General features: G+C 46.5%; 1 protein-coding gene and 1 long non-coding RNA gene across 7 annotated transcripts; one reads left to right on the top strand and one right to left on the bottom strand.

Moving 5' to 3' along the window:
• Window positions 1–15,176: 15,176 nt before the first annotated feature.
• Window positions 15,177–34,702, bottom strand: BCL6 (BCL6 transcription repressor). Of its 5 annotated transcripts, none has more exons than XM_077826732.1 (10): window positions 34,599–34,702; window positions 25,157–25,195; window positions 23,884–24,055; window positions 22,969–23,190; window positions 21,854–22,837; window positions 21,134–21,315; window positions 19,718–19,885; window positions 17,646–17,776; window positions 16,792–16,929; window positions 15,177–15,346 (listed from the first exon to the last, which is right to left on the bottom strand). In XM_077826732.1, the coding sequence occupies exons 3-10, from the start codon at window positions 24,042–24,044 to the stop codon at window positions 15,203–15,205; spliced, it is 2,130 nt and encodes a 709-aa protein (XP_077682858.1). In that variant the 5' UTR covers window positions 24,045–24,055; window positions 25,157–25,195; window positions 34,599–34,702; the 3' UTR covers window positions 15,177–15,202. The 5 variants fall into 5 exon arrangements, with proteins under 5 accessions (XP_077682858.1, XP_077682861.1, XP_077682859.1 ...); XM_077826735.1 differs by having other exon boundaries at window positions 22,984–23,190; XM_077826733.1 differs by lacking the exon at window positions 34,599–34,702 and adding an exon at window positions 25,525–26,853.
• Window positions 34,703–35,064: 362 nt separating this feature from the next.
• Window positions 35,065–42,536, top strand: LOC144270314 (uncharacterized). Of its 2 annotated transcripts, none has more exons than XR_013347143.1 (3): window positions 35,065–35,858; window positions 39,280–40,282; window positions 42,448–42,536. It is a non-coding gene; the product is annotated as an uncharacterized LOC144270314 (long non-coding RNA). The 2 variants fall into 2 exon arrangements; XR_013347142.1 differs by lacking the exon at window positions 42,448–42,536 and adding an exon at window positions 41,075–41,847.
• Window positions 42,537–71,430: the final 28,894 nt, after the last annotated feature.

Here is a 71,430-nt window from a genome sequence, read left to right as displayed (position 1 = left end):
GTCTATCTGAATGATGTAGCAGGAAGGGGTGGGGATGAGGGAAGTGTTGTTATTTCATTGGCCTGACTGATGGGAAGCTTTGCAGAGGCTTCTGGAAGCTCACTGGAATCCCTTCCCTCCCACACCTTCCACCTCTTCCTTCGTGATGTTTGGTTCAGGCATCAAGAGCTGATTACGGTTACTTTGCATTCAAAATGCAAGGGAACTTGCCAGCGCTGTACAAATGAATCTTCCAGCTGGAAAACATGGGGTGGGGGGACGGAATTGAGACAAAGGGCTATGTCCTTGGTCCCTGTACAAAGGGAACTGAAGCAGCCTTAAAACATTAGCTGAGGGCAGGGAGTCAGCACAGAATCATAGAATCTCAGGGTTGGAAGGGACCTCAGGAGGTCATCTAGTCCCACCCTCTGCTCAAAGCAGGACCGACCCCCAACTAAATCAAGTGGACATGTCAGGGGCACTCTACTAATTCCGGTTGGTAGCGGTTGCAGCACAACTTACAGCTACCCTGAGGCTGCTCTAACTTGCAGTTCGACATCCAGCAAGCCCCAGCACTGGGGAAAGAAGGAAAACAAATGTAAAGTGCTTCTGGTACTCCTGGGGCCCTCGACTTAAATTCATTCAGGGAAGGAAACAATGGCTGCTAGTTGCACTGCATTTATATGCCCTTTAGCCCAGAGGTGGTGGAATCGGTTAGGTCTCTCTCTCTCTCTCTCTCTGGAAATCAGTGCTCAAATGCCTGGTGTGTATGCACGTCATCTGGTTAGACTGGGGAGGAGGCCCAATTCAATATGGAGCTGTTCAATAGATTCCACCAATCTTCCATGTCTCCTAAGCACAGGCCCTGATTCTGCTCTCACTTGCACTGGTGGAAATTAGGATGACTCCATCGATGTCAGTGAAGTTAAACTGGTGTCAAACTGGTGTGAGATCAAAATCAGGCCCGCAAAAGGTCAGTTCCTTTTGTGGACTGACAGCATCTTCCTCCGTATTCTGTCCAAATGCTGATCACACTGTCAGCACCCTAATGACAACAACCCCTAATGCAATAGCAATGATTACAATAACTCCCACAGATGAAATTCATCCTAGTGCAGGGGGCTGGTGCCTCCTTTAAGTCCCACCTAGGCCCTATGTAGAGGGGTTCACCATTGCATGGGCCTTGGTCTGGTGTTTGACCAGGGGTGAATTTCACCCCCAATACATTGTTGCATTCAGCAGCTTAACAGGTGTGTTGCAGCTGAACTCGGCCTGGAAGTGATTCCCTGCAATCTAGCAATTAAAAGCCTCAATCCTATAAAACAATAGTCAGAGGCGACTCTGTCTTTGTCGTGGTTCCGTTCCCAGTCAACGTTAGAGCATTATGGTGAATGTTCATGTCATTCAGGTCTTCCCTGGTTCCCATCCCTCTGCAATCACAGTTCAGAAGGGGCTTTGATTCTCCTGCTGTTCGTCAGACAGGGAGTCGATCTATTGCTCCCTTGTTCTCATAATGACGTGCTTGTCCCCCCACTTCCTGAGTCGTGCATCAGGCCTTAGTCACACAACTCCCATTAAAGTCGGTGCCCTGAGAAGGGGCTCGTTAGTGTCTGTTTAAAGGCACGTGCTGAGTCTTGGTCCCATTCCACGATTCCCATGCTCACAATGGCCTCACTGACAGCATGACTCCTTATCTTCCCTGTGCAGGGGGCTTGTAGTATCCAGAGTGGGTATGTCTTCACCACTCGAGTCCCATCACGCTCTGTTACTCTCCATCATTCATAAATTCCCAGGGGGGGAGTTCCTGCTGATAATCAGCTGGGGGTGTAAAGATAAGTAACACAGAGACAGGAGATGACAACTGAATGAAAAACAAACCAGTCCAGATTCTGCCCTCAGCCCCTCCCTGCCCCATGCCCAGCGCTGACTCTAAAGGCACCATTTAACCATACAGGTCTGATTCCCATACCCGGCAGAGCTGTGCTTAGCACATGACCCAAGTGAGTGTGCAGGGTCGGGGGAGACAGAGGTGGCTTTATGCCACATTCACAGATTCTATGTTCTAGGGCAGCCAGGAGCTGGTTTGGTCCCTGGAGTAAGTTAGAGCAGCCTCAGGGAGGCTGTAACTTACACCCGGCTTCCCATGCCGCCAATGGGCCATTCTCGCAACTGGGGGTAGCTGGAGGGGAGAGGTGCTAGCCATCTCTCTTTTCCCCAGATATGCCTGCTAGGCCTTGGTTTGCAGGGGTGGATTTCAGGGAGATATCCAGCTGGCAAGATCCACCGGCTTTGGGAACATAGCCTTACATAGTCTGTAAGGTTTGCCAGAGCAAAGCTATAGCTCTTTAAGGGCGTGAAATTGAGTTAACTGAAGGGACATTTCTCTTTGGGTTGCTGTTGTTTTATTCCGTTATTTCTGCAGCCCTGTTGGGCATGTGGTTTTGGAGACAATCTAAGTGACAGCCTCTTGCCCCAGTTCCCATGATCACCCCCAGGTTTACAGGTTATTCTGCTGATACTTAGAGCTATTAATCATTGAAAGCAGTCAGTCGTGGCCGCAAGTGTAGATCTCAGGCTGGGGAAGTTTGCCCTCTGCTGTCATAGCAGGGACATGAACAGTGTTTTTCAGCTGCATGACCCAGGCTCAATGCCTTGCTTAAACCTCAATTTGCATAGAGTCAATCTGGATCCTGCCTTATTCAGCTGGGCAGTGTTATCTCGCTGCTGCCATGTTCCACCCCAGAGGTGGCTGCATTTCAGTGCTGTGCGAAGTGACAGATGGCCTGATTGTGCCCTCGCCTTATAAGCAAGGCCCATGATGGCCAAATTAAGTGGTTAACTCTGAGGCTGCTGCATCTTCCCCTCTGGTGCATGGAGTCTGCCAGCTTGGGGCCTGGGTCTCTACCCAAGAAATGCCATAGATCTCAGGACATCTGTTGAAGTGCTGGGATGCTCCCACAGAGAGCCAGGTCTCTCCCCAGTGCCTGAAATGGTGCCAACTTCAAAATTGTGGACAAGTTTTGAAGTTTGAAATTTCAAAAATAAACAAAATAAAGAACAAGAAAATCTGCAATTACTTTTTTTTTAAATCCCCCCTTGACACACACTTTTCCCACCCACTACAGAACTGCTTGTAACTTTTAAAACGTCAACATTAAAGAAACTCCAAAACATCAGGGGAAAAAATCTGAAAACATTTCTTTTTTAACCAGCTCTAGTTGTGACCTCCGATGGAGCAGGGCTATTGGCCAGGCCACCCAGCTTGTGCAAAGTTCACTGTCCTCCCCTTTTGTGTTGGTGCAAGTGTGCATTTGTTGGGGGGATGTGACAATGATCAGATCTTGAATGTATTTGTTGCCCTTCATCTGAAATGCTCCCCAAGTTTCACAGACTATCTACTGTAATGAACTCCCTAGGTTGTATCTGGCTGCTGCCCACTAATCAGAACTGTTCAGTTCTTTCTCATAGACCCTGTACTGCTAGCAGTGAATGGAGATTCTCCTTCAGCTCAACTGCCAGCAGCTGGTGCTTTTGAAGATGTAAAATATGAGTGCTGTAGCCGTGAAATTCCAGTTAGCCACAGTGTGCAGCAAGATGACAACTATGAATTCCTAAGTGGTCACAGATTAGTGACAATGCTTACAACCCCCTTGAAATGCAGCCAGCTCTGGGGAGGAGAGAGGCAGCCAGCTGGAGTACCACATCTCTTGCAGCTTGCCTTTAAAACACAACAAGCCTCTCATTTGTGCAGCCGTGTGACTGTGCCCTGCGGGAGACACACATGCTGGCATTAGAGGAGCAGTTGGTTACACCTGAAAGATAATGAGGAGGCAGAGCTCAGAAAAGAGCTAGAAAACCCATTCTGGTTGGTATCTGGCATATCCCTGGGAGAGGGCTGTTCACAGAATGGGCTCTGCGTGAACCCGAGCTGTGTGCCAATGTGTATAACTACTAGAAGAACAGAAGGGGTTCCCTTTGGGGAGTCTCTGGCTACAGAGCCAGCATGCTCTCAAATGCAATAGCCACTCCTAGCAGTTTATTTTTGGCTACCATAGTGTCATTTGAAATACTCCGGACAATAAATTCTTATTAATGGGAAATTAACATGTGCCTCCCCTTGGAAAATGAGAGTCTTAAAAGGATACTGTCAAGATAAAATTCCTTTGCACTCTGGCTTTACACTTAGATTGTACACTCCTTGAGGCAAGGCGGTTTGTTCACTGATTGTGTGTGCATGGTACCTAGCACAATGGAGCCCTGATCCTTGATTGGGGCTACTAGTTACAACCACAGAACAAATACTAAACAAAAGTTTTACTACTCTGAACACAGCACCTTTACATAGTAGATCTCAAAGCACTTTCTTCATCCCATTTGTAAAACATTGGAAACTGAGGCACAGAGAGGTTAAGTGACTTGTCCAGGGTCACCCAGCAGAAGAGCTGGGACTAGAACCCAGAGCTCCTGAGTTTTAGTCCTATGCGCTGTCCACTAGACAACACTGCCTCCAGTTTTAAAAATTCTTTATTTAGCAATCCCAAAGTAATTATGAAATTAGGAGATAATAACATTGCAAGTGACTCTCAGCTTTTCGAGAAAGGAAACATAAGAACGGCCATACTGGGTCAGACCAAAGGCCACCTAGCTCAGTATCCTGTCTTCTGACAATGGCCAATGCCAGGTGCCCCAGAGGGAATGAACAGAACAGGGAATCATCAAGTGTTCCATCCCCTGTCGCCCATTCCCAGCTTCTGGCAAAAAGAGGCCAGGGACACCATCCCTGCCCATCCTGGCTAATAGCCATTGATGGACCTATAAATTCAGAATCTCACGAAATTAATGTTCTATAGTACGCTATTGACAAAGTGTTATTTCTCCAATGCATCTTGGCAGGAACAATTAATCTGAGATCCCAAATCCTCTCTAATTAAAACTCCTTCTTGTCTAAAATGTATAATTCAGAGACCAAAGGGGTGGGAAAAGCCAAAATATATTATTTGAGTGGAAAGATGGTTCCAAGTGAAGATGGTAACAAGGTTTGGAAATATACATTTCCTTGGTCTTGTCACAAAAAATGGAATGGAAGACTGTTTTCAGCTCATACACTAAACCCAGTATGTTAAATAATATTAATCAGGCAATCCCAGCAAACTGTGGAAACGGCTGGGTGAGATGGGCCCTTTAACATCCGTGGTGGCCTTACTTATCTTGCTAGGGGAATGTTTAAATCTCTCCACTGCAAATGATAACGTAAACGCCCCTATTTTCAGTGTTGCCAACTTTCATGATTTATATCACAAGTCATCTGATATTTGGTGTTTTTCTTAAAGGCCCCAGCTTTAAGTGATTATGAGAAAAGCTCAACTTCCATTATTTAAAACAAGTCAGTTGCCAACCCACATGGTTGCTGAGAAAAGTTTGAAACCATGACCCTTACAGACTCTATTGTCACAAGGTGAAGAAACAGAACCCCTAATTTATTGCATTAACTTCCAATGATTTTTACGCCAACCTCATTATCTGGGGGGAAGACGGGGAAAGCTCATGATCTGTGAATGCCTGAGCCTGGTAATACCAGGTCCCTCACTAAAGGCTCGTAAGCAAAGTAAGCAGTCTTGGGATAAGAGGGAAGGTCCTCTCATGGACCAGTAGCTGATTAAAAGACAGGAAACAAAGGGTAGGAATAAATGGTCAATTTTCACAATGGAGAGGGGTGAATACTGAGGTCCCCAAGGATCTGTGCTGAGATTAATGCTGTTCAAAAACGATCTGGAAAAAAGGGATAAACAGTGAGGTGGCAAAGTTTGCAGACAATACTAAATTACACAACATAGTTAAGTCCACAGCAGACGGCAAAGTTACAAAGGGATCTCCCAAACCTGGGTGACTGGGCAACAAAATGGCAGAGTAAATTCAACATTGGTAAATGCAAAGTAGTGCACATTGGAAAACCTAATCCCAGTGATGCATACAAAATGATGGGGTCTAAATTAGCTGTTACCAATCAAGAACAAGACCTTGGAGTCATTATGGATAATTCTCTGAAAACAGCTGCTCAGTGTGCAGCGGCAGTCAAGAAGCTATGAGACTGTTAGGAACCAACAGGAAAGGGATAGATAATAAGACAGTAAATATCATAATGCCACTATATAAATCCATGGTACGCCCACACCTTGAATACTGAGTGCAGATGTGGTCGCCCCATCTCAAACAAGATATATTGGAATTGGAAAAGGTTCAGAGAAGGGCAACAAAAATGATCAAGGGTGTGGAACCGCTGCCATATGAGGAGAGATTAATAAGACTGGGACTTTTCAGCTTGGAAAAGAGACGGTTAAGGCGGGATATGACAGTGGTCTATAAAATCAGAAATGGGGTGGAGAAAGTGAATAAGGAAGTGTTGTTTACCCCTTCACATAACACAAGACCAAGAGGTTGGCAGATGAAATTAATAGGTAGCAGGTTGAAAACAAACAAAAGGAAGTATTTCTTCACACAATGCATGGTCAACCTGTGGAACTCATTGCCAAGGGATGTTGTGGAGGCCAAAAGTATAACTGGGTTCAAAACAGAATTAGCTTAATTCATGGAGCATAGGTCCCTTAAATGGCTAATAACCAAGATGGTCAGGGACACAACTCCATGCTCTGGCTTTCCTAAGCTTCTGAGTGCCAGAAGCTGCATCTGGCTGATGGGGTGGATCACTCGACACTTGCCCTGTTCTATTCATTCCCTCTGAAGAATTTGACATTGGCCACTGTCAGCAGACAGGATACTGGGCTAGATGGACCATTGGTCTGACCCAGTCTGGCCGTTCTTATGTTCTTGACATTTAAAACAAACCCCATTGACTTGTGAAACCTCAAGGAACGAGCAGGGTTCTGCAGTGAAAAAGGGGCTCCAATCTATTATTAGTATTTATTAGGTGTATTACAGTAGCACCTGCCCTAGTCATGGCCCAGGACCCCATTGCACTAGGCGCTGTACAGACATAGAATCAAAAAGACAGTCTCTGCTCCAAAGAGCTCACTGTGTAAACGTAAGACAAGAGAGAACAGGAGGCTACAGACAAATGGGGGAACACAGAGAACCACTATTGGGCTCCATCTTCTCCTTCCTCTAAGCTACCCCGGACTTTCCCGAGAAATTAATACCCAGCTGCACAAGCCTTGTAACAAGGGCTCAGAGGGTCTTGTCTCTGTGGACACAGAGTCTCACGCTGCTGACCATGAATTTTGCCTTCCTGCCAGATAAAAGGATCCGGGAGGCCAGAGGTGAATGAAAAAAATAAATAACTGGCTTGTATTAAGAGTGAGAGGTCAATGAATCCTACTGAGTGCACTGTTTTGCTTATTTTTTTAAAACTTTAAACACTATTTTAACTAGAAAATACACTGAAAGGTACAGGCCTCTTTTACAGTCTGGACCTAATCATTGTGTGTGTGTGTGTGTGTGTGTACACACAACACACTTAACACATTCAAGCTCTCAGTCTAGAGCTGTTTTACCGTACACTCAAACTTTGTCCTACACTGTCACCTTGTGGCAATTTGACAGATTACAACAGCATTCCCGAAAATCACACTTCACACTATGACAGGTTTCAGAGTAACAGCCGTGTTAGTCTGTATTCGCAAAAAGAAAAGGAGTACTTGTGGCACCTTAGAGACTAACCAATTTATTTGAGCATGAGCTTTCGTGAGCTACAGCTCACTTCATCAGATGCATACCGTGGAAACTGCAGCAGACTTTATATATACACAGAGAATATGAAACAATACCTCCTCCCACCCCACTGTCCTGCTGGTAATAGCTTATCTAAAGTAATCGTCAGGTTAGGCCATTTCCAGCACAAATCCAGGTTTTCTCACCCTCCACCCCCCCACACAAATTCACTCTCCTGCTGGTGATAGCCCATCCAAAGTGACAACTCTTTACACAATGTGCATGATAATGAAGTTAGGCCATTTCCTGCACAAATCCAGGTTCTCTCACTTTGGAGGGGGGTGAGGAGTGAGAGAACCTGGATTTGTGCAGGAAATGGCCTAACTTCATTATCATGCACATTGTGTAAAGAGTTGTCACTTTGGATGGGCTATCACCAGCAGGAGAGTGAATTTGTGTGGGGGGGTGGAGGGTGAGAAAACCTGGATTTGTGCTGGAAATGGCCTAACCTGACGATTACTTTAGATAAGCTATTACCAGCAGGACAGTGGGATGGGAGGAGGTACTGTTTCATATTCTCTGTGTATATATAAAGTCTGCTGCAGTTTCCACGGTATGCATCTGATGAAGTGAGCTGTAGCTCACGAAAGCTCATGCTCAAATAAATTGGTTAGTCTCTAAGGTGCCACAAGTACTCCTTTTCTTACTTCACACTATCTGCATAATAACAAAATTCCTCCATCACTGAAGGCATGTTACACGAACTTATGTACATGCAGTTGTCAGCAGCTGATGTATGTGTTTAAGACTTCCAATTAATTCATGGGAAAATTATTAAAATAAAAATTGGATTATCCCATATGCATCATCATTATTATTCTACGTAATCTGTTTATATAAGGTCTTATATGGTATCCAGAATTATTATATATATTTATCTCTCACTAACCTCCAGTCAACAGAGACTTTTAAAATCATTATCAAACAACTTCTTCATATTAAGACAGTGTTGCCTAGTGGATAGAAACATGGGACTAGACTCTAGGAGACCTGGATACAATTTGTGATATCTGGCCTGCTGGATGACCTTGAGCAAGTCACTTCTCCTCTGTGTGCCTCAATTTCCCCATCTGTAAAATGGGGAGAATGATACTGATCTCCTTTGTAAAGTGTTTTGAGATCTACTGGTGGAAAGAGCTATGTAACAGCTAGGTAATATTAATCATAATCGTTATAAATCATAGCTGATATTATCAGAGTGCTCCAAAACTCAGAGACAAACTCTGCACCTTAAAGCCTGAAGAAGCTATTTTTTATTTGCCTTAATAAATAAATAAAATACAGGTGTTGGAATTATCACATCCATCAATATATTTAGGGCAATTTCCATGTATTTGGAAAGTTGCAAAGATAATTCCTATGTGTAAACATTCCTTAAATTTCAAACAAGATGATTTTGCGTCTGTTTTACCATTAGAAGTGTTTGGTGGCTTGATTTCCACATCCCATTCTGAGCCAGCTCCTGCTGCACCTCCAGAAATATCAGGAGGGGATGTTGAAAATGTGAAAAACAAACACTTTGCAGGTTAGGGGAGTTTTAGATGAAACCTCCCCCAATTTTGACCACATCAGGAATGACCTTCTGAAAACGCCTGCTTTGTCAGAAAGGTATTTTTCATAAAAATAAATAAACCAATCAACTATTACTGCGTGGGAAACTGTTTCCTGTCCTGTGAATATTTTCAAATGTGGGAATTCTCCCACCCCACCCCCCAAAAATCTCAAATCTGGACAAACAGTCAAGCTCTCCACAAAAGTATCAACAAACTGAAAACCTGAAATTTTGGGTCCATTGAAAGGTTTCAGAAAGTTTTCTTTCAATCATTTCAGAACATGTACTTTCTATTTTGCCCTTTTCGCCCACTCAGTCTAATTAGCTTACGTTTTGAAATGCAAAGTCATTTTGTCCTGGAAAACTGGAATGCTTCCTTTTGAAAATGTCAAAACAAAGCATTCTGAACATTTTGACACTCTTTTTCCCCAGCCTTTTAAGGAAATTTGCCCAAGTTGACCCTGGTTCACAAAGTTTGTTTTAGACAAATGGGCATTTTTCAACCAAAAAAACATTTGATTGAAAAACGCTCGATCCACTCCATTTTCAACTACTTCTTCAAGATGCAAACATCCTTAAATGCAAGTACACAACTCTGCGGGCAAACCTTGGTGTGGAGTCACATCACTGCAATTGCACGGGCAAAACTGAGTGCACATGGGAGCAAGCGGCCTGCTGTGTTTCACTGACCACTAGTCCATGCAAACACCGATTTTGTGCATGCAACTAAGCATGCAAATTAGGAATATCGGGCCCTTGATATTTTTTATTATGAGCATAATAAAAATACTAGAGTCAAATTGGGGCTGTGTGTGATCTCTGCATGGATTGATTTGCATAGAGGGCAAAAGTCTCTGCACCCTGAAAACTCAAAGTTTGGTCTGTGGGGGATGGAATCCAGTCCAACCTCTCCCACTTGGGAAGCTATGGTTCAGTGGTTAGCACTAGGCTAAGACTTGGGAGACCTGGGTGCAAGTTCCTGCTCTGCTACTGAGTTCCTGGGAGACCTTGGGTAAGTCACTTTGTCTCCCTGTGCTTTGGTTCCCATGTGTACATGGGGAAAACAGCGCAGCCCCGGCGTATAGGGGATTTTTTGAGCCTAACTAGATTCCAAGGCCAGAAGGGACCATTGTGATCACCTAGTCTGACCTCCTGCATAACACAGGCCAGAGAACTTCCTACAATAATTCCTAGAGCAGAACTTTTAGAAAAACATTCAATCTTCCAAAATACAGTAACAACTGTGCAACGCTCAGAGACTATGGAAACAGGGACCAGATGAGTGCCAGGGAGAGATCCAAGTGGCATGCTAACAAACACACAGGGTGGGGGAGGTGATATCTTTTGTGGGACCAGCTTCTGTTGGGGAGATAGAAGAGCTTTCACGCTTACACAGAGCTCTTCTCAAAGCGTCGGGAGTTTTGCAACCAAGTGTTTTTTTTGGTTGGAAAATACCGACTTGGCAAAAACAAACTTTGTGACCCATGGTCAAGTTGGAAGCATTTTCTGACCCACTAAATTGTTGAAAAGAAAAAGTTTCAAGCTTTTCAAGATGTTTTATTTTGACATTTTTCCGAATATGGTACCAGAGTAACATGGCTCATGTGCAAGTGTTATCTGACATGAAGGTTTCACGCATCAGAGGGGAAGGATTTTTTGGGAGTGTATTTAACCTTGGATTCTCTGAGCAGATATGACGCCAGAGCACTAAGACGGCCAGCTGTGCTCCGTCACTGATCGCCACCAACTGGGAAAGACGCCTTTGGCCCATCCCATCTAGGTCCAGCTGCTCACCTCGCTCTTGTCCCAGAAAACACCATTCATGGGCCCAAGCCAGAGTCCCATCCATGGGAGCGATTGGATCCAGACTGAAGCACTCCAGGCAGTAGCTGTTTTGTCAGCCGGCCCAAGAGGGCAAATGGCTCCCCCACAACCCAAATAGTCGAGCAAAAGGGAAAAAGTTGGTCAAGCAAAAATGGCCAGTCAATCAGAGCACAGAGATGAAGAAAAAAAAAGGCAAGCAGCTCAGCAGTTTGGTACTCAGGGCAACTGCCCTGCTGACCCACCCCTAGAAGTAGCCCTGGCCCCCCGGTTCATCTCTAGCCCAGCTCTGTTCTCAGCTGGACAGTGGTGGTGAGCTGGTGGCCACGTGGTAGCAGGCCTGGTCTTTATTTGGGCCTCACTGATCACCTCTTCTGGCTCGTGGTAGGAGAAAAACTTTCCATGCTGGTAGAGGAGCCCAAGATGCTGCAGACTCAGGCGAACCCCCCGCCCCCCACCCAAGGAGCTCGTGCTCCGTGAACATAGCACTCGTTGGTCGGTGTCAGATTGGTAGCACTCACCTCCAGGCCTGGCCTGGGTCTTGCCACACCTTCCTCCAGTGTCAATGGAAAATCTGTTCCGGTAGCTAAAATGCTTGTCCAGGCGCTGTCTTGTTTCTTGCCTTCTCCTTGCCTATCGGACACCCTGTGTCATACCCTCCCTCGTTGCTTTCCCACATCTCTCCTCCTCCTCATCGGTTCCCCCTTCAGAGCTGCATCAAATTTAAACGTCTCATCCCTGCCTTTACAGTGCCACTCCTGGCTTCATTGTGGCCCCTCTCCACCCCAAAGATTCCTGCCTGTTTCTAGTTGCGACGCCCCTTTGAGTGAAAGGTAGCAGGTCTGAGTATTTTTCCACGTAGCTCATTCATCATCTGGCACGTTGCCCAGGCAGTGTCCAGCTGCACAGACACTCGTGGTGCGGTGATCAGACTGCATGTGCCTTTAAAAAGATAAAGCCAGGCATCTCACAAGTGGGCACCTGGCCTAAGGAAATGCAGAGCACCTGCAGCTCCCATTGAGGTCTGTGGAATTTGGGGGTGCTGCATAGTTTTTCATTTACGTTGCCAGGTTTGGAAACCCTGGCCGTAAATTAACAAACGGGAGCCTTGCCCAGTGGTTTATCAACAGAGGAAGTGAGTTTCTTTCATCATGTTGCACTAGGGTCCAGACAGGTTGGACTGTCCCACCTTTGGCCAGCAGCCCAGACAGTGCAATAACGTAACCCACCCCCATGCTCTGGATCGTTCATTTCCTGGAGAGGCTACAAACACAGCTCAGTTTCACTGTTGCACAATGCAGCAGATGCTAGCAGGGTGGCGGGCACCACGGTGATCCGACAGCTAAAGCCCAGTGGCCTTTGAGCCACGCTTATAATGCTTGAGCAGCAGCGGGGTTGCTCTCCTTAGTTCAAAATACGCTCCAGGCTTCATTAGCCTGAGTGGAGAGTTGAGAGGCAGAGTGGGGTGTAGCCGATAAAGAGAAGAGTTCATAGCAAAACAGGGCTCTTGGACAGTGCAGTATTTTGGTCTATTACTTAGGCTGCTGGGTATTATTTATACATGGATGCAATTAGTTTTTCCCCTACACAAATATTGTCCTTTTCCACATAGACACTGGACTTTTACCTCCCCAGAGGGCAGTGCTTCCAGCAGAACTTGAAATCAAACATGACTTTTATTAGCTGGTGTTGCTTGCGCACCAGAGCAAAAATAGCAACCAACAAGTCACATGGGGACAGCAGCTATTCTGTTAAATTTCTCAGCCCGTAGCTTCCAAGGCCAGAAGGGACCATTGTACTCATCTCATCTGATCTCCTGCCTAGCACAGGCCAGAGAATATCCTCAACAAAATTCCTAGGGCAGATCTGTTAGAAAAACATCCCACCTTGATTTAAAAATGGACAATGACGGAGAATCTACCACAATCCTTAACAAATTGTTCCGAGGGTTAGTTATTCTCACCGTTAAAAATGTACCCCTTATTTCCAGTCTGAATTTGTCTAGCTTTTACATCCAGCCATTGGACTGGGTTACACTTTTCTCTGCTAGACTGAAGAGCCCACGATTAAATATTTGTTCCCGCTGTAGGTACTCACAGACTATAAAGATGTTACCCCTTACCTTCTCTTTGTTAAGCCAAATACCTGCTCGGACATCAAAGCGGAGCAGAAGTTCTGAAACTGTGGTCCAGGAACTATTTGTTGGCAGTCACATGATTACTGGTGTCTCCTTCTTTGCAGCTCCTAAAATACATCCCCAGTCAGACTTCACCAGCCAAATGATGACTGGTATTGCCACCGGGGCCTTATGCAGTCATGAATGGAGGGAGGTGGGTCCCTCTGGTTCCAAGTGGGAAGGGTGGAGACTCACAAGAGAATCTATATGGCCTAGACCATATCTTCAGCTGAGCTCCTCAGCTAGAGATTACGGACTCTGACTCATCAGCAATCTAGCCCTTCAGTGCTGAGCATTAGGCCCCCAAATTTGGAAAACGTGGACTTCGCAGCTAGGCACATTAGTAAAAGTGGTCTGAGTTTCAAAGGTGTTGAGCATTCACAAAAGACCCACTGGAGTCAACAGGAACTGCAGGCTACTCACTGGTCATGATCTAGCAAATCACTTGAGATCATGCTTAACTGTACGCAAGTAGCATAGGCCCTTGAAGTCAACAGAACCACTTGGGCGCATGCTTTGCTGGGTTGGGGCCACATGCCTCAATAGGGATTAGGGTAAGTCTTTCCTATTGACTTCAGTGCATTTTGGATCAGACCCTTAGTGACTAAGTCTGGACCCTTCCAAGTGAGAGAATATCAGATCAAGACATTTTAAGCCAAACAGACAGAAGAAAATACCCCTCACTCCACTGTACTTCACTTTTCATCGTTTTATTCTTGTATTTGTACAGCTATATTTTACAGAACGCGTTAATGCAGTTTAGACACAGCCCAAACCCTGTCTCCCGAGATTGTTCATAACACAAGCATGTAAAATAAGACCTAAAAAACCCCAAAAACCCAACCTCCATCCCCCCACCCCCCCCAAAAAAAAAAAAAAAAAACATTCCCCGATAAACAGTTCTGCCAGAGGACTCCTTTTGCAACATAAGGCTGTACCTTAAAAAGGAAATTGGGCTCATACAGTTCATACATTGAAAACGTCCATTGAAAAAAAAGGCACCGTGCGAACCACATTTTACATATATACAGACTGAAAACAAAAACAAAAAAAATTACACTTTATTATTATTTTAAATTCCTTCTGCAGCTTTGTTGGTTTAATACACACTTTTTTTTTTGTAAATTGTAAACCTTCACTTGCAAAAAAATACAAATACACTGATGCATTTAGACAAAATATTTTCTTACTTATACAGATGCAATACTTTAAAATATCTTGTTAAGTGCTCTACCACACTAAAGAGTCTCAAATCAGCATCTGCCTGCAGATGCTCAATCAAGTCTTCAATGCATTTTATATATTTTTAATATATCTTTAAGGTCTATATATATTTATATTTTTATATATATTTATATTTGATATATATGTATATATATATATATTTATATTTTATATATATATATATATATATATATATATATATATATATATATATATATATATATTTTACAACTCTGCCATAGATTCCTTCACCTTTGGTTAAAAAAGTTAAAGCCCTCTCTTCAATAGTACACAATTCTTTTCGTCTCTTTAAAAGAACACACATTTTGCATACAAAGAGAAAGCAAAAAAACCCCCAACAACACAAAAAATAAAAAATAAAAAAACCCAACTGTTCCCGTAAATCAGCATGACCTTCCTCATCTTCAGACTGTGAAGGTTAAACTCCAGAGTTTATCAACACTCCACTGGACAGACATTTTTTATACACATTTAAATCTGAATACGTTTTTTTTAGTTTCACATAACTGGGAAAAATAAAAATAAAACCCGTGTATTTTTTAATATTTTTTCCCACCTTCTGCACTATGGGCTTAGAGGCACTCCATCGTGTGATGAAAGTTTTAAAGTGTTACAAGTGTTACAAGTATCCTTTGGATATCTCCCCCCGCCCCCTTCCCCCAGACTCCCCTTCCCCTCTCCCCGCAGAGAAATCCACCTGGCTTTCAGCACGCCTTGGGCAGTTCTGGTGGCAGCTCGGCTGTCGAGACGCGATATTGCACCTTGGTGTTGGTGATGGCGCCATGTTTCTGCCGGAGGTGCAGCCGCAGCTGGCTTTTGTGGCGGAAATGCAGGTTACACTTCTCACACTAAAACCAAAAGGATGGGGAAGGTGCTGTTAGCTCAAAAGTTTACAGAGCCATATGTAACCTAGCCACATATATGCCCCCAGCAGCCCCCGCCCTGTCGGAGTTGCCTCACAATCGTTCATTAATGTGGCCTCGCAACATGGCGGGGGAGCGTATTTTACAGATGAGCAACTGAGGCGCAGAGAGGCTAAGTGACTTGCCCAAAGCCACGCAAGGCGTCAGTGGCAGAGCCAGGATCTGAACCCAAGGCCAGCGCCTGACCCGCCAGCCCACACTTCTGCCTCAATTTTAAAATATCTTTATTGCCGAGATGCTAACGAAAAGACGGACGCCATCTCCCAGCCGGTCACTTTAAACACAGTGAGTAAGAGTGATATGAAGCACTTGGCAGGTCTGTAGTGCCTCTGTCCGGGGACTCGAAATCTTGTCCTAAGCAAGGATTGCTCAGGACTCTCAGCACCCTGGACACCCCCTTTCTTCAGAGGGGGAAAAATGGCACCAGAGAGGTTAAGTGACCTGCCTGAGGCCATGCAGCAAGTCAGTGGCAAAGCTAGAAGTAGACCCCGGGGTCCTAGCTTGCCTGCTTTAGCCTCTAAACCAGAGTTCTGCCTCGCGTAAGACTCAACGTAGCTTTTTTCTGTCCCCTTCCATCCTAACTATTCCCACCTGCTGATATTGCGCAGGAGACTGTACGTAACAATCTCCATATGGGTTGGATGGGGGCTCCCAAGAAGATGCATGGGAAGTGGGTGCTACATGGCACGGGGCCACTCCAGGCCCCAGTCCCTCCGTGTCTTAGTAGCGTCTACTCCTGGTTAGCTCCAGCTCCTTGGATTGGAGGTTAAGCCCCCATGTTATGGGCCTCAGGGTTAAAAAAGCATCCTGGGCCAAGCTCACCCCTGGGGTAACGCCACCAACTGCACAGCAGCGTACCCTAACCGGTGAATAGCCCTCACTCCGTAGAGCTATGCCAGGGATGAGTTGAGCCTGGAGGGGACGTCTTGACACACCTCATCTCTAGCATCTCTCACCCTCCCGTACAGTAGAGGAGCAATGTCCTTTGTCCTCTACTGTGACGTGAGCCGAGGCCCTTTGAAGGAACGTGACCTTCTTCGGTTGGGGAAGGGGAGGAAGAGAAAACAGGTCAGGGCTGGTTCCAGATACAGCTCAACCCGTCAAAATGCCATCTCAGCAGCAGGCCTCTAATTTCCTGTGTACCGGAGGGTGGATGGGGAGGGGGAACGGAGAGGTGTCCTTGGGGAGAAGCCTGTTAAGGATACACCAGAGCTAAGACTGAACTGGTGGTCAGGACTTGAGCCATACCAGGGGTGATGCCAGCGGTCAGTGCCGGACAACCTCTCCCCACCACGGTACGTGGCCCTTATGGCTGCTAGGGAGTTCTGGCTCGTGGTGACTAGCACCGATAACGCCAGGAGGTCACTTACATGGTACGGTTTCTCTCCTGTGTGGATTCGAAGGTGACTTTTGAGTGTTTGCAGGTGCCGGAAGCGCGTGCCACAGATTTCACAGGGGTAGGGTTTTTCGCCAGTGTGGATTAGCACGTGAGCTCGGAGATGGGCAACCTGCCGCAGAGGAGACAATGTCAGAAAAGTGTCCCCATAGGCATGCTTGCCACACACACTTCACATTCAGACCAAGCTCCCCAAGCCACTCCTATCAATCCTCATGCTTCAGGGCATTAGCCAGACAACAGCTGGGGTCAGGAAGAAATCCTCCTCCCACCCACTGGCCATGAGAGGCAACACTGGACTGACCACTCGGTACGGCAGCTCTGATATTAAAGGCAGACTCTAAACCGAATGGATTTTTCTAATAAACCAGCTTCATCAAAAGGAGTTTGAAAAGCTGCCATCTCTGTGGCCAGAGGCTCTAACCACAAGCCCAGTCCTTATTACTCAAGTGACCATCCGAAGGGCCATCTTCCTCGAGTACGGAATCCTAGATCAGACTCCATGGGCATAAGCTAATGAATGTTTGCAGCAAAACCCTTTGAGAGCCCGAATGGCTGACAGCACACAGAGAAATGTAAGAGGCACAGATCTGTTTCATTGAAAAAAACAATGGACTAGCTTCATTGACCTGCCAAGGGCAAAGTTCCAGGGGCCTGTATTTGCCCCACAACAGCATGGGATCATCACCAGGCCCTAAGCAAGGAACAGTGCCCCCTTCAGGGCATTTCCCATATCACAGACATCCAGCAGAGCCCCAGGACCCAGAGCAGCAGGAAGACGCCTCCCACTCTCCAGGGGAATTGTAGAGCATGAAGCGGGATCCTCACCTGGACAAATCTGGCCCCGCAGGTCTCACACTTGTAGGGCTTCTCTCCGGAGTGGATGCGTGTGTGGGTCTTCAGGTTGGCCGGGCGGTTGAACTGCGCTCCGCAGATAGTGCAACGATATGGCTTCTCGCCTGTCACCCCGCCAGAAACAGAGAGATGCCAGGTTAGCACACAGTGTCCCGAGCGCCCCAAAGCTTCCACTACAGTCACTAAATTGCTATATAGTCCACAAGAGAATGGAAAAGACACGGGCCTCCTAGCAGCGCTGAACCTGCAAAGCCCAGGGCAGACTCCCTGCTGTGTTCCAATCCCTTTGCTCTGCTTTTGCTCCCCCTAGCTGGGAATTCCCTCAGTGTGTATGTGATGGGAGTCCCCAGTGGGGGCAGATCATACAGATCATGCAGATCACTACAAATCATAGTCCGGTCCTACGCCAGCCTCCACACAGGCACTGGAGGGAAGAGGCATGGCCACAGTATGGCATGCTCCAGCTATCCTCAGCTGGCAGGCGGTCCCTTAGGGGACCAGTGCATGTTAGAGCAGCCCTCAGGCTGCTCTAGCCTGCATACAGAGCTGGGTTAAGAGTCAGGGAACCTCCCGCCTACAACATTTGGGTGCAGCAGAGAATCTGCTCACTGACTGTGTGGCACACCCACTGCGCACTGGTATTTTTGGCAGGGAACCCTAGCCAGATGTGACCCTCTTCTCCTTCTCCCAGAAAGTTATTCATAGAACTACTGTCTGGCTCAGATTGTGAGGCACAGCCCTAGAAATCAGGTCTACAAAGGCAAGTCTGTCTGCTTTGCCAAACAGGATTAACTAGCCCCTCCTAGGCCAGCGACAAGCAATATTGACCAACTTTATACTGTAGCTGGGTGAGCAAAGCAAAGCAGATGAGATCTGCCTGGCTCTGTCGGTCTCTGAATGGTTTTAAATACATTTGATCCAATTGTTGGTCATTCCTTTGGCAAAGTGAGCAAGGCTGAGAGCGACAGAGGCTGGTTCATAGCCATGGAGTCAGTAGTAACTGCGCTCCAAACTATTCAGCCTCAATTATTCCCACCTGCCATCTACACAAAGGTAATCTTCATTGGATCTTTATCCTCCGTTGCATCCTTGGGATGGATACAGATGGGCTGAAAGGTTCATCGGAAGTTTATTTTTTTCCCCTCCTGCCTTTGTTTTTAAATGAAGAATAGCCTGAACATCAAATCTGCTTTTCCCTGATTTTGCAGGAAGATGTTTAAGGAATCTGAGGGGGATGTATATTGTGAGCTCTTGCACCTTACGGCTCCGATCCAGCACGTGTTTAGCTTTATGTGCTGTAAAGTCAGGCAATGTGCAATTCAGCCCAACTGATGGGGGAGGAAGGCTGGGTCTTTAACCCAAACTTCCTTTCTCCAAAGTGTTAGTTGGCCATCAATGTTCTGAGCGTTTACAGAAACAAGCCAAACCCGACCCAGGATTCTGAGCAGCAGCTCAACCCCTGATCCCTTCCTTTCTCAACTGGCTCAGACCATTTCAGCCGTTTGCCAGTCACCAGACTTTCTAATGGAAAAACCACCAGACTATTTATTTTTGGTAAAATAACCCCTCTCAGCCTCTTTATCCATCATAAAAAAAAAAAAAAAAAAAGTCCAAAGGGCCCCTTCCCTGCCCGAAACACTCTGAATGGAACAGCCAATACAGTTCACATGTGGAGAGAGAACCAAATGCTAGGCAACACCTCATAGTCAAGGATCCCAAAGTACTTTGCAGATATTAAGCTTCACAGCCCCCCAGAGGGGAACATAAGTATTTCCCCATTTATAGCCGAAGCACACAGGGGTTAAGCCATTTCCAAAGGAGCAGAACCCAGGAGTTCAGGCTCTCAGGATGTGGCTGAAGATCCACGACCATCCCTTGTCAGGTGCTGGGGTGCTTTGCCCTTCCTTGCATACCCAGTTGCAATGCCCCAGTGCCGGATACGGATTAGGCCTGCATGCAAGGCAGAGCTTTCAGGGCCTTGTGTGCTTTTCAGGACCTGCTTTGACACATTGCCATGGGCTGGCACCAGGAGCGCCGGGCTGTACCTGTGTGAACGGTTTTGTGGCTGGCTAGGTTTCCCTTGTAGCGGAAGGAGGCCTGGCAACGGTCACACTTGTAGGGCTTATCACTGTGTGCCTGCAGGGAGTGCCTCTTGAGAGAAGCCTCTTCAGAGAACCTGCAGTCGCACTCATTGCAGAAGAAGGCTCCGTTTTCTGTCGGGGACAGAGAGAGAGGCGGGGAGAATGAATGAGATCAGCAAGCACAGCAGCACACGGGTCGCCTCCTGTATGGACGGGGCCAAGGAGCCCGTGGGGAGGGGAAGCCAGCGTGCCAAAGCTAAAGTCTGTTTCACGGGGGTTCGATGGAGTTGGGGAAAGCAGCACTTCCACCGCGTCCGTTACACTTTCCTTCATACATACACAGCAAAACAAATCACCCGTGGGGCTAGCCAACAACCAAACCAATCAGAAGTAGCGTCTTAGTAAATAGGAAGCAGAAGGTGGGAAGGCTGCCTCATGATGGTGGTTTCACTGTATATGAATTCAGAGTTCTACTCATTGGGGGAAACTTGGGTTTTGGGCAGCAAATAAAATCTTCCTTTTCCCCCCACTGAGTTGGAGGATGGGGGCAAACAGATTTTTACAAAACGGAGTTTTGTAAGCCTCTTAAGAGCATAAGAACGGCCATACTGTGTCAGACCAGAGGTCCATCTAGCCAAGTATCCTCTCTTCTGACAGTGGCCAATGCCAGGTGCCCCCGAGGGAATGAACAGAACAGGGAATCATCAAGTGATCTATCCTGTCGACCATTCCCAGCTTCAGACAAACCGAGGCTAGGGACACCATCCCTGTCCATCCTGGCTAATAGCCATTGATGGACCTATCCTCCATGAACTTATCTAGCTCCTTTTTGAACCCTGTTACAGTCCAGCCCTCTTTATCCACAATTGTTCGTCTAGACTAGAGACAGTTCCAAGGACTGATGAGTGAGGCAGATAACATGGCCAGTCCAAGTGTGGATCATTTCTTTCTGCCGAGCTCAGTCCCCCACCCTGGCAATTTTGATTGGGTGTGGCATTCTTCACATCCTGTTTTAAAATGTTGGGAGATGATAATTACTCTCAACTAGCCCAAGCTGCCTTGTTAGAGGCAAAAACCAATTCCCATGAATGCTTCGTTCAGCCAGTTAGCAGGGGGTTTGGAAAGCACTTTGAGATCCGCTTGGAAAAGAGATGGCCTGAACCATTGAAGTTCAGATTCAGAATTTGGGTTCAGCCCATTGTAGAGACAGACACCAGCCTGCCAGCCTGTATGCAGGCTCAAACATGCCCAGAGTTCTGGGGGTGCTGCGGCTGGGCCCCTCTCCTATGTGGCATTGGGGGAGCTTCATCCCACAGGTTCCATGGCGCCCCCCTCTGCCAGCTGGAAGGGCAAGTGCGGGAGGATGGATTCTGGACTTACCACAACTGGAGTCAGAGTATTCGGAGTGGGTTTCGCCCATTTCCTCTCCGAAGGTCGAGCCAGGGGTGTGAAGGCACATCTCAGAATGCTGGGGGGACTGGGAGCCGCAGGAGCTGCATTTTGAGGAATGCAGGTACAGAGGGGACTGCCCCTCACTGCTCTGAGGGGACCCATCCAGGGATCTGTGGAAGAGGAGCAACGCCCATCGGAAGGCTTTAGTGCCATAAGATCACAGCGCCTCCTTCAGCGCAGGCATGAAGAATACACACGCATTGCCAGGTGGACACTTAAAGGAGCCTTAGTCGGGATCAGGGCCCCATTGGGCATTCCCTCTACAGGGCATTCAGCAATCACACTTCATGCTTTTATAGTGCCCATCCCACAAGGATCTCGCCGCACTTTATAAACGTCCCTCTCGGGTAGGTAACAGAAGAGTAAACCGATGCACAGGGTTTAAGTGAAGTGACCACAGCCACAGAGTGAGCCAGGACTCCTAGTCCCTAATGTAACCATCAGCCTATGCTGGGTGTGGTTAAACATTTGGGAAACATACATTACTGGCTAGATCCTCAGTTGGCATCAACTGGCGAGGTTCCATGGAACTCACTGATTTACACCTGCCGAGGAACTGATTCACCAAAACTAGGCATCTACCCAAAGCATTAATAAAACCGAGCAGTGCTGCAAGGAGTCCCGTTTCCTCCAGGGGGTTTGCCTTACCTGTTCACAATGTTGTTGAGCCTGCTGGCTTGTGGGATTGTCGAGTCTTCCCCATTCAGGCTCAGCTTGGTTGGGGACTGGACGTCTAGATTCTCCGGTTCCATGGACTGCTGGCAAGCCGACGCAGACACGTAGGAGTGAGGGGAGAGGGTCCCCGCTTCATTCTGGTCGGCACCGTCTTGCTTGGTGCTCTGGTTTAGGTTGTTGAGGACAATGAACTTGTACTTCTTCCAGTTGCAGGCTTTGGGGTCAGTAGGGCTCTTGGTACCCAGAGAGCCAGAGCTTTGACCGATGCGGGCGTTCTTGCTGCTGCTGGACTCGGTTGGCGAGTTGGGTTGGCAGTCTGACTTCTGGGGGCTCTGGGGGCTGATGAGACCCTTTCGGTTCACTGGTGTGTTGGTTGGTTCAAAGTGCTGACTTATCTCGTCTTCTGAAGAGGTCCGCTCTTCTTCTTTGGCTGCTTTGTCACAGGCAAAGTAGGGATTGTTTCGGACCAGAGGTGCGACGGGCTTAGGGCCAGCGGCTATGCTGTAGTGCATGTCACTTCTGGCCTCTTCGGCAGCAGCCTCTTTTGGAGAATAGATGGTGGCGTGGCACATGTTGGCTGAAAGGTCGGTGACAGCTCTGGTGTAGTCTGTAGGGATTGTCCTGGAGCTGTCACATGGCAGCATTCTCTCCTTTGGGAAAGGGTTGACCCTCGAGACATCCGGCAGGGGGATCCTCGCCTCTCGCAGCTCGTCATCTAAGAGGAAACCGTTGACTGGAATGGGGTTGTATCCAGTGTAGGAAAGGGGCGATCCAGACAGGCCACTGTACAAACTGGAGGCAAAGGCCCTCCCATCGCAGAGAGGCGTGTTTCGGAGAGGCATGTTGTTCTCGGAGACTTCCCGGCTCCTGTAAGCCATCACTTCTGAATGACTCAGCATCCGGCCTGTCAAGAACTCTTCCCTTGGCGTCTTCATTGCAGAGACCACCTCGGCTTCACTGCATGGAGACAAAAGGAAGGGTGTTATGCCTTATTCCCAGCCTTTGAAACGAGCTATCAAATGCGTTGGCAATTCCACCCTTCACACCCCCAAAATACAGGCTCTCCAACTCAGCCACAGGTGTCTCACCTAGACTTGACAAACCTTCGGCAAGTATCGACAACGTGCTCCATCTGTAGGTAGAGCGCGGTGGTCATGACGGCCATGATGTTGCTTTCCCTCAGGTTGAGGCGGGAGGTGTACATGAAGTCCAGCAGGATGCAGAATCCCTCGGGATTGATGTCTGGGGCCAGAGTGATGATGTTCAGATTGCACTTTAGCTGGTCAGTGAATATGCTGTAGAAGAGGCCGCTGCAAAGGGGAGAAGGGGTGGGAGGGGAGAGTGAACCCAAGTTGCAAGATTTCAGAAGAAGAGAGGGGGAGAGAACTTATTACAGGGGTTCTCCATCGGGACATCACGAACTCTCAACCTCTGCCCTTCCTACATTGCGACGCTGGAAGATGGATAGGAGGCTCGCCCCAGGGAGGTCCTGTTATGGAAAAGGTTGAGAACTCTGATCTTAGTTAATTTAAAGACCCTCCATAGACTTCCCCCATGGAAATCCTCTCCCTCCCTCCCATGTCTCCTCCCTCCTCTGATCTAGCATTAAATTCTTCCACGGGTCCCCCAAATTACACCGAGTGCAAGTGCCTTCTCCTCTGCAGCTCCTGCCACCTGGAGCAGCCTCCCTGCATCTCTGTCCTTCCATGCCAACGGCCTCTCATGTCCTCCACAACAGCGCCACCTGGTCAAACGAGGCCCCGTGACAAGGCCACGAGAGGTGGCGAGTGTTTTATTTACGGTGTACAATGGCGAATGGGTTTCAGTCAGATGCCAAGCATCGGATATTCATGGATGTGAACACAGGGCTCAGACAGGCAGCGCTGGACCCTGGGACGTCAGGCGTGCTCTTTATCTGACGGAACAGCGTGTGCACGCAGAGGAAGGAAAGGGGGCTGGGCGGGGTGGAGGAGAAAGCGACCGTGTCATTAGCCCCTCTTCACCTGCAGGCCATGAGGACAGTTTTGTGGGCTCTGAACTGTTCCCGGTTCACGATGATAACAACATCGGTGAGGATATCCCGGCTCCGAAGGCGGTTGAGATTGAGAAGCACGTCACTTGCGTGACGGGTGAACTGGATGCAGCTGTCTGCCTGAGAGGCCATCTTGACTCTGCCTGAAAAAGGGAGAGAAAAAAAAAAAAAAAAAGATAGGACCATGAAGTGACTGAGAAAGCACCATAAAGCAGGGCCAAGAGCCTGCCATTGGTCTACTCCAAAGGGGCTACCCTGCAAGACAGTGTTTGGTTAGGGCAGCAATAGACCCCCCAGCGAGAGAAGAAACAACAATAATCTAGGATGCAACCACATTTCAGCTTCCATCTGTAGTGGCCATGACTGGAGTGGATTCAGCATGAGTCCCAGACTCCTAGCTGAAGGATGAACACAATAGGACCTTCCTGGGGAATAGGTGGGCAAGCTATACCACCTCCCCATCACACCCCAAGCCTGCTCCTGCTCCCACTGTGGCCAAGCCAGCAGGAGCCGTGCTCAGCTCCATTGGAAGTTGCTATTTGAAGATCTCAGAGGACTAGCAGACAAAGCAAAGCAAACTCTGCACACTAATCTGCATTATTAGATTACACACTTTATGGTTTGGTCCTGCAGCTCTGATACGTGCGTCATTCCCACGGACGTCACACAGTTGAGTGGGCAGCCAAACTACAGGATCCAGCCATGGAAATTAGAGCTATTCATAAAGATCCCATACAAAGCTACAGGTGCTCAGTGCTTCTGAAAATCCGGACCAAGGGGTCTCTAGTGGGGCACCCAAAAATCTGTGGCCACTTCTGAAGATGATTTGCCCAGGGTCACTAATCAGTGGCTGCATCAGGAACAGAAAACCCAGGTCTCCGGACACCCAATTCCCTAGAATCTAAATCACCAGGAATTCTTAATTCCAGAACTCTGTTCCTCAACAGTTCTTGATGTGAAGCCTTCCAAAACACGTTCTCTTTGATCAAAGTTGGAGGGTCTGACCCAGGCCTTTCCCAAGAAGCTACCATCCAGCACCTGAAATTCCACATTGGAATTTGATTCTTAAATGCCAAATTCCTCAATGACAGGATTAGTTCCAGCCACTGTTCCACTGGCGGCGGTGGGATATGAATGTGTAATTTTGTGCAGAGCAGCCACTCTCCTGAATACAGATTCTGGCTGGGCCTAATGAAACATTTCATTCAACACATTTAAAAAGGCATGAAATTAAATTTACATACCCAGTGCCTCAATTCACAGCCCAAAAGTTTCTTTCAAACCTACAAAGCAAGCACAAGAAAACAAACACCAGATTAGTTCAGAAATGTAAATTGGCTGTGGTAGGATGCAAGCTTGTTGTTTTGATGTAACATCAGCAGGATGCGAACTGAAGCTAATAGCACTTCCCCTCTCCAATAAAGTTAATTTGTTTCTCCCAGTACAGCATGTTCTTATTGCAGCCACAGGCTTTGGGAATCTAATCATAGACTCTTCCACACCCTCTACCCCAAACCATAGGTGTATGCCAAATAGCCTTTCATATCTATGAGTCAGGGACTCGAGGGTAGCTGGGGAGGGTACAGGAGGAGTCAAACAAGAATTCACTCACCACTTTTTTCAGATATGCCTCTCCCCATCCCCAGTAGTCCCACTCCTTTCTTATCATCTCATTGCATCACACAGGGCTGCAAGACGCTCTCCCCTCCCCTCTTTCATTCTCCCCAGAAACTGAAAGGGGTCAGGAATCATTCTCCTTAGTAGCCATCATTCTTCTGAAGATTTCAAAGCACTTTGGAAATATGAAACACTAGAAATTGCTAAAGACTGGGAAACTGAGGCACTGAGAGGTTAAGCAACTTGATCGAGGTCACACAGCAAGTCAGTAGCAAAGCTAGAAACAGACCTAATCCCTTCTTTGACTGCCAAAAGATGCTCTTTGCCTCCACCTGCTGGCTTTGGGGAGTTAATGCAATGGGGACAGAGAAGAATTTCTTCTTCTTTCCACTCCATGCTAAGAGAATTTTATTTTTCTTCTTATCTACATGAAGACAATTACTTTCCCCCCATAGTTGGCTTTTACATTTAAAAGAGGGGGAAAGAGCATCATAGCTGTTATTTGGCTTTTCAGATATAGCCATAAACCTTTCCAAGCCCCAAAAGATGTGTACCCAGAGATTTATGGGGAGGAAGATGAATTAGTGTGATTTTTAACATGCTAAAACAAATGCATGACATTAAAATCCATTTCATACACTCAAATGAGGTGAGTCTCCCGAGCGCCTCTGAGCCTCCCTAACTTGAAACTCAAAGAAGGTGACTCATTTCCCAAATACTGCAGACTCTGACCTTTTCGCATAGCCCTCTTTGCCAGCCACTTTCAGCGTTCACATGAAAGCCAAGAGATTTACAGACTCTGCTAGCAACTGGCCTTGCTTCAAAATTCCCACCCCAGTGGAATGTGTAAGTGATGCACAACCGGGTCAGACTCTGAGCTCAGTCCTTTCAGCGTAAATGCCAGGCATGTCTACGAGCTACTGGAGTCACAAGAGTTGTCCCTGAGATCAGAACAGGGCCCATTTATAGGCTACGACATGGGTCTGAGAAGTACAAAGCTCACCATGAATGCCAACCCCTTCCACGCAATGCAAGAACTTCCTGCAGTGGTAGAATTCTTGGACAGGGACGGGGCAGGAGGGCAGCCTGCCCTGGGTGCTACTTGGTCCTTTGTCCCAGCCTGCTGCTGCCCCCCCAGCACATCTACATCACCCATCCAGTCTCGCTGCCCAACCCATCTTGGGTCCGCCCGGCTGCCCCTCTGCAAACCCACCGCTGGCATGGAAGAGGCTCGTCTAGAAAGCAGACAAATCTGGGCTCCTGACAGCCAAGCAGCCTTATCCAACAAGGGACCATTGCATTGAGCTTCACACCAGGATCTGCCTTCAATCTGCTGCTGTGATTGAGAAAGACGAAGGCGCTCCTCCCCCCCGCGACACACCCTTTACCCACCCACCCCATATTAATCAAGCCAGATGCAAATGAGTGTCGTGTCGTCCCCCCCCCCCCCCCCACACACACCGTTTGGTCTTTGCAGTCACCTGATCATAAGACAGCACAGTTCAGCAACAATAAAGAGACGGTCAAGATTTAATGGCTGATAGTTCCTTCACCACCCCCCTCCACCCCGCAACTCCGATATGAAATCTATTACCCCCCCCCCCAAAGCCAAATTCTCACGCTCCAGGGTTCACCCCACCAAAGGTCACCTTTTCTGCACGTGGGGGGGTGGGAAGGAGGGGATCCGCTTCCAAATAATGCTTCCCCTCCCAGGTCACCCTCTAGCCCTGCTGATGTAAGGGAGGGAAAAGGAAATATCGCCCCCCCCCAGCACAGAGACACCCCCTCGGAGCTTCTCTTTCCCACGGTACCTTGCAGCCAGCTGCCGGCCCCAGCCCAACCGGTGCGGTGTGAGCGGCCGGGCGTGCTCCGGACTGGCTGCGTTTACACGGGGAGGAAATGCCCCCCCATGGCCAGTTCGCGCCGGGGAAGGGCACCGCGCTGTCATTCCGGGAACGCGCCGGGCTCCGGCTCCCGGCAGCCCTGTTCTAGGAAGAGAGGCGGGAGCCGAGCCCGGGGCACGGCGAGCCTGGGGAGACCGTCCCCGTCGCGGGCCAGGCTGCAGCCCTTTGCAACGCGACAATGGGGGGGGGGGGGGGGCTGGAGCCCAGAGCCCGGCGTGGGGGCGCCCAGGGGCCGGCCCCCCCACGTGGGCGAGGGGGCTGGAGACACCATTGCTCTGGGGCTGGACCGCTGCTGAGCCCGCAGAGGGGTGGAGGTGGGGGGTCCGCCGCTTAGGGGCCCGGCCAGCTCCGTCCCCAACCCCCCCCCCCCCGCCCGCCCGCCCCCCCCCACAGTCCCCAGCTCCTCCCCCTTGCCGCTGCACCGTCCCCGTCCTTGGCAGGAGGCTGGTGGATCAAATCCACCTGCAATTAAATAAATAAATAAACCACCACCTACACTGGGCGGGGGGGGGAGGGGAGGGGAGCGCGGCGGCACCTCGCCCCCCGGAGCCCTCGCCAGGGCCAGCCTGCGACTGGCAGGAGCTCGCCCCATCTCTCCCTCTGCAAGCCACGGCAGGCTGATTCGCAGCGAGCGAGCCGGCCTTCGCGCCGGGCTGCGACGCCCCTCTGCCCGCTAGGGGGCGCTCCGCCGCCAGGCATCAAAGAGCCACCCGACTCCAGCAAGGCACAGGCTTGTAGCATCAGCAGAGACAGCCGCGGGGGTCCCTGCCATTGGTCTCCTGGGGGCAAGTGACCCAAAGCAGGGACCCCAGGGTTTGCCATCCCCTTTGGACCTGCCCGCTAAGCAGAGCCCAGAGGGCACCGCAGGGAGTCCCCATTAGTAGAGGGGAAAGTCACCCTCCTGGGACAGAGACCTCCTTGCCAGCTCCCTGGCTCTCAGAGCTTTCATTTCTTACAGAATGGCATGAGATCAGGGGGTTGTAAGAGGCCTTCAGCTGTCAGAGCATGGCTTTATTAATCTAGTAGCCTCCTGGGGCTAGGCCAACACCCGTTTTGATTAACAACAACAAAATAGAGAAAAAAATCTCTAAGAGTTAAATACTGTGTCAGCGTAAATCAAAGAGGCTTTGGATACTCTTCCCCATCCCTTGTTCCCTCTGGCGACTAGGTCACTAGCAGCATATTAAGCATTCTGTGCTCTTTCAGTCTGGTCCCATTTCCTGCCAGCAAACAATTGTTTCTAGGAAATGCAATATATTACAGGGATGGGTTAATTATCAGCATTTGTAACCAGGAAACCTGCATATTTCTTCTGGCACTGCAAGCTGCTACAGTGTATTTTAATGTCTTGCTTTGAAGAAGAGTTTAAACTGGTTGCACTTTTGAATGCTTGGAAATGGCCCAGTTTCTAGTCTGCACATTACTTTACTCTTCATTTAAAAATAAAGAGGGGGAGGGGGGAAATACCATCTCAAAATCCTATTGATACTGCCAAAATCTTGCTTAGCATTAATGAAAATAGAAAGCCAATAAGTGTCCTTGGAAAGGGATGAGTGACCCTTTTTTCAGTGCTTCCAAATCCATAAGAAAGTCCACCCATTCATTTTTAAAATGAATACAGAAATGTTATTTCAATTGAAGTGACGCCAGGGAAAATGTGGCCCATTATCTCAAACATCACATACTATTTAAAGTGGCTTAAAAGAATACATTACTGTAACTGCAAGTTTGGACTGTGGACACATATCCAGGTATACTCCAGCTCAGACTCAGCAAATAAATTTAGCCCTCATAGCTGCTCCAGTGGCTATTAGCCCACACTACATTTTTGAAAATAGCATAGCATGGTGTATTTGGGAAGATGCCATCCATGTAAGTTATCCTACAGAATGACCAGTCCTGTGACTCAGGGAGAAATGTCTCTCCTCTACGAGCAGTTCTACAGTGCATTAGTCAATAGCCTCCCTCTGTGGTCAGTAAAATTCATGTCTTCATTGTGTCTGATTGATAATAAATGTAATTGGAGGTGAAGAGACTAGCCTACAACACAGGGATGGGGGAGAAAGCCAGCCACTATCCCCCACCCTCCCTTAGAAATAGAATTTCCACATGGGAATTACAGTTTTTGCTGTAGTTCTACCAACCACAAGAATGGTTTAATAATAAATCTAGGGCAAAAATATGGGTATTCTTCATAGAGGAGATTCTTGTTCACAGACCCTGTACTTAACAATAAATCCAAATGAAAGACTGCCAAGTCAAATTTTTCCCCAAATTAGTTTTTAAGTAGGCCCCACTATTTTTTAAAGTTTCAACTAAAATTGTTAACACCTCCCCAGACAGTGTTTGCATCCAAAATGTTGCAGCACTAGGAGCTGAAACAGATGTTACCTTGATCTTTTTTGTCCAAGAGGATAAATGTAACTTGGCTATTTAAATTATTTTATCTTGCTCCTCTAAAGTCCTTGTAGCACATTAAGAAAATGTTGCTTGAAATCAGATTTTTTTTTAAAAACTTGGCATTATCTCAATTAAGTTTTGCCACCTGCATTTACATTGGTATTTGGATAACATATTGATAATATACTATATTTCTTAAGACTTTCTTATAAACTAGTAGGTTGCTGCCATGTAGGGTGACTGAAACCTTTTTTTTCAGTGAATGCATAATTCTGCAACACAAGACAACCTATATTAGGCAATGATTCAGGAACAGTAGAGGAACACCACAGGCAGGAAATATTTTACATGTGATTTCATGAAAACATTCAGACAGAGCTCCATATGTAAGTATCAATAACATTTTAATATGCACTTGATTGTTTTCAGCTAGGCTAGTCAATTTCTGTGGCCCTAGATGGGTCTCTGTAGTCTTCATTGCTGACTTTTAGCGAGCTAGGAATTTTTTTTAAAGTACTGCATACAACATGTTTTTAATTTCCCAAGCTTGAAAGATTAGTTGCAACCAGTCACCAAAAGGAATTTTAAGAACACACCACTAGATGGCACCCTTTAGCTTTGTCGTAGAGATCTATTTCCCTTGGAAAATAAAACGCCACAGCTGAGGCTGGAAAACATATAATTTTGTCGATGTAATTCTGTTCCTCTTAAACACACGTCTGAGCAACATTATTATTTTTTTTTACAAGCTTTTCCATCCTTGCTTTTCACAACTTAATGTTTCTGCTAGGCTTATTTTAGACTCAGACAGAAGTCTTCAGTCCTCACTATCCAGCATTTAGGCTAGCTGGGAACACTAGCAATTAAAAAAAAAGAAGAAGAAAACACGCCTTTGACTTGCTTTTGGTGTTCTCTTTGAGAATCAACTCTCATTCAGAGTTCTGTCTCTTTAGAATAATAAATAACCAGTGAAATACCATTTCTTCTCTGATTATTGACTCAGACAGTCAAAACAGGGGTGGGTGGGAGCGGACTTGATTTGAAACATATCCCAAGAGATCTTTGATCTATTTTGCCCCCTCAACATTGAGCATTTCCCTACAAATGAAGACTATTCTTCCTGGAACAATGAAAGAATCCATTCTTCTGGAAGATCCTTACACAGCCTTTGAATATTTTAAATCACTGATTACTTGACAAAGAAAATTTGAGGGCTTTTTTTTAAAAAAAAAAAAAAAAAAAAAAAAGACTGGATTGCTGGTTAAAACACACAGTTGTAATGCAAACTGGAGTTCTTGCCCTATGAGAAAAAGTTTTGCCTTAAAATATTTTTGAAGAGATTTCCTAGCTGTAAAACAAGCCCTTAAGGCTTGCTGGAAGGAAGTCTGTATTTATTCTGAAAGCACTTATCCCATAAGCCTTTAATACAATATTGTGAATAATCATTAAATTTTAAAACCTCAGGACAAGCAGCAAGATGGTGCTTGATGACAGTAAAACATCTTCTGGAGTCAATGAGAATTTTGCCCCAGTTAGAGGCTGCAGGATCCTTTTCTGCTTATCAGTGTAGATCTCCTCCATTCCCAAGCCAGTTTAGTGCTGACCCTGCTTCCAGTGAAGTCAATGGCAAAACTCTCACTGATACAGGCTTCTTCTCTCTCTCTTTTTTTTTTTTTGGTACTTTATTTTTAAATCAGATTTACCTGGTGTATAAACATAGCCAGATCTTGGGTTGGATGCCTTTTAAAAGTCAGATTCTAAGACTGGAAGAGAAGCCACACATTTTCCAAAAAAGGTAGGATGTTTTTATTTCCCTACTCCTCCTTCTCGGCCATCAAGGCTATTTCATAATATTTCAAAATATTGTGACAATAAACAAAACCCCCGACACATCCAAAAGGCCATTCCCTTTACAACCGAGAGAGGTCGCTGCTACGCCACACGCGACTACTTAAACCACTAAGTTTTCACAACAAAGTTTCTCCGGGGTGGGAGGGGAAAGTATTTTGACATCAAGTCATATCTGTCATTTACACAACTAACTGGAACTCTCCAATAAAACACACACACACACACACACAGACTGCACAGACCCCAGCTTGCCCCCCATTCCTCCCTGCCAAGCAGAAGCGATTTGTCTTGGATCCATTCCTCTGGAGAAGGCACTCCTGCCATTAAAAAAAAAAAATCCCTTGAAGAAATTAACAAGGTTAGGTGTGAGGAAAATGAACCCTTCGCTCTGTGGGCACTGGGGTTTGGTCGACTTTCTCCCCCTGCGTCTCCTTATAGAAATACAGACGGGTTTTCACCACCCCTCTCTCATTAGAATTGTCAAACCTCAGCAGCAACCCCTTGACGTGATTCCATGTGTCAACAGGGATCGGATTTCAGCCCTGGCTGGCTGAACTAGAGAGATTTCTAAAGATTCACCCCCCCACCCCCCAAAGTTTGATACTTTGCACCTTGTATTCGAGAGAGCAGCGGGTTGGGGGGGTTGCGCGCACTCTTGCAAAGCTCTGAGATTTCTGATCCCTCCCCCACCCCACCTTCCCTTTTCAAACAAACCCGCCTGCTCCTCTTTGCTGGTGCTACCTCCAGGAATAGCGTGTGGAAAGGGGCCAGCTGGGACAGCAGATTTACGACCGCCAGTCTCCACGCCAAGCGCGCCGTGGTAGTAAACGGCGCGGAGAACAAGCGGAATTGTCCCCGGCTACTGATTTCTTTTTGTTTTTTAAACCCCCCCCACTCCGGGAAGAGAGCGGGCAGCCCGTCTCCACGGGCCCTGCAATCAGCAACCCTGCTCCGGAGCCATCCGCGGCTCGTGTTTACATTCCGCAGCAGCCGTGTCTTGGGCGTTTTGAGGACATAAGCTGCACTCAAGGAGACCATAAACTAATTGGAAATCCATTAAAAGATTACACGGGTTTCCTGTAGGACGCTCGCCCTCTTGGACACGAGCCCTGGGAGATTTCGCTCCCTTTGCACCTGAGTTCTGAGCCCAGAATTATTTCGTAAACGCTGGTTTGACGGACTTTCCCCCCTCAAGCTGGTGATAATCCAAATTATATATATATAGTAAATCAGTAGCCAGATTTTTTTAAAGCCTCCTTAAAGCATTTATGTCTTGGTCAAAAATACTTTTATTTCTCTGTCAAAAAAAAAAAAAACAAAACCACAAACCAAACCCAGGATGGGGTCATTATTCTATGAAATACAAGCATATTTCCTAAATAATTACTCTGCTTTTTTAAAAAGCAGAGAGTGGACGTTGTCAGCTCAGACAGGTAAGAGTTAGTCGATCCAAGCAACAGTCACTTCGCACAATTACTTTGGGATCCCCCTCAAAATCTCCCGCAAGTCTTATCCAGCAATCCTGTTTTTTTTTTTACCGCTTGGGCAGGCAGGACTAGACAGCCACAGGTTGCAGAATTCGCGAGCCCTTTTGCAAAGTCATCTATTTGCATTGGATTGGGGAGAGGGGAAAAACAAAAACAAAAACACACCACACACGCAACCAAGTTGTGTTGTCAACGCCTCCCCAGCACAGTCTAGAAATAAAATCGGGAGCGTTTTTGTCCCCCGCCGCTCCTGCCCTGTGCAAACACCCTGTCTAGTCTGAGCCCTGGTGCACGTGCCTTTCCTTATCAGCCGTACAGGTTCCCCTCTCGGAGATTTTGCACCGTGGAGGAGAAAAACAAAAACACACAACAACAACGCAGCCATTAGGAGACAACCTTAAGTCACGCAGCACCCAAAACACCACAACATTTACTGCCACACACACCCCCCCCCCCAGGCCAGCGATCTCGCTCCCACCTTCCCTCCCCTGTCCTGTCCACACCTCCCCATCGCCGCGAAGATCCCAGACCCCACATCCAGATGCGGCCGCAGGTGCAGAGCCCCCTCCCCCCGGGAGGAAGGTTCTTCCCCAACCGCAAAGAAGACAGTGGATGCTAAACATGTTTCCCACGCAGAGACAACCACCGTGCAAATCGCCGGGCCGCGAACACACACAATTCAAGCCCAACAGGGTGTCCAAGCGACCGCAGGGGGAGGCAGCGGGGCTCCGGGGCCAGGGCAAAGCGGCCGAGTTTTGCTGGGGACATTTGTTGTGGCAAATCTCTGCCCGCTGTCACCTAATCGACTCGGAGAGGCCGGTGGTGGCCGGGCGCCAGGCGAGGGGCGCCTCGGCCAAGACAGGCGAGCGAAGCAGCGAAGGCGGAGAGACTCCGCTCCCCGTCCGCGGGGGCAGGGCGAGAGGCAGCCCGAGAGAGGGCAGCCGGCCCCGGGCGAGCCGCCACATCCTCCTCCTGACAGCCCGGCCCGGCGCAGGAGTCAGCCGGGAAGGGAAGCAGCCCCGCGGGGCAGCGCAGAGCCCCCCCGCCGGAGCCGGCGATCTCCGCCGGGCACCCCTCCCTTCCCCGCCGGCGAACACTCCGGGCTCGCTCCGCGGCGGCGCCTCGGCCCTGCCCCGCAAAAAGAAAAAAAGGAAAAAAAAAAAAAAAACACCAAACAAAACACACCAACCTCACCCGCACCCCCCCAGCCCCCAAATAAAACCACGCGAGGCCCCCCCCCACAAGCCCCCCGGCCGGCTCCGCGCCCCGAACACCTGCCGCGCACGGCAGGGAGGGAAGGAGGGACCCGGGGACGGGGAGAGAGGCGCCTGGGAGCCAGGGGCAGGCGCCTGGCAACCTCCAGCCTTAAAGGGTAAAGAAGCAGGAGCGGCGGCGGCGGCGCTAGAAGCGGCGGCGGCAGCAATCACCTGGTCTCCGGGCTTTCCTAGAAACTCCTTGCATCACCACTTCTAAGAACCCCAGTTCTAAGAATCAACAGAGCTCAATTCTCGGAATTTGAGCTGCCGACTCTACCACTGCGCCCGGCCCAGGGGAGGCCACATGCCACCCTTCCCTGCCTCCCCGCTCGCTCCGCCCTGATCCGCCCCGCCCGCCCCCTGCCGCCCGCCGCCGGGACCCCGCGGAGCCTTTCCGGCCGGGGGCCCCCACCCGGCAGCGGCGCCGCCGGCGGGGGCCAGCGGCCGGGGCCGGGGGGGCTCCCCCCGCGGCCGGTGGTAGGCGCCGGTCTCTGGAGTCACGTGGCCGCCTGCCTTCTGTGACGTCGGGGCGGCTTCAGTGTTGCAGCGTTCGGCCCCTGGAATTCTGAGAACTAATTTGCTATTCGGTGACATAAGAGAGATCCGGGGCTGAGGCCACCCCGCTCTCGGTCGTGAAAGCCCCGCAAACACCGCCGGCCTCCTCGCAGTACACCAGATCCCCCCCCCCCAGCTCTGCTCACCCCCCCAGCAAAATGCTTTACAATGTAGGGACCTGGGAGAGGGTGTTGGGGGGAGGTTTTCATAACGCAGGAGGGGGGGGGAAACCCTAATTAAAAAAGCAGGAGGAGGAGGCAGACAAAATCTCAGGCAGTCCGTAGGGAGGCGAGACACAGAACCGTTTAACGTTATTTTTTGCATCTGCTTGAGCAAGTTTCTCCTGTAAAAAGATCCCGGGATCCTGCTGCCTTGGACGCTTTTTGAAAAATAATCCGTCTTTTTTTTATTTTTTTTTAATGTTCCATCCACCTCTTTTTGGCTCTCACGATCGTGCAAGGGATTTACTTTCGACGAAAGAAGCTTCTTCCCCCCATCCCCCCCAGACAGATCTGTGTTTTAATTATGCTTTTGGCATTGCTTTTTTTCATGTGAGGAATATCCTTGTTCTTGAAAAGAAATAGACTCGGAGGGTTATGTTTTCGTTTGGTCCTTTTCTTTTTCCCCTCCTTCCCTTTCCAGGACTCTTCGCAGTTGTTGTCATTGTTGCTGATTCGTGCAAAATAGATTGTAAACAGTGTGTCAATAGATAGCTTCCTCTAAGTGGAGGGAAATGTCAAGCTACGGTAGTGTGGAATTTTTTTTATTACTTTTGGTTTTTTAAAGCAGCTGTAGACTGTTTCGGGAGGGAACTGTAAAGGCCTGCCCTGCCTTCTGCCTTTGCCATTGGAGGAGACTTCAGCCAGCAGTGAAAATGTAAAGATCTTCCAATCTGTGTTACTGATAGAGTTACTGGTGTGTGTGGTGGGTAGTGCGGAGGGGGCAGGGGCAGATTGTAAACGTATTATTATGTGGACCCTTTAGCCATATATATATATATATAAGCAAATGCATTGCATCTTTATTTTCACTGTGAATCCACTCAGGCCTGGTCTGAGTGTGTACATGTCAGCTGATTTCTATTGCAATTATTTATTTTTTTCCCTGATCATTTTGGGGTAAAAGGATCCAGTATTTCTGGTGGCTACTTCCACATAACAGAGAAGGAAGGGGTGGACGGCCGTGTGTGTGTGTGTGTGTGTCTGAATGATGGTATTTCATGTTTATAACGATTAATAGAAATTTGTTCACAAGAAAAACCATCACAGGGTCACTGTGCCCTAGCTCCAGCTAATGCAATTGCTTAGAGCAACTTATTAAATTACAAATGAATTCCACAAAGGCTGCAACCCTAATACAAAGATATTATTGTACATTCTATGCTGCATTTTTTATTTGCAGCAAAGTCCCTGAACTGAAATGCTCAGATCTGCTTTAAAGTAGAAAAAAGAAGGAGAGCTTTACGACTAATACTCCATCTATTCTTTAAAATAGCCCAGTAGCAAGTCAGGTCTCATACTCAGACACTTGAGATGATACAGACATGCTTTAAAGACGTCTTCCCTGTAGTTAAAAAGTAATATATAATTCAACGCGAACAAGCATAGCTTTACTTAGATTGTAAGATCTCAGGGACAGGGAAGATGTGTTTATCTGTGTTTATCTTGTTTATCTGTGTTTGCAAAGAGCAGTGTAAACAAATGGTGCTATATAAATGGACTTAATAACAAATAATATAATGATGATAATAACTAGGCTTTTGTTTCCATACGAGATGGAATTTATGAAGAAAATCTCTGTTCTGTTTGTCCCGCTCTGCAGTCTGATCTTTTCTTCTGCATGTATTGATCGGTTGGCTGAATGCAATGTTTGCAGAAAGTTAGGAAGGAGCTAAAAAAAATCCTAAGATTGAAGATTTATCATGATTGCTGTTCCAACTGGCATTTTACAGAGTTGAATTCTTGTCATGCATTTATGCTGCCAAATGTGGGGTTGCATCAGAGTTTCCATTATCAGCCCCCTGTTTACAAGGAGTTATCAATCAGCTATGAGCATTCCCTTTGGGCTGGGAACTTGGTATCTAGGTTCTCAGCCTGGAAGCAAATAATAGATTTTATTAATTTTTCCTGGGAGTCCCATATTCTCTCCCTCCTCTCCATTTCGCCCTTGCCTTCTCGTGGTTTCCCTTCACCCCCACCCAGTACCTTGAACATGCATTCCTTGGGCACCTAAACCCCCCATTAACTTTCCTTGAAGTTTCTTCCCCATACTCTGAAATGGGAGTTTTGAATGCGTAGGGAATGCAATATCCAGCATAGGAAAGGCTACATAGAATACCCTTCAAATCCCATGTGTGCCACTCCTACATTGGCCAGAGGGGTCACCGCAGAGCAAGTCCGTCATTTGCTTTCTTCACAGCACATCTAGCCCCTGCTGGGCCTGGGAGTGAGGTCGGAATTCCAGGCCAGATTTGTAGTCACATCTTGCAAAATGGCAAGGAAGTTTACTAATATTGACTATATGATGACATTCCTTTAGCTCAATAACTGTCTGCATTTTAAGATGAAACTGGCCCTTGAAGGGGGAATTTAACAGGAAAGTGGGCAGGGAGTGGAGTGGATATAAAAACATGTAAATAACCAAGTTGTTAACATTGACCTGCTATGCAAATGCTTTAATTTCTTGTATAATCTGGATCCAGTGCTTCAGATCTGATGCATGCAACCCTCCGTTCCCCCCATATTTCCTTTTTGGTCCTTACACACATATAAGGACTGTAGGAGCAGTCCTCACTATATCGACCTACATGGTTTGTCCATATTCCACGTCAATACAATAGTAAACATTAGATTTACATGAAGGACCAGGACAGCTCCTTTTGCAGTGTGTCAGATCAGTCATACCTAGGTTTCAAACCAGTGATGAAGACATGGTCACCCATCAGATTGATACCACTGCTTCTGACACAGGCTATAATTTATTGTATTAACCCTAGTATTCTAGTCAAAATGGCAATGGAGGTAATTCTGCTGACTTAAAAATCCTCCTATGGTTGGGAAAAGTTTATTCTTCACTTTCCCCTCCTGCAAAACTGCTGAGTTACTAGCCACCTGAGAGGCATGTCACAGGTGGCTTGGTTGTTTTCCCTGTCTAAACTACTTCTGGATGAAAAGCACCACATAAATGTAAATTATTATTAATAATAATACTTACCCCTCTACAATTACAATTCTAGATTTAAGGCCATAGGATATATTGATCAAGGATGGTAGATGGCCCTGAATACAGAATTAGTCAGTCCTACAGGGATACAGAATACGTTTTTATATGCAAGTATTTCATGTTCTCAGATAAGCAACACATTTAAAGGGGTGGGCCTGATCTTTTGATAAATATATATATTTTTAAATAAATCTCAATTTAAAATTATTTTCATTTTTTTTTAAATTAGCCCCTTCAGGAAATAAATCCTACTTACCCAAATACTGTATACACAGAACCACCAGGTCTTTAAAAAAAAGTGCCAGAGGCAGAAACGTGACCCTTAAGAAAGGACACTCCGTCTTTGACACTTTTCCTATGGCAGTTACAGTCGGATTGTCAGCTGAGCTGTGGAAATCCAGCCCTTTTTATCAGCTTTGTGTCATAACATAAACATTATTTAAAGGCAGTTTAGTGCATGTAATTTTATAAAATAAGGGTGGATTGCACACTGCATAGAGCAGTGTATTCCCTGATTCAATTGCATTATCTTGTTTTCTAATCTAACCTACTTTTCTGTCCGAGGTTGGTGCTTTGCAGGAGCCTGTCTTCAGTGCAATCTGTGAGCCCTTTTGTGGGTGTCTGATTTCTGTAACATGTTTTGGTTTCCAGTATGAATGTAACATTCAAAGAAAATCATGACACTACTCTAGGTGTATGCGATCTTATCTACCTGACATTTAGTTTTTTAACCGTCCATTCCCTTGATTTGCATAAAATCACACAGTCATAATTTTTTGGCATCATCATAACAAACTACTCGAGATTACCAGCTTGCTTTTGCTTGCTGCCCGTCAGCACAAATGCATGTTTTCCCCTTTTCTTTGCATCTGGACTAGGAGCTTTCTGGATTTATTAACATAGCACTTTCAAAAGGATGGACACTTCTGCCACTGTATCCGTGACAACAGCAAAGCTCTTTAATAAGTGTCATGGTTTAAGTTCAAAACCAAACAGCCCAACACGCCAGGTTCTTGCATCTCATTCTGTTTTAGTTTATTGTTTTAAATATAGATCTCTTTGTTTTTATTTACAGGGAAAACCCACAGAATACTCTGCCTGATCCCAGAAGACTTGCCCTGCGACTGCTGTGTTCATTACAAAACAATCCTGCAATTAAAATAAACTCCAAGAGCTAAACAAACTGCCCCTCTTGCTGATCATTTCCTTGATTTCAGTTCCTTATGCTTAGAACAATTTTTCCCCCAGCACTGGTATCAGAGGTGGCAGCAGCTGGAGTTGTGGAACGACCAGGGGGAAACACCCTAATGTTTGTAAACTACAGGAGAGGGGAGTAGGAGGGAGATATTATTATGTTAAATAGTGTTTTTATTGGAGTATTCATGATCTGGCAGGATCCTTCCTTCTGGGGAAAGGACTGGAAGTGGAAAAACTTGATTTGCATGGTAGGACCTGGCTTTTTGTACACACCCTCGGTACACCGGACCATACTAAACCAGCTATGAAGGCTGCTGCAGATCACTCACAGTCCAAGAATGTGCATGGGGACTACACTGGTACTTTTCCATTCACATGCCCACAGTGGAGTGTCTTGTTTATTTCATCCTTCATGCAACAAAGGGACACAGGCTGCAGAAGGGGAGGGAGAGAGATTTTCAGCCTATCTGCCTAAAAACCTCCCTGTACTTTCAACTGGAGAAGTTATTATTCACTCATCCACCTAAAAAGAAACCACTCAACAGTTGTGTTACTGGTTTCACACATGTTATCACACTATCTCTCTCTAAATAAAACCTCAATTTTCAGATATCCTGGAGACTAAATCTAGAATACCAAGGCAATTGGATAATCAAGGCAATTGTCAATGTAATTCCAAGACAGTGAGGGCACTTGGCCCAGTGTCACACAACAGGACAGTTCAGATAATGAGGCTTGGAGAACTGGATAATCATATTTTATCAGTAAATTTGGCATTAATGTGTTATTGAGAAATTGTCCTGATAATTGACAGATCTACTTTCCCGTCATTACTGTGAGATTCATTGTGAAACTTGTCTGTCAAAAATTACTTTCCCCAGGTAAGTGTAAGAGTAGAATGTTTGCAGTTTTTCTCTCTCTCTATCTCTCTATCTATCTATCTATCTATCTATCTATCCCTGCAAATACTTACAGCCAGGAACAGTAATTACACAGGATGTATGTAAGGGTATCTATTGTTCCCATCACCGTGTAAGTAGGCATCACAATTCTATGCCACACATACATGATCTTTGTTTTAAAAGGTAAATTTCAAACCCAAGTACTAGTGAGCATCCAGCCAATCACAGAAAATTATCCTTCTTCCTCTCTGCCCCCAATCAATTTTTAACCAATTACAGACCAAAGTCTGTGGGGCTTGGTTTGTTTTTTTCCTTTTCTGCTGAGTTTGTTGGTGATTAAGTAGAGCAAAATTAAGTGATTCACATGTAGTAAGGGAAATTTACGAAGACCTTGTACCACTGACCTATAACATTTTCAAATACAACCATACATTCCATACTCTTCCCCATGCCTTACCCCTATTTTTTCTTTTTTGCCTGCTGCTTCTTGTTAGAATTTGTCTCATTTGAAAATACTAAGCATGAGACTTGTGGAAATTTAAAACTCACCATGTATTTTAAGCTGTGGTAGAAATGGCTTTTTTTTTTTTTTTTTTGGCACCTCTCTTAACAATCAAGTAATGAGATTAAAAACAAAAGAAATAAACAAAATCCCTGAGATGATTCAAGCCTCGGTTACATAAGTGTTTGGTTTGCCTGAAAAAAATTGATCAAGGACAGTCTTTGAAACAGATTCTTATTTATTATTACTATCTATTTCTATTACAATAGTGCCTAGAAGGCCCAGCCAAATCCAAGGTAATAAAAGTCAGCTGTGGAAAACATTTTGATTTCATAAGAAGAACTTTGTGAACTAGGAAGTTTATCCAACAATATTTCCTATAGTGACAAAGGGCCTGATCCAAAAATGGAAAGACTCCCACTGAGTTCAATGGATTTGCATACGACCCTTAATTCTTATTCTAAGCTATTTTGATAGTTATTGTTTTATTAATTGTTTTGTTAGACAGCTATGTGGTTAATGTTATCTGCATTTAATTTTCTTTCTTCAAATAACATTTTAATGCTTTGTCTATACAGTTCTTTGAGTGATCAGTACAATTTTGGTTCATGGAATGTTTGTGACTATACTTAAACAAGAATTCAGTTAATTAATTGGAAGATATCAATAAATAAAGGGGGAAATGTCAATAATTTGTATGTCTCCTGGAATCCTTTAGTTCTGTGTATCCTTTTTAAAAGGATGGATGGTGCTAACAAACTTTATTTGGGAAAGCTTCATTTGTATCTGTCTATTTACAAAGTATTTTACAAATATTCTATTAGTAGATACAGAATTAAATAATACCAGGTAGACTGAATTATTAACTATATTTAGATACAGTAAATGGGTCACAACATTATTTGTCAGGATACTAGTAAGTGGGGAGGGATTTATTTTATTTTATTTTATTTTATGTTATTTTATTTTATTTGGAAGAGCTTTTTTTAAGTACTTGGTAAAAAATTGAATTCTCTCCCCTTTTTCATGATGGACTGTAAAATGGCTGGGGTAATTTAAGATGATTTTGAGATGAATAATTCCAGTGGGGCTTCTCTGTGTTTTAAAGAATTAAAAAAATAAATAAAAGCCGCAGCAAGCAATAGTCAGTTGGATCTGACAGTGATGAGGAAGAATTCCATGGGATATATATCTGCATCGAGTATATGGTAAATACATTCTTCCCTATCTGTGGGCTGTACTGAGTAACCTATAATCCAGGGCATGGTTACATAGATTGTTATCAATCATATTTTAACTCCATATGTCCTAAAAAAATTATTTGCCTGTAGGATTATTTTTAACCAATTATTCCTCTAAAACAGAACTAAAAATCCAGCTGTCTCCAAAGAGTAAAAAGCAAAATCCAACTGCTTTTTCTCCCCTTTCTTTGGTTTAAATTTCGCTCCCTTTTTTCAAAAAAGAAAAGGAGTACTTGTGGCACCTTAGAGACTGTAGCTCACGAAAGCTCATGCTCAAATAAATTGGTTAGTCTCTAAGGTGCCACAAGTACTCCTTTTCTTTTTGCGAATACAGACTAACACGGCTGTTACTCTGCTCCCTTTTTTCATTCCCTTTCCAAGCCTCCCATCTGTTTCCCCAGATCCTGAGCGTCGAGTAAAGTGACTTCTGAAAGAGAATGTGCCACTTTGGCTTCCAAACTTCTCTGAGAAGCTGCTACCTCTCGCAAGCTTCCAAGGCTGGATCAACAAGTTAACCTTCAAAAAGATTACAAAGGTGCAAGTGGGCTGGTTGGGAGGTGAATCATTAAACAGGAGATGAAGTATATGACTGCAGGTTTCAGTTAAAGAGGCAGTTCACACACTCTCTCTTGGGCAAGGAAAGCCATCTCTTACTGGATTCCAGTGGTGTAGTGGTAAAAAAAAGAGATGGATAAATGAACCTAACTAAACTCTATATTCCCCAAAAGAGAAGTGAGTAAACTTGAGTGCACTACTTCTGGGTTCCCCAGTATCAAAGTGGTATCCACTCTGAATGGAAAGAGTTTGTTCACAAAACAAAAAAGACCAGTCTTGCCACCCTTATGCACACCAACAGTTCCATGGGCTTCAGAGCCCACCCCCCACCCCACCCCAGGGGGAATGGGGGGGCTGCTTCCATGAATACGGGGTGTTCTATATAACTAAGGATCGCAGAATCAGGACAATATGTGCAGAAAAAACTGTAGGATGGCATTAAATATTGGGCTGTGCTTGGGATTCATTTTATCCTGACCATGCTGGAATAAAGGGGCTTGAGTCTGATCTCCCTTAAACTACTGTGCTCCACACACATCACATGAGTTATTCCTGATTTACACCAATGTGTGGGAGAGGAGAACTAGGCCTGGTCCTTTTAATAAATGGCCTCTTTTCTCCCCAAGGCAGAGGAAGTAGCTTGAGTGAAGTGCTACAGTTTGCCTGCCTTCTCCCTGCTTGTTCAGGCTCTGCATGTCACAGCTCCCTCCTTCACTTCCCAAGGGGGAGTTTCCATGGGTGTCTCTTCCGTGTTTCCCCCAGGAACATAGAATGCTGCACATGGAGAGCAATGCACGTACTGGATGAGCCCAACTGATAGGCTCACACCACAGCTTCGCCTACGAAATCTCCCCCTCTTGGGATGCCGAGTGTTGGCATGTCACTGGCTTCCCGGAGCAGAAGTGAAAGCATAATAGACTGCTGGAGGTTAGAGATGGGTCAGGTCATCTGGCATATCGCGGGCTGCCAAAACAGGAAGGTTCCAGACATGATCTTTTTTTTGATATTTTCCCCAGTCTAGTTTCAAATATCTCAGATTTGTACCTGAGCTGCTCATACACAACAGAGAAAGATGGTCCAATGATTTGGGTGTTTAGTATTTAGGAGACATGGGTTTAATTCCTTGCTGTGCTACACGCTCTCTAGGTGACCTCTTGCAAGTTATTTTGGCCTAGATCCTCAAAGGTATTTAGGTGCGTAACACCCATGGGAGTTAGGCACCTTCGTACCTTTAAGGATCTGGGCCTTGGTCTCACTGTGCCTCAGTTCAATATCTGTAAAATGGGCCTAGAAGCACTGTCCTACCTCCCAGGGGTGTTGGGAGAAAAACTACATTAAAGGTTATGAGATGCTCAGACAGTTCATAATGGGAGTCATGTAAGTATGGTAGCTAGATGCCACCTACTACAAGTAAAATTATTCCACAGATTAATTTCACTCCTCTCTATACCTCCGTATACCACCCTAAGTAATCCCTCCTGCTCCTGGGTTGTTTACACACCTTTCAGATTTTTGGTGCAATGTAAAAGAAGAAGGAATCTAAATACTATGGAATTGAGGTGTATTCCACTTTCTGCTCACATCTGCTGAAACCAGCCACCAAACCCCTCAGCTGGCAACACCTTGCATGGTGTATTTTTATTTTGTAGGCAGTATTGGTGTCAGGGAGAAGAAAATTTTTGACACAGTCCTACATGACATTCTAATCAACAAACTCGAAGATTAAATTACTACAAGGTCGATGCACAAAGACTGTACTCAAAGAGTAGCTATCAATGGTTCACTCTCAGACTAGGAGGTTCCAGAGGGGTCCTGGAGGCGTCAGGCCTGGGTCCAGTACTATTCAATATTTTCATTAATAACTTGGATAATAGCATGGAGATTATGCTTATAAAATATATGGATGATGCCACCAAACTGGATAAGGTTGTGAGCACTTTAGGGGACAGGAATAAATAACCTTGACAAACTGGAGAACTGGTCTGAAAAGAACATCATGAAATTCAATAAAGATAAGTGCAAACTTCTATGCTGAGGAAGGAAAAATCAAATTCACAACTGCAAAATGGGGAATAACTGGCTAGGCAGTAGGACTGCAGAAAAGGATCTGGGGGTTATAGCAGATCACACATTGAATATGAGTCAACAATGTGATGCAGTCGCTAAAGAAGCTAATATAGTCCTGGCATGTATTAACAGGAGTGTCACAGGAGGTAAGATACAGGAGGTAATTGTCATGCTCTGCTCAGCACTGGTGAGGGATCAGCTGGCTTACTGTGTCCAGTTCTGGGCACCTCACTTTCAGAAAGATGTGGAGGAATTGGAGAGAGGCCAGAGGAGAGCAACAAAAATGATCAAAGGTTTAGAAAACCTGACCTCTGGGGAAAGGTTTAAAAAATTGGGCATGTTTAGTGTTGAGGAAAGAAGACTGAGGGGGGGACCTGATAACAGTCTTCAAATATGTTTAGGGCGGTTATAAAGAGGACTGTGATCAATTGTTCTCCATGTCCACTGAAGGTCGGACAAGACATAATGGGCTTAAGCTGCAGCAAGAGAGATTTAGGTTAGATATTAGGAAAAACTTTCTAACTATAGTAGTTAGCTAAGTAGTTAAGCTCTGGAATAGGCTTGCAAAGGAGGTTGTGGAATTCCCATCATTGAAGGGTTATAAGGACAGGTTGGACAAACATCTGTCAGGGATGATCTAGGGTCACTTGGTCCTGACTCAGCAGAGGGGGCTGGATTTGAAGACCTCTTGAGCTCCATTCCAGCCTGATGTTTCTATGATTCTAAGGTAGAGGGAAACGGTTGATTGGGTTATTCGGTGCTGGGGGAGGCTTCTTTTAAAATGTAAATACATACATTTAAAATTCCCCATGTACAAAATAATGAAGTCCCATCCTTGGTGACTGGAGGGCTGCGAGAGATGACTCTGAGCACCTTTTATAATTTTGGCAGGAGCCCAGATACTGCAACGATAGGCACCCTATGAGATCCCAGCTAGACAAAAACGAGTGGAGGATAATGGCAGGCAAAAAAGAACCCAGATTCCAGAGCATCCCTGAAGCTACTAGGCCAGCATTTAATTTGCCAGCTTACAATCATCAGGCTCTATTTGGGTTTGCTGTTGGTGATTTTGAACCACATGATGCCTGGACTATTTTTAAGCCCATTACATTAGCTGCTGGATTAGAAGTCCCTCTTTAGACCCAAGTCTGTTTTTTCATTATGTAGGTTTAGCAGTGTTATTGCAGGCCACAGCCCTTCTCACCAAAGTGAGATGTTCAGTGAGCTTAAACACAAAAAGGAAGCTGACAAGAAGTGGAAACTTGGACAGATGACTAGAGAGGAGTATAAAAGTATTGCTCCAGCATGCCGGGGTGTAATCAGGAAGGCCAAAGCACAATCGGAGTTGCAGCTAGCAAGGGATGTGAACGGTAACTAGAAGGGTTTCTATAGGTATGTTAGCAACAAGAAGGTGGTCAGGGAAAGTGTGGGACCCTTAGTGAATGGGTGAGGCAACCTAGTGACAGATGATGTGGAAAAAGTACTCAATGATTTTTTTGCCTCTATCTTCAGAGACAAGATCAGCTCCCAGACTGCTGCATTGGGCAGCACAGTATGGGGAGGAGGTGAGCAGCCTTCAGTGGTGAAAGAACAGGTTAAGGACTATTTAGAAAAGCTGGACATGCACAGATCCATGGGGCTGGATCTAATGCAACTGAGGGTGCTGAGGGAGTTGGCTGATGTGATTGCAGAGCCATTGGCCATTTGAAAACTCGTGGTGATCAGAGGAGGTCCTGGCCGATTGGAAAAAGGCAATTATAGTGCCCATCTTTAAAAAAGGGAAGAAAGAGAATCCAGGGAACTATAGACTGGTCAGCCTCACATCAGTCCCCGGAAAAGTCATGGAGCAGGTCCTCAAGGAATCTGTTTTGAAGCACTTGGAGGAAAGGAAGATGATCAGGAACAGTCAACATGGATACACCAAGGGCAAGTCATGCCTGACCAACCTGATTGCCTTCTGTGATGGGATAACTGGCTCTGTGGATATGAGGAAAGCAGTGGACGTAATATATCTTGACTTTAGCAAAGGTTTTGATACGGTCTCTGACAGTATTCTTGCCAGCAAGTTAAAGAAGTATGGATTGGATGAGTGGACTATATGGTGATGTGACAGACCCAGACCAGTGGGGTACAGGAGTCTGGTAGAAGGCAAATATACTGGCCACTGGATGAATAGTTTTCTGTTCCCAGAGTGACCAGAGCAAGGGCTGCCCTAGAACAATCAGGAACCTGCTAGAACCAACTAAGACAGGCAAGCTAATTAAGATACCTGGAGCCAATTAAGAACTTACTAGAATCAATTATGGCAGGCAGGCTAATCAGGACACCTGGTTTAAAAAGGACCTCCCATCAGTTAATGGGGTTGGCGGGGCGCGCGCAAGGAGCAGGGAGGAAGGCATGCTGCTGGAGGATTGAAGAGTACAAGTGTGATCAGGCTTCAGGAGGAGGAAGATCCTGCAGTGAGGATAAAGAAGGTGCTGGGGGAAGGCCATGGGGAAGTAGCCCAGGGAGTTGTAGCTGTCACGCAGCTGATACAGGGGACATTGTAGAAAGCTGCTATCCACAGGGCCCTGGGCTGGAACCCGGTGTAGAAGGTGGGCCCGGGTTCCCCGCATCCCCCCAACTCCTGATCGGACACAGGAGGAATTGACCTGGTCTGTGAGGAACACCAGAAGGGAAGGTCTAATTTGGAAAGGGATCGGGCCTGTCCCCAACGCAATATGTGGAACACAGAGACTGCGGGGATTGTTCTCTGTTCCCCCCATGCTGGCCAGTGATGAGGTTCGCTGAGTGAACAGCAGGATTGAGCCTCTAGCAGAAGTGGCCAAACTGAGGGCTGCCGTGAACCTCTGAGGTGAGCAAATCCGCCAAAAATTGCAGGACCCACCAAGGCAGAGGAACTTTGTCACAGTGGATAGAAAGTTGGCTAGATCATCGGAGTCAATGGTTAGCGATCAATGGCTCGATGTCTAGTTGGCCGTGATATCAAGCGGCGTGCCCCAGGGGTCGGTCGTGGGGCTGGTTTTGTTCAACATCTTCATTAATGATCTGGATGATGGCATGGATTGCACCTTCAGCAAGTTTGCGGATGACACTAAGCTGGGGGGAGAGGTAGATAAGCTGGAGGGTAGAGATAGGGTCAGAGTGACCTAGACAAATTGGAGGATTGGGCCAAAAGAAATCTGAAGAGCTTAAACAAAGACAAGTCCTGCATTTAGGAAGGAAGAATCCCATGCACTGCTACAGGCTGTGAACTGACCGGCTAAGCGGCAGTTCTGCAGAAAAGGAACTGGGGATTACAGTGGACGAGAAGCTGGATATGAGTCAGCAGTGTGCCCTTGTTGCCAAGAAGGCTAACGGCATTTTGGGCTGCATTAGTAGGAGCTTTGCCAGCAGATCGAGGGAAGTGATTATTCCCTTCTATTTGGCACTGGTGAGGCCACATCTGGAGTATTGTGTCCAGTTTTGGGCCCCCCACTACAGAAAGGATGTGGACAAATTGGAGAGAGTCCAGCAGAGGGCAACAAAAATGATTAGGGGACTGGGGCACATGACTTATGAGGAGAGGCTGAGGGAACTGGGCTTATTTAGTCTACAGAAGAGAAGAGTCAGGGAGGATTCGATAGCTGCCTTCAACTACCTGAAAGGGGTGGGGGGTTCCAAAGAGCATGGAGCTTGGCTGTTCTCAGTGGTGGCAGATGACAGAACAAGGAGCAATGGTCTCTAGTTGCAGTGGGGGAGGTCTAGGTTGGATATTAGGCAAAACTATTTCATTAGGAGGGTGGTGAAGCACTGGAATGGGTTACCTAGGGAGGTGGTGGAATCTCCATCTTTGGAGGTTTTTAAGGTCAGGCTTGACAAAGCCCTGTCTGGGATGATTTAGTTGGGGATTGGTCCTGCTTTGAGCAGGGGGTTGGACTAGATGACCTCCTGAGGTCCCTTCCAGCCCTGATATTCTATGATTCTATGATCTGTATTGTCTAGAACATGTCGGTTTCTGCCCTGATTTAGCTACTTCTAAAATGTTCATTGCCACACAATCTAAATGACCTCCCTATTCCCCAAAACAAAGACCTTTATGCATTGCCTTCAAATGTTGACGTCTAGGAGAGAAGTGCAGAACTGTGGGAATAAAATCTATTTTCTGTTGAAACATATGAAACGAGTAACATCATATTTCTAAATAAAAGACAGGAAGAGTCAAGGAAAGCCGTTCAAAGGGACAGTAATCAGGGGGGACAATTCGCCGGAGTAAAGTGACTCGCATGACTCTGTGTTTGCAGGACTTGACCTTAAGTTTTCAACGTTAGCTGCCCTCAGTATTTGACCTGCAGGACCCTGACTTTCTATTAAGACTTGCTAATGATGATTTTCATGCTACCCTGACTAATGAGACTCTTCACCCTGTGTAGCAGTGCAGCAGCGAAGAACTGTTAGCCTAGGTTAGCCCTGAGTAGAAACAGTAAGTTAAGGTAAGGTCCAATGAGGCAGGATTTATTCAGGCTAAACTTCCACTGAGGGGCACCAAATCTGGATGCTTGGCAAACTGGAGTTATACAAAAATTAGGGGCCTGATCCGGCATTCTTGACTCACAGATGACTGGAAAGGGGCGATGGACCATCCCCAGCTGTGACCGATCAGTCGCTTCCCAACCGAGACTCTGGGGTTAGGGCTGAGGTGAGCATCTCGTCCTTGCGAAGGCCAGCTAGAGCTGAGTTGGGCTGGAGATCTGTAGGGTGTAGGAATGTTTTGGGATTAGGGAAGGAACCGGGGAAAGCTGAGAGAAGCAGCAGGGAAAGTCTCTGGGGCTACAGCCTGCTTTAGTCGGGGGAATTGCTTTGTTTTTTTTTTACTCCATTGGGGATGAGGAGTGTTTGACCCAAAAATTTGTGTCCTGAGGCAAGGGCACTGAAACACAGCCTGGGATGGCATCAGTCCTCGCTGGGCTGGTCAGACAGCCCTGCAGCTTCTGAGTGCTCTGAGATGTAGTAAATTGTTATTTATCAGGGTGAAAGCCAGATGAATATAAAAAAACACTGGGCCAGATCTTCTGCTCGTATAAATTGGCCCTGCTCTGATTTTGACCTGTGACCAGGAGGAAGATAAATGTGTCTGTGTGTGATTTTAAAAATAAGAAAACAGAATTGTTATTATATTAAGATGATTCATAAATGTACATCACAGCCAGGTTATAAGTCTAGATTTAGATGCCCTCCTTCACCCTTGATATTCCGGCTGTGATATTGACATTGTTACAACCCGTTAGATCACCAAAGACTCAACCTCAGTACAAGGCTTCAATCTCCTGGATCCGGGGTTCTCAAACTGGGGGGTTGCAAGGTTATTACATGGGGGTCACGAGCTGTTAGCCCCCAGGTGGTGGGGCTCTGGCTGACAAGCCTGAGCCCCTCCAGCCCAGTTCCACCCCCAGACCCACTCCACCTCCAAAGAAAGGGCACCAAAATAGAAATTCGCTCAGGGTGCTATTTTCCCTAAGGCCGGCCCTGGGACTGAAGCAATATTAAAGGGCTTGATTGTTCAGCAGTTTAAGAACTGCATTAAACCACAGACCAATCTGAACACTGAGATCGGCAAAAAAACCAAGTAATTTATAATTTAACAGTCAGACACACAGGCAGGGGTGATACTGGGAGGAGGAGCCTGCAGGGGCGATTGCTACCCCAAAATTTGTCTTAGCCCCCTCTTCCCCATAGCCAACTCTCCCAGCGCAAAGGTCAAACATTACACAGAAGTAAGGGTGGCATGATATGGCATTGCCACCCTTACTTCTGCAGCTTTGTGCTGCTGCTGGGGACGGCTCTGCCTTCAGAGCTGGGCACCCAGCCAGCAGCCGCCGCTCTCCGGCCGCCCAGCTCTGAAGGCAGCGCCTGCCTCCAGCAACAGCGCAGAATTAAGGGTGGCGATAGGACACTAAGTCTGCTGTGAAAAGTGATATTGACAAAGTTTTTTCGCAGCCTCTTCCCAGTATTAAACAATAATTATTTAAAAAATAACTTTTCTGCTTAGAACAATAATTCGATAACGTGTTTTAGTCTTAATTTAAAAGTGGTGAGAAAAGGTAAATTCCTTTTAAACAACAGGGTTATACATTTAGCATTTAAAACAGTGTTAAATATAAAAACTGTGGTTTTAATTTATAAGGGTGGGGTCGTACTTAGAGGCTTGCTGTATGAAAGGGGTCACCACTACAAAAAGTTTGAGAACCACTGACCTAGATATATTTTGGGCTAGCAATTGACCAAACACTCATCTATTTATTATCTGCCAAATCTTCTCTGCCAAGATCTCTGTGTTTTATTTCATTTCTATCTCCGGTGCCTCAAAGTCAAGCGAATACCTTCAAGGGAATCTCAGTAATAAAATATATTTCCTTCTCCCTGCCACCAAGTGAAAGCAACGTAATACTTTTTTGATCCATTGTGGACTGGTTAATGCCTCACTTCTCATCACCAAGTGCAGCTAATAAAGGAGTAAAGGGGATTTGGCAGTTTAATACAGCAGCTAATTTTGTGCCTGCTTCCCTTGCCAAAAAATATTTTCACTTTTGGGTGATGCCAGAATATCAGAGCTGAGTAACTAGTCTTCTCCCAGGCAGGAAGAATTCAGCTAATGAAGCACATGGGCACCTATTTTCCCATGCCCTGCCCAGCCCCAGTACTAGGCCGTGCACTGAGTATCTCCATGGATGGGAGGGACGAATGGGTAGGGAATCCTCCTCCAGCAAGCTGCAGATCTACTTTATAGATTCTACTGCAGATTTACCCTGCCCTTGCCATGGGGAGAATGGACAGGAGGAAAAATATGCAATGGATCCTTGCCCCGGGCCATCCCTACGTGATGTCATGCAATGGGTTGTCTGGGCTTTATGGGAGGGGGCGCAAACCCCCTTAGTGGACCCTGAAAATCATGCCTCTCTGACTAGCACAGTGATATCATAGTATTTATGATGCCCAAGGCGCTCAGTGGGTTGGAGGATGAGACAGGATTTGTCCAGGGTGCAGGCGGAGTGGAGGAGTCATCAGGCTGACATTGAAGTTTATGTTGCATGATTCAGATGTTATCTTCAGATCAAAGACAGCTCTGCTGCTGTTAGAACACTGGTTCAAATCCAACTCTAGTCTGTAGTGACTGGGAGGCTTTAAAAATAACTGGCAGCTTTCAGGTTGCCCAGGTACGGTGAGTTTGGTGGTTCTCAGCCCATTTCCTAGTGGGCAGTGCATATCTTTCTAACCACCATGGCCCAAATGCAGGACAAAGACTTCACACCTAGGGGCACCCAAAAAATATTCAGGCAGAAAACTTAGAACACAGTGGGGCTCAGCCTTGGCCCTCCCTGTGACCTGAGCTCTGGGAGTTGGCATTTTGGATGCAAATAATTTCCAGCAGGAGAAGCATGGGGGAAACCAAATGTACAAGGAGCATTAAGAAGGCAATGAGGGTTGTCCCTTGAAATGTCGGCCATTGCAGAGGTCTGGGCGATGGACACCACAGCAGAAGATCCACCCCACAATAAGCCACCGCGCACCATGCCTGGCGTGAAATGGATCCCTTTGAAAGCAGCCTCAGCAGAGATGCAGCTGCAGCTGGAATCTAAAGTAACCTCTCCCTGACCGGGATGCAGGAAATCAGTTGGCATTGCCTTGCGTTGGGCATTTTTCTTTGCTGGGCAGTGGTGGGGCAGGGAAAGGAAGGTAGAAGAGAAAGGGTTGAGTCGGCCAGTTTGGGGGAGATTTATTATAAAACATAAATAGATACATACAATTTAAAAATATCCACAGACAAAATAATGATGTCCAGTCCCTGCTGGCTGTGCTTCAGCCTCTGGTGGTCAGAGCCCACCTGGCTGGTGGGCACAGTGTGGCTGACCCCACTCACTGACTCAGGGGTGGAAACACCTGGCTCCCAGAATGGAATTCACCCCTTGCACGAGGCCTATGCATCATCCCCTTGAGCCCTCAAGCCTGGGCCTTTGCTGGTCCTTGGCACAGGGATCTATTTCCACACCTAGGCCTCGTCTCAGCAAAGCATGTAACACACGCTGAATTCCATCTTTACCCAGCAAAGCGTGTAAGCGGAGGACTAACTTTAAGCATGTGCTCAAGTCCCATTCAAGTCAAGAGGCTTTAAGTCCATGCGTAAACTGAACAGGGATGGAGAGATGAATGGAGGCTTTCATGTAGAGGGCCTACACTGCATGATTGCTGCCATGGGATGACCGGAGGCACCGCTCTCTGTGTGCTGCAGAATGGAGGACACAAGGGGTATGTGTGCTGCACAATTGACCTGCTGAGGGCAGATCACGGGTCTCATCTAGCACAGCAACTCTATGCTCCTATGTAAGATGAACACACGGGTCTAATAGGCTGCAAAGTTGCTGATACCTCTGTATAAGGTAGAAAGTTGGCCCAGGAGAGGAATCACAGAAGATTAGGCTTGGAAGAGACCACGGGAGGTCATCTAGTTCAACCCCCTGCTCAAAGCAGGACCAACCCCAACTAAATCATCCCAGCCAGGGCTTTGTCAAGCCAGGCCTTAAAAACCTCTAAGGATGGAGATTCCACCACCTCCCTAGGTAACCCATTCCAGTGCTTCACCACCCTCCTAGTGAAATAGTTTTGCCTAATATCCAACTTAGACCTCCCCCACTGCAACTAGAGACCATTACTCCTTGTTCTGTCATCTGCTACCACTGAGAACAGCCGAGCTCCATCCTCTTTGGAACCCCCCACCCCTTTCAGGTAGTTGAAGGCAGCTATCGAATCCTCCCTGACTCTTCTCTTCTGCAGACTAAATAAGCCCAGTTCCCTCAGCCTCTCCTCATAAGTCATGTGCCCCAGTCCCCTAATCATTTTTGTTGCCCTCTGCTGGACTCTCTCCAATTTGTCCATATCCTTTCTGTAGTGGGGGGCCCAAAACTGGACACAATACTCCAGATGTGGCCTCACCAGTGCCAAATAGAGGGGAATAATCACTTCCTTCGATCTGCTGGCAAGGCTCCTACTAATGCAGCCCAAAATGCCGTTAGCCTTCTTGGCAACAAGGGCACACTGCTGACTCATATCCAGCTTCTTGTCCACTGTAATCCCCAGGTCCTTTTCTGCAGAACTGCCACTTGGCCGGTCAGTCCACAGCCTGTAACAGTGCATGGGATTCTTCCTTCCTAAATGCAGGACTTGTCCTTGCTGAAGCTCATCAGATTTCTTTTGGCCCAATCCTCCAATTTGTCTAGGTCACTCTGGACCCTATCCCTACTCTTCAGCATATCTACCTCTCCCCCCCAGCTTAGTGTCATCCGCGAACTTGCTGAGGGTGCAGTCCATCCTATCATCCAGATCATTAATGAAATGTATAAGGCAGTACTCCTTAGAACATGTCATACATATTTCACTGTAAACTCTTCTCCAGGGGCTTTATCTTGCTATCTTTGATGATATCGTGAAGAGGATGATTCCCATTGTTCCGGCCAAATCTGCTAGATGAAAGATAGCTTGTACATCTTTCAGAGGGAGTTTAGCCGTAGGGAGTAGTTCAGCATGTAGCAGGGATTGATTGTGAATTGTTTGGCTGCAAGAGAACAAATTCTTCTGCTAGTGGTTGTCATGGGATCGAGATCTGTTTTTAGTTTAGAAGAAGTAGTTATAGATTTCCAAAGCAACAACTGCGGCCTCTGTTACTAAGAGCACCTGCGATCGCTGGAATGGAAAGAATGTTTACATTTTCTAAATCAATATTCACTATTAATGCTGTATGCTGTTGCCGACTATCCTTCAACTTACATGGTATTCCACTCCATCCTCGTACGTGGCATTCACCATCAGAGTATTTGAATGTCTAACCTTCCACTGTATCACGTAGTGCCCCTTGGATGGGATTGTGATGATGCCTGATTCCTGTATGCTCTACAGCTTCCACCATTGCTATGCTGGGACGCTACATTAATGGAGAATAAGCACCATTGGTCAAATAGTTAAGCTGATTTGCACATCTTTTTGCACCACATTAAAGGTCCCAAGTCTGTAAAGACCACAAGTAATCCCGTTGAACAGAAGGTGTTGCTTGTTTTATTTATTCAGACTCCTTTATTTCAGGTGCTCATTACTGTGTTATCTAAGTGGCTTATAAATATTAATGAATAGGTCTCAGGCCCCAGCACAGGGCGTCAGGGTTTGTCTTGTAAATGGTGAAAGTCAAAGAAAAAGCTGTTTTTGTTGATTTTTTAGAAATTTTCTATTAATGTTTCTTTTTATTAATGTTTTAAAAAATGTAGCCAAATTCAAGGGTGTGTCTACACTACCAGCAGCATGGCAGCTAAGCCACCATAGTGTAGACACTTGCTACAGCCACAAGATGGGATTTTTCTGTTGTTGAACGGCGTTAGCTAGGTCAATGGAAGAAATCAAGCAGTATCTAGGGCGGGGCTGAGGTTGGCTCAACTACGGCTCTCAGGGGGTGAGTTTTTCACCCTCTCTGAGCGATGTAAAAACTGACTTAAATTTTAGGTGTAGAGCAGGCCTAAACTACCTTAATGTTGCCTCATTAATTCAGGTATGAAAATATGTGCCATCTGCAAAGCTGCAATGCTGCATTCTTCTCTCTTCCAAAGGATTCACAAGAACCATCAAAGGCATCACAAAACCTTTCAACACCTAAAGGGTTAATACAAAGAGCTATTGAATTGGCTTTGAAGTTATTTCTAATGGAAAACTATTTCCTCTTGGTTAAACAACTGACCTCCAGAGAACAATCATGCTCCTAACCTTGGCCTTCTGGCTTTATAAACCATTGTTGGCTCCTTTGTTTAGACTTCAGGACAATTCATGTTGACTGAAACATCAAGAGCCAGTCAATATTTGTTTAAGATATGCCAAAGCCATATTCCACGAGATATTTATATCTTGACCACCTACCATCTCCATTTAATATTCTATTCTTCACTTTCTTCCCTAAACTTTTGTGCAGTATTGCTAGAGGGCTGGAAAACAACTGCTATGTTCTACACCAGAGGCAGCTGCATTTCAGTGGTAGATGACGTAATCCTTGTATACATAGATTCAGGTAAGGAACCAGATTCTCCGCTCCTGTAAATCCAGCAGCTAATTTGTCTCACTGTCTAAGAGATTTGTGAGAGGAGGGGATCCGGAGTGTTTGAGACTGGAATGTGTAGGGATGGATCCTCAATTTCATCTCTTTGAGGGGTGGGAAGAGGTCCTATCTGTCCAACGAGATGGAGAGATGGTAGGTGCAAGCTGGGGAGGGGGTGTCAAAAGGGCAAACCCTCAAGAAGTGTGGATGGTGGGCAAATGATCCTGGATCCCTGTGCGAGTTATTAGATAATGACTTTTTATGAATCTGGATCATGGACTGGCTGATAGAAGTGAAGCCGGATACCTTCAATCTGGAGCCAGGACTGTTCCAATCTAGAGTGTCTTGAAAATTAGTATGTTGCACTGGGAGGCTGGCAATATACATTTTATCCTCCTTGATCAACGTAACTAGCACCAACATGGAGTGTATTTGTGTGTGCCCATCTGCACATGGATGTCTGTATGTGTGAGTGTGTGCCTATGGGATGTATGCACACAAATTAAGGCAGAATTTCCCAAACCAGAGACATTTAGGCTGATTTTGAGAAGTGGCTTCTGATTTTGTGATTGCAAAATCTAAGTGCCGTGGTGAATTAGCTATAATAGCTATATTAGCTATAATCAGGATGTTTAAACGCTATAAGGTGTTTCCACAAAATTGGAAACTGGATCGAGGCCCTTTTATGATTCAGAACCATTACATTCAGTGGACAAAAAACAAATCAGTGTGCTAGCATCCAACACATAAGTGAAACCAGAAGCAATCGGGGTGCTAAGACTGGAAATACTAAGATACATGCCCATCAGAAAATTGATCTTTGTAATAAAGATTCATCATTATCTCCTCATTCTGTCTCAGCCTCAACCAGAGCTCCCTTTGTAACACCAAGGATTACTAGCATACTGTATTTTTTTTTAAAAATGACAGTGATAGGTGCCAGATCTACAACACAGGAAGCTGAAGGTCTTTGTGGATTGTCCCAGCTCCATCTCCTATGCCCTTCTCCCCAGGAACCTTCTTTCTGCCAGTGACCCCAGACTTATGGTATCTTCATTTCTTTCCCCAAATGCCTGTGTCTTCCATGGTGCCCCTTCTCATCCCACTGTTCTCTGCAACACCTTCTCTTCCTCATGCAAATCCAACCTACAAATGGAACTGGTCAGCATTTTTTGTTTGAAATGTTTTTCTGGTGAAAAATGGCTTTTTTTGGTCAAGACGAAATTTGCTTTGGGAAATATCCATTTGCAACACCACTTTTGGGGTTTTCCTTAAAAACAACAACAACAACAACAAAAACAACCCACCAACCATCCCAAACTGATTTTATTCTGTTTTCAGCAACTGAAAACTCAAGAATATCAACCTGTCGGGGTACAGTGTTTGTTTCTCCTGAAAAATGTTCACCCCGCTGAATGGAATTTTTCAGTTGTCAAAAACTGAAAACATTTCAAGAAGTTTTGGTTTTTCAACAAGACTCCAACCCCTATTCCCCCAAAAGTGTTGAAAACTTTTGATGGAAAAAAACCGTATTGCTTCCGTTACATTTTTTTAATGGGGAAAAAAAACTCCATTTCCCAACCAGTTCTATCCACAAATCCATTCCTGCCATGGCACGTGGAAGAAGTGAGTTAATAAACAAAGCAGCATCACAATGGGTAAGGAAGTGCTCTCCATACATTCTGTAATGTTCCTTTGCTCACCTCCTGTCTGTTTATACTCCCACTTTTTCCTTTTACCTGCATCCTGCCCTCCTTTTGAGTGTTACACGCACTTGTGGCGTCTTGCCTTGAATTAGACTGTAGGTATTTCGGGGCCCAATTCACCTCTTACCGCCTGGTTGTGCAGCACCTAGAACACTGGGCCCCTGATCTAGATTGGCATGTCTATGCACTATCAAAATACTACCAATAAATAATACCTTCTTGTGTCGTGTCTAAAATCCAGATTGGAATCCCTTCAGGGCAAAGAGCACAGGCCAGGTTCTCAGCTGGTGGAAATCTGTGCAGCTCCATTCACCTTGGCCAGTGATGGCTGCGGTTTAGAGGATTGAGCTGAGAATTAGGTGGCTTTTATTCTAAACCTGTTTCTGCCACTGTGTGACCCTCCCCGCGGAGCTGCTACATTTTATTAGTATTGAAAGTGCCCGAGCGGACTCCGAAGAGAAGGGCAGCCAGTTTTAGAGAGGCTGGCCCGCACTTGGTAACTCCAGGGAGTAAAGAGAAGGCTTGCCAATTGTCTTGATGGGTGGGGGCATTTTTCATCACTGCATGGACACCAACAAGAGTCATGCTCCTCCTTCCTGCCAGTGTAGTGTCCAGCCCTGCCATTCTCCGGTGGCAGTCAAGGAGGGCTTTGTCTCCTGAGAAGCGGAAAGGATCATGCCCTGTCCACAGGGGGATGAGCAGACTGACTCCAGAAGCTGTGCACATGCCCAGGAACTGGCCTCCAGCACAAGGTGTAGCTAGCTACCTATGCCAGCTGCACCAAGTTGGAACAAAGGCAAAATTTATAAATACATAGATAAAGGGGAGAGACTGATGTAACATTTACGGCATCTGTGAAACAGCCCTGTTTGCACCTGGCATGGACAAATATGAACGCAGGAATCAAAATGTGCTGACTCCTGTCCAAAAAGCAGCCTGTGAAAGAAAAACAGCAGTTAAGACAAGCATACCAATGGAGACCCAATGTCTGGTACTTCTAGTTATCAGAGCCCTGCTCTGAAAACACCCTAAGCTTTCATTATTGTGCCATGAAAGAACACTGCTGTGGGGGGCTGGAGTCACCCAGCCTCCCAAGTGTTGACATTCTCTCTCCTTGCCAGCTCATGTCCCATTCCCATCCCAGGAGGAATGTGTCATTCCCCTGCTGAGCCGGAGCTAAGGTCTGTGCTCCGCTCAGAAGAATTCTTACAAGCAGGGGGAATTGTCAAGGAAAAATCAAGGGACCTTTTGGGCACATTAGACAGCTTGAAAAGTTCCTTTGTTGCTTGTTTTTTTGACCCTAGAGACATGAGGAACATCAAGCTTTATCTTCCTGTTTGTGCTGGAGAACTTCTTGGATGACTCAGAGATGTGGAATGGAAGCTTTCTGAAGTTTTAATGACAGGAGCAGGGGAGTGAATAGCATGTGTCTGAGTCCAGTAGGACTTCTTCACCAAAACAACCAAACCCAAAGAGTTTTAAACAGTCTGAACAAAAATGACTTCCCCCTTCCATTGAATCAGGTTTCACTGCCTGGGTATCATTGGTGGCATAAACTTGCTAGTTCTCCAGTTGACCATAGATGCTTTCTGGACGGGAAAAGCTGGCATATCCTTAATATTCCAAAGCCAACTGCCATCTGAAGTTTTAAAGCCATTGGTCATATCAGCTGGATGTTTCTGCTAAAATGCTCAGCAGTGAAATAGTTAAGTACATTGCCATTTTGACTGTCACCATGGTGCCTCCAGTGTACTGGCATCTACACCTAGAGCAGTGGTTCTCAACTCTGGTCCATCGCTTGTTCAGGAAAAGTCCCTGGCGCACCGGGCCGGTTTGTTTACCTGCCACGTCTGCAGGTTCGGCCGATCACAGCTCCCACTGGGGAAGGGCGGCAAGCACATCCCTCGGCCCACGCCACTTTCTGCAGCCCCCATTGGCCTGGAGTGGAGAACCACGGCCAGTGGGAGCCGTGATCAGCTGAACCTGCGGACGCGGCAGGTAAACAAACCGGCCCGGTGCACCAGGGGCTTTCCCTGAACAAGCGGTGGACCAGAGTTGAGAACGGCTGACCTAGAGCAATTGGTATTTTTTGTCTGTATTTCACTCTCTCAACCTTTGTAAAAGCAAACTCACTGGGAAAACCTTGGTGATATTGATCTGGGATTGACTGGACAGGTGGGGTTGCTATCAAACAAATTCTAAATGAAGATGAAGCATGAAACTTAGATAGTATCATTGCTTTATCGATCTTGTATATCTTAGTGTTTTATATACTACTGCCCGTGACCACGGTATCTGAACACCTGCCATGTGAAAGCCATAGCAATGGCAAAGTCCCTAGTGGATTTCCTGGAGTCTCTGGTATTATTCCCTTTACAGGGTCAGTAGTGTGTTTGGGGTAGGTTTTGGGAGGTAGGTTAGGGGTTTTTAGTGGGTTGGGAATAAAAGGGGTATTTGAATTGCAAGTATCACATATGGTGGAAAGGCTCTCTCAAGGAGGAAAGCCTTGAAACATTTCCTGAAGCTGGTCAGACTCCGGATTTAACTGATCTCCCCTGGAAGATTGCTCCACAGTCAGATCTTCTCAGCAGAGAATGCTTTGTCCCCAGCTCTCACATTGTCTCTTTATTTCATAGATTTATAGATTCAAAGGCCAGAAGGGACCATTATGATCATCGAGTGCGACCTCCTGTATAAGAGAGGTCATTGAATTTCATCCAGTGAGTCCTGCATCAAGCATCAGCTTTAGGTTGGGCTACATCAGATCCAGTTCAAATCTTTACAAAGGATTTTTAGCAAATGTTTCCTATTCCCACTTTGGAAGATCAGACTGACTTTCTAGAAGATACTACCATGGGGGGGGGGGAAATGCTACCCAGCATCTTACATAAATGGCCTTTGCCTTTCCAAGTCCTTGTGTTTGGGTTACAACGAGACAGAGTAGATACTTTGAAGCTGTCCAATTGTGAGTTGCCCCTTGCAACAACTGACGATCCCCACTAATGTCAGAGGAATACTGAAAGCCCAGCTCAAAATAATAGGTTCTCAGATTTCATCGCTTTAATAAATGTTAGCCCTAATCCCAACCTCCCTGAATACTTTATGACATCATCCACATTTTGACACTCCAAAGTCAGGTATTTGTTAAAGAATCATGTCAATCTTTTATCATTAAAAAGTTGGGTTTAAAAATATATCTATTCGTTCTGTTAATTCCCCTCTGTCCCCATCCCTGTCTTTCAAACACACGTATAAAGTTAGGAAAAACAGACGAAATAGGAAACAGCCCTGGAGATCCCCTGCTAAGTAAGGCTGTCTGGCAATGGGAGGTGTTGGATTTCAACTGGAGGACATGGTGACATCAAACGATATTGTGTCATGGTTGGCACTAACTGGGTACAAAGTGCTGTAGATGACAGCTCAATTCCACACTCACCTTTTCTATGCAAGGCGTTGAAAAGAAACCGCTTGTCACATCAGCCAAATGTGTTCAGATGCTAAGTGAGATAGAGACGCATCTGACATTACAGTTGTATCCATCAGTCCTGTTGAACGACCCATTGGATCTGAACTGGCTTTCAGAGTAGCCGCATGCAAGGCATTACTGAGGAGTGTCTTTGATCCTTAACTAGAGAGAAACACACACGAGGCATGTCCACTCTCTGGTCCATTCAATCTTCAGTCTGCCAAGAATTGTAGTACCCAGCCTGAGTATGCATTCCTCCTGTCCTCTAGAGGGCAGAATGCGAATCGCGTGCAGTTCTTGTTTATTCACTCACTATGGGCCCCATCGAGTCTGCCTAGTTTGGCCCACAGTCCCATATGAAGACGTTCCACAATCTTCTCAGCAAACTGGCAGGTTCGTCGTGGGGCGCTCATGCTCCAACTCTGCGGACGTCAGCTCTTGCCACCTCGTATTCGGTGGCGGGGTCCTGAGCACCAGTGTGGAGCTGATCGCCACACTCCAAACTGGTGGATACGTAGTTACATGCTGCCATGCGTATCCTCTCCAGCACCCTGCGGCCGACTCCACTCCCCTGGCTCCCAGTTCTGAGCAATATTGCTCCTCCTCCTATCAGACGAGAGGTCGCCACTGGCAAGTTACTGGAGGAAGTACGCACCAACCCAAGTCTGCCGCTGCACAATGATCTTTTAAAACCACCAGCTGCACGTTGGCCGTCACGTCGCTCATTATGGTCTCATCCACCACACCAGGATGTTAGGGCGGAAACACTCTGGCAAGAGGAATGGATATCTGTTATAATCCCCAACCAGTCCCTTGTCGCCGGCCCCGCAATTTGCCTGCCTGGTTTTGACCTGCCCCATCGCCAGTGGTCCCTGTTGGACAGGTTCCGGACCGGGCAAGGTCTGCGTGCAGCCAACCAGTGTTGCTGGGGCCATCGTGACAGCCCTTTGTGCAGCTGCGGCGTGACACAGATGATAAGGCACATTATTGAGGAATGCCGGCTGACTAGGTTCAGTGGTGGCCTAAAAGAACTGCACCACGCCACTGAAGATGCCATTGCTTGGCTAGATGACTCTGCACACGCTAAATAAATAAACCGAAATAGAAAATTCCCTGTCCCGGGCTTCATCTCAGTACAATAAGACTGAGGGTTGTTGCGTGCTGCAAAAAGCAGCAAGAAATACCTCTGGCGAATGTAGGTGACTACTGATTAGGATTACTACTACTAATTATTATTATTATTAATAACACTAATAATAATATCGAGAGGAGAGGTGGGGCGGGGGTGGTAAGAAAGCAGTCCCTTATTTTTGAAATACAGTGTTGGCCACCTTAAGTCTGCCCCACATAAAAACCTCCCAGAAAGTGAGGTGTTACCTGAGAACATGTGTGGGCCATCTCAATGGGAGTTGTGGGAGCTGCACAGCTTTGGAGGAGTTGTCATGGTAGTATCTTGTCCCCTTAGTATGTGGGGCTGGCTGGCTGGCAGGAGCTAAAGACATGACCAGGAGAACAGGGTCATGGCCCATGGAACGAGGCTCCCCCAGTATGTCTCTGCACTTCTTCCAGCCCTCCATGGCATTAGCGGCATGTGCACAGCAGGAGTGTACAGGTACGTCCCCTCAGCAATGCCTCCCACACCTGTTGCTCTCCCATGAAACCAGTAAAAGTGAGTTCAACTCGGGATGGGCAAACTTCACCACTGTCTGAATCTGGCTGCAGTTTGGGTAAGGAGTCGAAAGTCTAGGGGAAACCAACAGAGATGCTTCGACTTACATCAGCTGAGGAACTCACCCTGGCTCATTAGCTGAAGCTTATTTATATGTACCACAGCTTTTGAGGTTTCCCTGCTCGAAAGCTGCACAACCCTTGCTCCCTCCCTAATCCTCACACAACCCTTTCCTGCAACAGCCCTTGGACTCTGATCTCCAGATGCAAGGTTCTCCTCAGCACACTCAGAACCGTAATATTGTATCCAAACAGTTGATTCAATTGCTTATTTCCTCAATAGACCACAGCTTCCTCTTCCCAGTTTGCAAGTTTTCCTGGGGAGGTGGGGTCCCATCTAATGCCTCCAGCATTCTATTCTCGGGAAACCCAGCAGCCATTTTTCCCTCCCAGCCCCCACACAGGTAGGCCCACTACCCCTACCCACCATCTAGGGGTGAATGGCTGGCCTCTCTCACTTCTAGGGTCCTTTGCTCCCAAATTCACCTTTGGTAGTGGCTGTCTTCTACTAAGAGGCAGAAATGGCACCAGAAGAGCATTTCTTGCTGTGTTTTGTCAATTCTAGGTCTCAACCAGAAACGGGGAGAAAAAAACCACCACCGTTTATTTGAAGACTTCAGAACCTTAAAAACTGATTCTGTTCAAGACTGGTTCTTGCAGTGGGTGACGGTTCAGGCAATGCTCAATTTGTAATGAAAGAGGTGCCAGGGCGTAAGCCATTAGGTGCTGGAGCTCAAGTAATTTTTTTACTTTCGTGACTGACGTGGCAAGCCCAGAGGTGCTAGGGCTATGAACTGCCAAGCCTAGAGGGACTGAGGCTCAGCCCTGGCAAACCCTGGATAAATAAGTACTGGGTTCAGGGCTGGGGGGATCCTTATTTTGTCAGGAAGCAGTTTGCCAATTCCCTACTCCATCAGGGATTTCTTTGGTTATTATCTATTTACTCATTTAATTTCTTTAGATTGGTAAAAGTGATAAAGATACAACCTCCGTCCAAGAGCTCTGGGCGCCCTGCCATTGCCTAGATGTACAGATTGTGCTCATTATTGAACCTGGGCATAAATTAGCTACTGACACCAGCTCTGATTCCCGTTGGACTCACATGGTTGATTCAATTCAATGGGAATCTTTGCGTGCCATAAAGTCAAGCCCTCATACGTAAGTCTCTGCAGCATCAGAGCCATCACGGGCCAAATTCTGACCACAGTTGTGTCTCAATTGACCTCCTTCCCTTGGTGTTCAGTACTTCTGAAAATCAGGCCATCTGCTTTAGTTCTTTAATCTGAGGCACCCAGGTTTGGACATTTGAACAGCAGCTGCTTTTCCTGCTTATGGAATTGTCCCAAAACAGCTCTCAGTTTCCTCAGATTTTATTCCTTCTTTGACTCTTTTAACACAAATCAACCTTTTGACTCTATGGTTTGATCACAAATATCGGAAAAAGCTGTGTTGCTTAGTTGCAGTTTGTCCAATAGGTCGCATGGGACTGTTGCGGTTCTCTGACTGGATGACTATGCAAGTAATTCCAATACAAAGACTTCTGCACGTGTATCCATTTCCAGTTGAGATTCCATGGACAGAGGTAGAGATTCCAAGGTCAGAAGGGACCTCTGTGATCATCTACCTTCTGTCTTACGTATCACATAGGGCATAGAACTTCCCCACAATAATTCCTGTTTGAACAAACTGAATTAATGGGCTCTCAAAACATGGGGTGAGGGACAGACCATACCCTTTAGAGCTGAGAACCATTCCAGGCCCAGCTCTGCACCCAGGCATGAAGTAGGAAGAAATCAACCCATACTGTGTTACTCTTCCACATGTCCATGTGACTTTGCATGGGGGTGACTTTAACTGAAAACACGTTTCGGAGGGCCAGCAGAAGGTATCCTTTAAGTCCCACTCAGGCCCATTGTGTGATTCCACTTACGTGATGCCCACAGTCCTTTACTGGCCTTCTGCAGAGGGGCAAATTTCTCCCTTTGGGTGAACATTGGTGGCAGTGGCACTTTGCAGAAAGAGGATGCAAAATGGGCATAACCTGGCTGGAGCAAATGCATTGAAAATGTGCCCCAATATTTGCAGAAATATTTTTTCTAATCAGTATCAATAAAATCTGTCTCAGACCTTTGCAATTAAAAAACGTATGCAATCTACTCTGCCTCTGACATAACACTGCATCAGATGCCACTCCCAACCACTTCTGGAAAATCAAATTAATGTGTTACAAGAACACAAGGCTCAGCCACTGCCTTGTTGGAGTGGTTAAAGGAGACGTGGAATGTGCTCATCAAGCTGACATGAAATCATAACCCATATAGAGCAAGTTCCAAGCCTCTCACCACTCTAATTGATCTGGCTGCTGAATGGACCTGAACCAAAAGAGGGGCAACATTTTGTTTCTTCATGGGAGGTACCAGGCTGGGTCCATCTTTCCCAGCGCCGGAAGTGGGCACACATCCACACTCCAGGGGTATCATTTCTGGATGGGGCCCAATCCCGTAGTCTTTCAAGTATGTCTGAGGGGATCTCTGCAGTTCCAAACCACCACTAGGTCTTTGCAGCAAGCTGGGCAATCTCTGCTCTGTTCCCAGTGCTTGCTCATTGTCCAAGATCTGAGCACCAGGAAGTTCACTCTGACTGGAGCAGACAAAGCTGAAGGCTGAGCTGCTGTTCCCACTTTATAGATAGATGATCCTTAAAGTCCAATGGTCCATGGTAATATTGTCAGAAACTCCCTCCAAACATGGACCCTCTTGCTCCAATGATCCTGACTCAACCCACCAATGATGAACATATTCACTCTACATTCATACCCAGAGCTGCCTCTGAACTGCTTGGCTCTGGAGTGCAAGTGGGTTGGAACTCTCCTGAGAATGGGTCCTCTTATAACAGTAAAGTCCTGGTAGCACCTGGGCTTGAGAGACAAGAAGAATAATCTTACTCTGGGCATTTCCTCTTCCAGTCCAATTTAGGACAACACGGAGGAGGTTGCGTGGGTGCATGGGTGAACATTATGGCGCCAAAGGATAAAACAAATTGATAAGAGGAATTTCTATCCACATTTTTAAAAGTTAAAAAAAGATTTAGAGTCCAGTTTGGTTCAGATTGCGATTGGGGTTCTGATTTCGTGACCAAAGACGTTCTGAATGCTTAAGCAAACTGAATCCCTGACTTTTAATGACTGTCGCCATTACCAGGCTGTTCGTGTTCTGAGTTTATTCCCTTTCTCCTGTATGCCACACACCGTGTCCGTCCTGTCACATAGCGAGGTGCAGGTGGTGCGCCCTAGCAATCGGAGCAGAACCAAAGGGCGGAGCCAGCATCGTGGTCGGGAGGCAAGTCAATGGTCAGAACCAGGAATCAGGAGTTCAGAGGCAGGCAGGGACTAGGCCCAGAGTGGAGCAGGCAAGGGGCAGTGCAAGGAAGCTGGAAGGAGGCCTGGCACAGCTGCGGGGAGCGGAAAGCATTGATCAGCCACTGGGCTGCTGTTGCAACCAGGCTGTAATAGGGATCCGTTGGGCCGTCAGGGAGCACAGTCACTTAGTGAGGGTGTATGGGCCCAGCCGAGCTCATGGGGTTGCTAGGCAACAGTGCCCAGAGCCAGCTGAGTTCCTGACACTTTGTCGTCTTCCCTTCAGTCTTGATGTTAGGCACTGGTGTGGTGGGCAGGTTTTTATAGCATGAATGGTGCAGCTTAAATATTATTGGATGGTAGCAGCTCCCTTGAGTCTGTCCCTAAAGAAATAGCAGGTAATAGAGGAGAGTTTGCTGCTGACCTGCGGCACCATGGTGTGTACTCATGCAAGAGTCTACGCAACCCCTGCATTTAACACTTAGCAATTCCAGATGCCATCCCATAACGTTTGATAAGCTAAGTGGGGGCAGTGGCTGAATGGGAGATATCCAAGGAAAATCCAGAACTGCTGCAGGAAGTGGAGTTGGTTATTCGGTAGATGGCACTCTTCTCTCTGAGACAGCACCGAACCCAACACCTTGGCCCGGGGTGCGTTTGGGTTGCAGGAAGTGCCATCTTTTGGGTAAGACCCTCTCCACTTTCACTCATTAAAAAAACGAATGCCATTTTTTCTCTAGAGCACAGATGTTAGCCCAAGTGTCCAGGCCCAACTGCTAATGGGTTGGAAGCTCAGGGGCCACTGAACAAGTGGCAAGGGATGGGCAAACATTTGGAGTGTTTCCCATTTAATCCAAAGTGGGTCTGCTCTCCCTAAACTTTACCGTATATACCATCAGGAGTTGACCATATTTACCATCACGGCCCAAACCTAGGAGTAAAAGGTGAGGCGTAAGAAACCGCAAGGCTGACATTTTTTCAGCGTTCATGAGAGCGAACCAAATCCTTCATGTTATTTAATGCGTGGGGCCTGTTGGGGCAATTTGTGAGGGGAGGCAAAGTGAGTACATAACTTGGTGGAGAGCTGGATACAGTATAAGTGTTTGCAGCTCAACTTGCCTAAACAGAGTTGTCAAACAGGCCGGGAGGGCCACCTGCCCGGGATCCTGCACTAGGATTTACACAGCAAACCTAATGGCAAATGCACCAAATACTGTGGAGGAGGGAAGGGCTGGGCTTCAAAGAACACAGGTGGGAGTACAGGAGCTAGATTAGTGGTGCACTAGGGTTTCTTGGGGCTCCTAATTTGTTTCCCAGGTTCCTAATTCCACTGGCACAACAGCCGCATTCCTCCCTATGTGTATACAGAGGTTGTGGGGTTTTTGTTCCCACCCCCCCACCCCTCGGCTCAGAAGCAGTCCAGGCAGTGCACACACCGAATAGGACGAGGAGCACATACCATACAGCTGAGGCGGGGCGCAATACAAATATGCCTTTTCAGAATAGCTTTTACACCTGGAAGAGGAGACTGGTTTATTACCTTGGTAAACAAAAGTTCGGATTCAAGCAAAGTACAAACTTTGCCCCGGGCTGTTCTGACTGTGTAGCTTGTGTTTGTGAACTCCGCAACACGGAGACAACGTGAGGCAACGGAGCTACTTCCAACGCCCCCATCTTCTTTTGTCATAGTCCCAGAATTTAAAAGTTCCTGTCTGGGGGATGGGAGGGTGGAAGAGGTGCAGAGGGTGTTATGTGACGTAATCCACCCAGCTCTGGCTATTTTGAAACAGCATTCAAAAGGATTCCCTTTAGTGGGCAGCAAAATGTGTGGTCAGTTCTCTTTCTGCATTGGGGGTTTGTCTTTGTTTTTTTAGTAGGAAGAATAGAATATACGTCACGGGATGTGTGAGTTAGCAACAGGGATGGGGCGGGGTCATGCTTCTGCCAGACGGGTGTATTAGTGGGGAGAGCGGGGTGCAGATTCCTCACTGACCATAGGTGCTGGAACCCGAGGTGCGGCGGCACTCCCGTCTCAAAGTGGTTTCCATCATATACTGGGTTTACAGTTTGGTTCAAGCTCTCAGCGCCCCTGTCACTGACCCACCCCATGCAGCAGCTACACAAAATTCCAGCATCACGCTCAAGAGAGCACCAGGTAGGGGAATGAGCAAGCTATCACTGAGGGTAGAATTCAGGCCATTTAACCCACCTGCTCCCCCTCATGTAAACCTGGAGGAACAGGCCCAAGTCAATGCACCACTTGCAACCTGTCCTTGTAAATGGGACTTGTGCTGGCTCTTTGCACAGGGATCAGTTTCACTCTAAATAGCAGGAGGATTAGCTACCCTGCTGCTCAATGAGCCTACCCTAGTCCATAGGGGATGTGGCCTGCTAGGGAGCATGGTCTGTCCTCTAGCTTGTTTAGTTGCAGTCAGTAGACTGCACCCATTGGGAAAGTTGTGTGGCGGGGAGAGTTACAAATATATTTTAAAGGAGCAGCAAAAATGAGCCCGGTATTGCATTCCCAGCCCACCCACCCTGAGCCCTTTTCCCCTCTGCCACCAAGATGGCTCCTGGACCGCACACAGAGCTGGCTCCATTTCTCAGAATTTTGCTGAATGTTTCTCCTAGGGAGGGGTGAATATACATTTGGGTAACACTTAAAACTGATCCAAACCTCAGCCCCACACTTGAACTGAACTAGAATGAAAACTTTTTGCAAGTTTGAAAATATTCAGATGACTTTTTTTTTTTTTTGCCACATATTTGCTGATGCCTCTGCATTTCCCCAGGGTGACTGGGATCATAAGTGAACATGCCCAAAAACTTTCAATGAGGTTTTCAACATAAGTATTTTCAGCCCAACCCATAATAGTGGCTGCTGGAAATCTGACTGAAGGCCTGTGTTTCCTGAGATTTCCAAGAGACTCGAATAATTGAGAGAAGCATCCCCACTGCTGGGCGCTCTTCCTAACTGCCATGAGATTCAGTCATCATGCCTGGTTTCACTGGGCCAGATTCACCTCTAATGTAACCCTGCTGCAGTTTCCACAGGGATGGATGCATTCCGGTGTATGAAAATTCTGGCAGTGATGTATAGTGTCCACCTGTGGGCCGAGACCAGGGACAACATCTAGTGATCACGGTGTGGATGCATGGGGATACATGGATGCTTATTTACAAGACCTGGTATATCGGCCTAGGCCATGTATCTCTGGCCATGTATCTCTGGGGAGATTTTCAAAATCATGCATGGGAATTGGGCCCACAAAGCCCACTGACTTTCAATGGGAGCCGTGTGTCTAACTGCTCTGTATGCCTTTGGAAATCTCCTCCCTACACACTTTTGCATACACTGGAAGCTTTTTTTGTTGCTGTATTTGGCTTCAGATCCCCAGGCAGCCTGCAGGGACAGTGGAAGAAAACCCATATGCTGGTCACCACAGACCCAACTACTAGATGAAGATACATCACTTACAACCTGAGCCTTTCAGCTTCAAACCTACAAGTCTCTGCCCACTAGGTCCCTTATGCCCTCCATGGGCCCAGTTGCTAGGATGAGACATCCCACTCACATTCTCATCAGTCTGTCACAGCTTTGGAGAGGCAGATCCTTGTTTTCTGCCTTTAGTGGGAACAGAAAAGAGAAAAGGCAACAGGCTGGGATAGCAGAAAGAGATAACAGTACATCTCTGGTATTCAAACCTGGCACCAGCAGCCCTTTGTTTGCATGAGGTGAGATCAAAGCAGCCACTGCAGCAAAGGGAGGGATTAATAAGCAAACCCTAGAAAATTATGTTGAATTCATTACACTTATTAAATCCAGAATAAACTGACCTGCTGGGGCGGGGCAAGGGAAATCTACAGTAATGTGTTAGTTTGTGGGTGTTTGGAGAGATGAGGCATTAACCAAGGATGAACATTAAATCAAGAGAGCAGCAGAGGTGATGTCACTGGAGAAATGTCCACTCAGCTCTCTAAGCATAACTTCTGTTGACCCATTCACTTTACCGGATTACAAGATAAAGTCATTAGGGTTAAATTTCATCCAAATATAGTAGCCCCATTAACACAGCAGTGATTTCAATTTGTTGAGTGATCGCTTTGGCTGTGTTTATTGCAAGCTCTTAAAAATTCTTGGAAGACAAGTACATATACAAATTAAATGCATTTTGCTATAGGATTCATTGAACATGCCTAAATACACGTAGTATAACTACAGGGCTCAATTCTGATCTTAGATACACAGGGGCTGATTGCATCCTGTGTTGCAAAATGCTGCGGTTTTGCCTGCGTGCGCAAGTCCCATTGCTTGAGTTATTTACAGGAAGACTGGACAAAGCACTGAACAATTTACTCCAGGGAAGAACTCTGCCTGGCACCTGAGAGACTGCAAAAGGACCCAATAGATCATAAGCTTTTTTAGTTCTGTGTTTGTACAATGCCAAGCACAATGGGGCTCCTAGGCACTACCGAAATACACCTAATATATAATAGTAATAATTTCCATTTCTAACTTCTGTAATGATTCTCTAAGGAGTAGTCTACACTACAAAGGGTTTGCAGGTATAACTGTACCAGCCAAACTGCCTAGTGGAGAGGCAGAATTAGTTTGCCAATATGCCTATCAGTTCCGCAAACCAAATAAGTTATGCCAGCAAAAGCATTTCGCCCTGTATAACTGCATCTACACAAGGGCTTTTTGCCAGTGTAAAAATGCCATAAAAGTCACACCTGAAACCAGCATTATTATACCAGCAAAAGTTTCTTATGTAGACCTGCTCTAAGTGATTTTGAAAAATATGTGACAATACGCACATGTTTGCAATGGGACTCTGAGAGCAACAGAGCAGGACCTACCTGGCTGGAGAATGACCCACTGCACTGTGGGTTTCTGGCAGTGTTCGATATAGTGTGTTTGAGACTCTCCTGTTTACACGTGTTTAACGCCAATGAGTTCAATGGTGTTACTCCTGACATAGTGTCAATCAGATCAGAGTCAGGCCCAGGAAAGCCTGGAGCTCAGTGCATTTCTTTGCATATCAAAACCCACAATGCCCCTCAGGTTCATAGCTATTTCCCAGCACTGCAGTGTCTGACTTCAGATCTGGAAAAGGACCCATTTTGTTTGCACTGGCCCTCCGGGATCGGTACAAGATCAGATATGAGGATATTCAAAGCCAAACTCAACAACCATCTCCATCAGCACTAGGTCAGTTTTGTCTGCTTTCTTGGTATGGACATATCATTAGAATGGAAGGCCAGTGAATTCCAAAGCGTGTGTACCAAGGAATGCTGTTACATGGCCAGCGATCATGTGGGCATCAAAAGCTTTGGTGGCACAACAAGATTACCAGTGATGGACATAAACTGAATATACAACCAGACCACCTTAAGCACCTT

Source organism: Eretmochelys imbricata, chromosome 9 (genome assembly GCF_965152235.1).
Source record: "Eretmochelys imbricata isolate rEreImb1 chromosome 9, rEreImb1.hap1, whole genome shotgun sequence".
Lineage (NCBI taxonomy): Eukaryota > Metazoa > Chordata > Testudines > Cheloniidae > Eretmochelys > Eretmochelys imbricata.
The sequence above is the reverse complement of the archived record's forward strand: the minus strand, read 5'-3'. Positions and strand labels throughout refer to the sequence as shown.

Bases quoted from the DNA above. Each gene is read 5' to 3' on its own strand.
- BCL6 (XM_077826732.1), bottom strand. From the start codon at position 24,044: ATGGCCTCTCAGGCAGACAGCTGCATCCAGTTCACCCGTCACGCAAGT. The intron at 17,777-19,717 runs GTACAGCCCGGC...GCGGGGTGACAG, and splicing joins CCACAAAACCGTTCACACAG to GCGAGAAGCCATATCGTTGC. The intron at 16,930-17,645 runs GTGAGGATCCCG...CCTCTGCGGCAG, and splicing joins GCGGGGCCAGATTTGTCCAG to GTTGCCCATCTCCGAGCTCA.